We start from the raw sequence: 72,089 nt of genomic DNA on the forward strand, positions 1-72,089 counted from the left end.
CTAAAACTGGAATGGCTGGGATGCAGGGACCAGTGTCCAAAGGCTGTGAAAGGCAGTGGGACAATGGACCTGGCCCATGAAGCCATTCAGTCCTCCTAGGCTTCCAGGCCTGTGATGGGAGGGGCTGCCTTGAAAATCTCTGAAATGCCTTGGATGTCTTTTGCCTATTGTCTTGGCTATTAGCACTTGGCTCCTTTTTGCTTTTGCAAATATCTGCAGCCTGCTTGAATTCCTACCCTGAAAATGGACTTTTCTTTTTCACCACATGGCCACTCTTCAAATTTTACAAACTTTTGCTTTCCCTTTAAATATAAGTTCCAAGTTTATGCCATTTGCTCATGCATATGAACATAGGTTGTTAGAAGCAGCCAGTCCATGTCTCGAACATGTTGCTTCTTATAAATTTATTCTGCCAGATACCCTAAATCATCATTCTCAAGTTTAAAGTTCTGCATATCCCTAGGGGAGGAACACAATACAGCCTAGTTCTTTGCTAAGGCATAACAAAAGTGACTCTTATTCCAGTTCCAGATAAGTTCCTCATTTCCATATGAGATCTTCTCAGCCTGAATTTCACTGTGTACATTTCTATCAGCAGTTTGGTCAGAACCATTTAGCCAGTCTCTAAGATGTTTCAAACTTTCCTTCATCTTCCTGTCTTTTTCTGAGACCTTCATACTCTTTCAGCCTCTGCCTGGTACCCAATTCCAAAACTGCTTCCACATTTTTAGGTATCTTTATATCAATATCCTACTCCTAGTACTATTTTTTTGTATCAGTTTGTTCTCACATTGCTACCAAGGAATACCTGAGACTGAGTAACTTGTAAACAAAAGAGGCTTAATTGACTCATGCTTCCATAGGCTGTATAGCAAGCATAGCATCTTCTGCTTTTGGGGAGGCCTCAGGAAGCATCCAATCATGGGGAAAGTTGAAAGGGGAGTGAAGTGCCTCACATGATGGGAGCAGGAGCAAGAGAGACCAAGAGGTAGGTGCTGCACACTTTTAAACAACCAGGTCTCGAGAGAACTCACTCACTATCATGAGAACAGCTCCAGGGCCATGGTGCCAAACCATTCACAAGAAATCCACATGTATGAAGGAACCACCTCCCACCAGGCCCAACCTCCAACATTGGGGACCACAATTTGACATGAAATTTGATGGGGACACAGGCCCAAACCATATCAAGGAGGGAAGGAGTTGTGTAAGGGTTGATCAACTACCTATGGGTAATACGCTCATTACCTGGGTGATGGGATTTGTACCCCAAACCCAATATGCCCGTGTAACAAACCTGCACATGTACTCTCATATCTAAAATAATCATTGAAATTATTTTTAAAAAGAAATTATGTTAAATGTTATCAAATGCTTTATTTATTTAGAGATGTTTTCTTTTAATATCTTACTGTGGTAACATATTAAATGTTAATGGGTGATAACACAGTAACGTATTAAAAACATACATTACAGTAACAGTAACATATTAAAAGAATCACATTAGTGAATTTTCTAATGTGGAGTAATTCTTAATGTATAAGATACATCCAATTTGGTTTTGCTATATTATCTTTTCTCCAGAGTTGGACTTAATTTAAATTTTTTATATTTAGAATTTTTATACCTATATTTATTAAAAAGTATGGGTCTACAATTTTTTGTCTTTCTGTAACGTTTTTGGGTTTGGTAATAAGCTTATGCTGAACGCAGAATAAATTGGTCCATGATCCTTTTATTTTTAAAGTTTTGTAGATCTCAACTTTAAAGTAGACAAGGTCTGGAGTTTTCTTGTGAGAAAATTTTAAATCACTATTTAGTTTCTTTAAAAACCACTGGACTAATTATGCTTTATTATTGCTTCATGAATTAATTATAAGTCACATTTTACTAGAGATATGTTCATTTATCTCAGTTTTCTAAGTTGCTAGCAGATAGTTGATAATATTTGTATATCTGTTTTGTAACAGGTTTATGGAGATATAGTTCATAAATCATACAACTTACCTACTTAAAGTGTACAATTTAATAGTTTTTAGTACATTCACAGAGTTATGCAACTATCATCATAATGTAATTTTAGAATATTTTCATAGCCCCCAAACCCTATTCTCAATAGCTGTCAATTCCTATTCTCTGTCACCCCCAAGCACTAGACAACCACCTGTCTACTTATTTTGACAGATTTGTCATTTGGGGACATTTTATACACATGGAATCATATCATTTGTAGTATTTCATTATTGGTTTTTTTAATTTAACATACTTCATTTTTTTCAAATTCATTTATATCACACCGTGTGTTAATACTTCATTTCTTTTAATAGTTGAATGATATTCTATTGTTTAGATATACAACAATCTGTTAATCCAATCACTCATTGATTAATATTTGCGTTGTTTACATGTTTTGGCTATTATGAGTAATGCTACTATTTATATTTCTGTATAATATTTTGTGTAGATATATATTTTAATTTTTCTTGGGTATGTATCTAAGAATAGAATTGCTGGGACATGTGTTAATTCTAAGTTGAATTTTGTAAGAAACCCCCAGACTGTTTTCCAAAATGGCTGTGCCATTTTACATTCCCACCAGCTATGTGTGCAGATTTTGATTTCTCCACATCCTCACCAACACTTGCTGTTTTCTGCTTTTATAATTATATCCATTCTGTGCCTTAAATGATATTTAACTGTACTTTTCATTTGCTGTTCCCTAATGATATTAAACATTGTTTATATCCTAATTGACTCTTGTGTAACTTTTTAAAGAGAAATGTCAATTTAGATCCTTTGCCCATTTTGGGGTCTTTGGAGTTTTTTTTTTTTTTTTTTTTTAATTGAGTGGTAGGAGTTCTATATATATTCTAGCTACAAGTCCTTATTAGATATATAACTTACCAATATTTTCTCATATTTGCTGAGTTATATTTTTACTTTCCTATGGCGTCCTTTGAAGCATGAGCTTTAAATTCAATTAAACATAATTTCCATCCCATTTTTTCAACAAGGATGCCCGCTTTCACCACTATTTTTCAGCATAATACTGGAAGCCTTGGCCAGAATGATTAAGCAATAGAATGAAAGGTTACCCAAATTGTAAAGGAATAGATCAAATTAGCCTTGTTTGCAGGCAATATGATCTTATTCTTAGAAAATCCAAAAGACTCCACCAAAAAACTGTTAAAACTGATGTCAGTTCATAAAGTTGAAGAATACAAAATCAACATAGAAAAATCAGTAGCATTTACATATGCCAACAGTGAACAATCTGAAAAAGAAATCAAGAAAGCTATTTCATTTAAAATAGCTATGAAAATACAAAATACCTAGAAGTAAATTCAGTGAAAGTGAAAGATCTACATTAAAAAAAATGGAACTCTGGTGAAAGAAATAGAAGTTTACACACAAACAAAATGAAAGATATTCCATGATTATAGATTGGAACACTTACTATTGTTAAAATGATGATACTACTAAGAGTAGTTGACAAATTCAATGCAATCTCTATCAAAATGCCAATGATATTCTTCACAGAAATAGAAAAAAAAAATCTAAAATGTATATGGAACCACAAAAGACCACAAAGGGCCAAAGCAATCCTGAGAAAAAGAACAAAACTGGAGGCATCACGTTACCTGAATTCAAAACTTACTACAAAGTGCTGGCAACCAAAGCAGCATGATACTGTCATAAAAACAGACACATAGAGCAATGGAACAAAACCGAGAACCTGATATAATGTACACATTTACAACGAACTCATTTTCAACAAAGGTGCCAAGACCGTACAAAGAGAAAAGAACCATCTTTTCAATAAATAGTGCTGAGAAAACTGGGTAACTATATGTAGAAGAATGAAACTAGACCCCTGTATCTCACCATCACACACACACAAAAAATATTAAAATGGATTAAACACTTAAATCTAAGACCTGAAATTTCAAAACTACTCAAAGAAAATATTGGAGAAATGTTCTAGGACATTGGTGTAGGCAAAGATAGTTTGTGTAAGACTTCAAAAGCACAGTCAATCAAAGCAAAAATAGATAACTGGGATTACATCAAACTAAAAATCTTCTGCACAGCAAAGAAAACAAATTGAGAAAACTCGCAGAATGGAAAAAAGATATTTGCAAACTATTTATCTGAAAATGGATTAATAACCTGTATTAGTTTGTTTCCATGCTACTGATTAAAGACATACCCGAGATGGGGAATTTACAAAAGAATGATGCTGTTTATTGGACTTACAGTTCCACATGGCTGGGGAGGCCTCACAATCAGGGAGGAGGGCAAGGAGAAGCAATTCACATTTTATGTGGATGGCAGTAGGCAAAGAGAGAGCTTGTGCAGAGAAATTCCCATTTTTAAAACCATCAGATCTCATGAAACTCATTCACTATCACAAGAACAGCACGGGAAAGACCCGCCCCCATGATTCAATCATCTCTCACTGGGTCCCTCCAACAACATGTGGGAATTATGGGAGCTATAAAATGAGATTTGGGTGAGGACACAGAGCCAAACCGTATCATTCCATCCCCGGCTCATCCCAAATCTCGTATCTTCACATTTCAAAACCGATTATGAGACTCGTAATCTTCACCTGTCTAGGGAGGGACCTGTAATCCCCAAGTGTGGAGAGAGGAAAGTGATTGGATTATAGGGGTGGGTTCCCCCATGCTGTTCTCATGATAGTGAGTGAATTCTCACAAGATCTGATGGTTGTATAAATGGTAGTTTTTCTGCGCTGACACATGAGCTCTGACTTGACTGCTACCATGTAAGATGTGACTGTTTCCCCTTCTGCCATGATTGTAAGTATCCTGAGGTCTCCCCAGCCATGTGGAACTGTGAGTCAATTAAACCTCTTTTCCTTATAAATTACCGAGTCTTGGGCATGTCTTCACGGTAGTGTAAAAACAGACTAATGCAATATGATAAAGTCTTTTTACTTCTGGGTTATGGTAAATACATCTTAGTTTTTTTGTTTTTTGTTTTTTTTTGGTTGTTGTTTATTCTTTTTTTTTTTTTTTGCTCTAGCTTTATTTTGTTTTATTATCAACAAACTTTTTTCTAGATGTTTTATCATTTTTACTTCATATATCTTTGCAGTATTACATGGATTTGTCTTTATTCTTATTTAAGTATTTTATTCTAAATTTTAATGAGTCTTTTGTAACAAAAATACAATTAACAGTTTTTTTGAATTATGCTTTCATATTTGAATGATAGTTTGGTTAATATGACAGCTTTGATTCTAGGTCATATTTCTTCCTTACTTTGAAAAAACTACTCATTGTCATTTTGCATTGTTTTGTTATTTAAAAAATATGATATAACTCTATTTTTTCTTTACATATGATTTACTTTGTATATAAATCTTTTTCTAGTTCTGTAATTTTAGATTTTGGTTCTTTGTCTCTGCTTATTCTTAAATTTTAGGTATGACACTGTAAATTCCTTATGATCTAAGTTTACACTTTATATGTATTCTAGAAAATTTCCTATTAAAATATTTCCTTTTCTTTATTTACATTAATCTTTCTGACACACCATCTTCTAGATGTTAGATCTTCTTTTTTTATCCTCCACATCTTTTAGCTTTTATTTTTATATTTTTAACTATTTTTCCTTTTATTTTTTTCTGGAAGTTCTCTGTAATCTGATTTTCCATTTTACAAATATACTCCCTTGCTATATTCATTCTTCTCTTTATTCTGTCTATTGAATTATTTTTTACAACTATTATTTTTCATTATTAATGTTTCTGCTTGATTATTTGAATATTTTAGTCCCATATTGCTAATATTTTCTTGTATGTTTATTGTGTTAATCTGCTTTTAAATTTTTTTGCCTATTTGTCTACTTCTAATGAAATACATCATTCAGTTGATATTCATTTGAAAAAGACTGGATCCTCAAATGTCTTGTTATTTTGACATTTGAGTCTATTTTCCCCTAGAAGTATCGAATACTCTGTCAGGTAATACATAATGTGTAAAGTTAGGCCCAACTGTGAGTCAGCCCCAATAAAGTCACTGGAAGACGGGGAGAAGAAAAGTAGCAGAAAGTGATGGAATAAAGACTGGCTCCAGGAAACACTCAATCATATCACTTCCCATAACCAACTGCTTAGGCAAGACTTTATTCTTTTTGGGAAAGATAAATGAAATTGTAGATTATAATCTCCAATTATATTTCTTTAGCCCAGGGGTATTTGATGGAGGGTATAAACAACCTACTACTTGGAGTTAGTTACTCCCTCTGTCCCATTTTTCCCAGCTATGTTCAAGGCTGACCTAATATAACTCTTGAGGACATGTGAACCAGAGCTACCACAAATGTGGCAGTAGATATATTTTGTTCCAAGGCCATGACAGAAGAACAATATCAGAATTTCAGGACTACCATTCCTATTTCAACATGTCATAGCTATGCCAGGATGCTTCCTACCTGGGGATGGCAAAACAATCACTTCATACACACCACTTCAAAACAGTACTCCGCTATCTGAGAATATTATTTCACTATTTCTCTCTAGTTATTTTCCCTCTAAAATTTATATTGGATTGTTCTTGGAGGAGGGAGCCAGATGTCATATCTATTTTTTATTTAGAAGTAGAATCTTCACATATCTTTTTAAGACTTCTTTGTTTGGAGTTATGAAAAGAATAACAATTAAAAATTAGTGAGAACAAAAATGGAATTTTTGCTTTTTTATATTTGTGAAAACACCTTCACATTGTATTGTATGCACAAAATTTGCTAAGAGAGTAGATCTTAAATGTTCTTACCACACACACACAAATGAAAACTGGCCTGGCGTGGTGGCTCATGTCTGTAATCCCAGCACTTTGGGAAGCCGAGAAGGGTGGATCACAAGGTCAGGAGTTCAAGACCAGCTTGGCCAATATGGTGAAACCCCGTCTCTACTTAAAACACAAAAATGAGCAGGCACGGGGATGGTCTCCTGTAGTCCCGGCTACTTGGGAGGCTGAGGCAGGAGAATCGCTTGAACCCAGGAGGCAGAGGTTGCAGTGAGCTGAGTTGGTGCCACTGCACTCCAGCTTAGGTGACAGAGCAAGACTCCATCTTAAAAAAAAAAAAAAAAAAAAAAAAAAGGAAACTATATGAGGTGATGGATATGTTAATTAGCTTGATTGTGGTAATCATTTCATGATGTACACATGTAACAAAACATCACATTGTACAGCACAAATATTTACAATTTTTATTTTTCAATCCTATCTTAATAAAGCTTGAAATTAGTAAACCAAACAACTGATTAAAAAAAAAAAGAAAAAAACACCTTCACACTTATTAACTAGTTTGGTCATCATAACAATCCAGTTAAATAGACAAAATATATTAATATTTGAATCTCAGTTTCATAAGGAAACTATGCTTTCTTAGAGTCAAAGAAGCTTGGTGATTTGCCAAGATCCCATATTTAGTTTTTCATGTCTAATGACGCCTTACTCCTTCCTTAGAAAATTTTTTCTCAGTGACTGAACCTCAGCTCTTAATTACCCTCCCAATTTTTAACCAAATTCCTGGTATCCTCCCTATGACCTCAAATTGTGTGTGATTTATTTTTCCTACTAGATGTTGGGAACTTATGATTTGAAGTAATAACAAAAGTAGGTACTTCATGGTAAGAATCTGGGAACTGTGTACCCATACAAGATACCATCAATAGTCATAGCTGTTATTTCCTTTTATAAATAAATATTAATATGTAATATGTATAAATATTTTTATAAATAAATATTGATATTGACATATATTATTTGTATTACATATATAAATATTAATATGCAATCTTTTATTTTTGGTCATTTTCTTGAATTCTAGTTTTTTGAATTTTTTTGCATTTTTGGTTTTTTTTATTTCAAGACTCCTATTATATGTATGTTAGATTTTCTTAGCCTACCTTCTTTTGGTTTCAAATCCTTTTTATTTCTCTCTTTACATCTTTTGACCTTAATTTTTTTCTTTTTCCTCCTTCTTCATCTTATACTTCTTTTAAGTTCTTATTTGTTATGTTTAATTGTTCTTGTGTTTTCAAAATTATTAATTCTTTGACATTTGTTTTTCCTTTGCAATTTTTTTTATTTGTCACTTCTCTTTAAATCTTTTTATCAGATCACCTCATCTCTGAATTTATCTAATTTTAATTTTTATTGTCATATCATACATAGCATCTGCCATTTTCCTAATTTGTTTACTTCTTTTAGTTTATTTTAAAACATCAGCATTTATCTGCTTTGTGAACATATCTTCCTAGAATTTTTTTGTGGTCTTTAGGGATAATCTTTTCTTTATTTTCTTTAATTTATAAGCAACATCTATGAATTTGAAAGCCATCATTTTCTATTGCTCAAGTTTTAGACACCTAGTTTATCTTTAATTTTTGGATACTAGCTCTGCACATGCATAATTTACCCAGCGTCATAGTTCTAGAGAAACCTCTTTTATTGTTTCCACAAAATAATAAGATTATATGCCTCTTTTGAAAGTTTGCCTCCCCAGCTCTTTTCCACAGTTTTAATCTGACAATTTATTTCATGGTTGATGTCTACCATCCTTGTCTTGTCCAATTAGGGAGATATTTCTGACAGTTTCTTCTCAATGTGGATCTTTGTTTTGGTAGGGAGTGTCAGGTTGCCAGTATCAAGAGTTCATAGCCCACATGCAGCAAAGACATTTCAGTAACAACGAGCATACCTACCTCTGATATCTTGGCCTCCAATGCCTCACTAAAAAAAAAGCCAGGGATCCTTGGAGAATGGGTGATTCTGACACTTGACAAGATAAGTACAAAATGAGGCTGCAACTTTTTTGTTGTTGCTGTTAATTGAAATGGAATATCACTCTGTTGCCCAGGCTGGAGTTTAGTGGCATGATCTCTGCTCACTGCAACCTCTGCCACCCAGGTTCAAGTAATTCTCCTGCCTCAGTATCCCGAGTAGCTGGGATTACAGGTGACTGCGCCTCTCAGAGTGTTGGGATTACAGGTGTGAGTCACAACACCTGGTCCAGCCTAGAATATTTTTTATGTTTAAAAGTAAAGAAAAGTATTTAAGGAAAGAACAATTGCAGATACATCACAAGGACACTGAAGCCAGCTTGATGTGGTTTCCCCTAGTCAAATATTTTAAAACACTTGCAGCATCTAAAATAATAAATTATAGGAACAAACGATGTGCCATTGAAAAATCAGGATTTATGAGTTCATATAGATAATAAACTGACAAATAAATAGCACAGATAAGAGGGATCTATGTTCAGTGGGATAGTCATTGTTAATTGGTGAATATATAGAAAGAGGTTGGGCATGGTGGCTCGCATGCTGCAATCTCAGCATTTTGGGAGGCCAAGGCGGGTTGATCGCTTGAGCTCAGGAGTTTGAAACCAGTCTAAGCAACATGGTGAAATCCCATCTCTACCACAAATACAAAAAAAAAAAAAAAAAAAAAAAAAGAAAAAACTACAAAAAACTAGCTGGGCATGGTGACATGTGCCTGTGCTCTCAACTACTCGGGAGACTGAGGTGGGAGGATGGCTTGAGCCTGGGAGGTGGAGGTTAGAGTGAGCCAAGATTGTGCCATAGCACTCCATCCTGGGTGACAGATCAAGACCTCATCTCAAAGAAAAAACAACAAAAAACCACAAATATATGTATATGTATATATATGTGTATATATGTGTATATATGTATATATATATATATGTGTATATATGTATGTATCTATGTATACATATGTTAGGACCTTATGATTTGAAGTAATAACAAAAGTAGTTACTTTATGGTAAGAGTCTGGGAACTGTGTACCCATACAAGATACCATCAATAGTCATAGCTGTTATTTCCTTTTATAAATAAATATTAATATGTAATATGTATAAATATTTTATAAATAAATATTGATATTGATATATATTATTTATATGTATATGTATACGTATATGTATATGTATCTGCATATATTATGTATATGTATATGCATATATTATGTATACATATGTGTATGTATATACTTATGTGTATATATACGTGTGTGTATATATAGAGAGAGAGAGAGCTGGGGTTGGCACATCAGTATTTAGCAACTCTTACAGTAAAAGGTAAATCAGTCAAGGACAAACAATTGTTGCTAAATCAGAGGTAACATTTTGATAAGGATCAGAATATTTTAAAATGGCTCCCCACAGACTGCTTTAGTTGAATATATATATAGTAATTTTAAAGTGGAGAAATCAAATAGCTGGTTGAACAGATAATGTAAACTAATATTACCAATGGGGAACAAATGGATATTGTTTTCCTCACATGTGATGCCATGAGAAAGCACATCTCTTACACACTACTGTCCTAAAATATCTAACCTGAGTATAATCATAGCAAAATATCAGAAAAATCCAAAATGAGGCCCTTTCTATCAAAAAGGGCAAATACCGTATTTTTCAAAATGTTAATGGCATACAATATACAAGATAACAGAATTTACAGATTGAAGGAATATGAAGAGTTCTGACAGATCAAAGCAACACCTGACCTTTGTCTGGATCCTGCACTGAAGGGAAAAAAATGTTATAAGTAATATTAACAAGGTCAATTGAAAAAAATTTGAATAGGGATAATTGGTTAAATAAAATAAATTTGAGTGTCAAATTTACTGAATTTGATAACTACACTATAGTTATATATAATATCTCCATTCTTAAGAAAAATACACCAAGCGACGTAGAGGTTATTCACTTACCTTCAAATGGTTCAGAAAAAAAATAAAATATATATTTTGTGAATGTGTACATATGGAGACATGCCGACACACACAAACATGGATAAAGAAAAAAAGCAAATGGGATAAACATAATATACAATGTAAAGAATATGCAGTGTGGCTAAATGGTATATGGGTGTTCTTTGTATTAATTCTTCTAACTTTTCTGTGCATTTGAAATTACTTCTCAATAAAAAGTTTAAAATTTAAAAAGAAAAATATTTTGTAATTTAGACATCTTCAGCTAGCTCAGACCTTAGCCCAGTATGTTTGAATGGGAAGCCACAGTTCCCTTGATCCCCCCACCCCTACCCCCATCCCTACCTGGCTTCATCTAACATTCTCATTGTTCTTTAGTGCTCTCCAGTGATAATTTGGGGATTTTTCATATCTTTACATCTGTCATTCTTCTACTGCTTTTCTTCCTCTTCTACAAAAATGCTTACATCATTTGGTTCTATTGGTTATTTATTCTCACTTATTTGTAACACATGCTTAATATTCTAAGGGATGAATCATCACAATTTAATTCAGTACTTTTATATTTTTGGACAGAAGGCTACTTCTATTTTTTTCCTTCTAATAAATAGGAAATTTTTGTTGAAAATAGTTTTGTCCAGATTTTTTATTGTTGCTTTAAAGTTTTAGAAGTATAATTCCTGAATTAATGGATATGGAGTTCTTTTTAGAAGAAACTTAATACGTATTGCCAGATTATGTAGTAATCCAGAAAGAATATATTTTTGTTAAAATATAGTATTTGCACACACCTCTAGAGAATAACTTAAGGAAAAAAAGGACTGCATTACAAAAGGATGTTAACTGTTAGTACTAATATTTTTGGTGGTCTTGTTAATATTGCTATTTTGAGACAGATCTAGGGGGTAATGTGGAATAAAAAGAACAAGTAAGTGATATTCTAATCCCGTCATCCTTACTGATCTTGAAAATCTGAAGCGTTGGTGTGAAACAGAGTACATGAAGTTCACTAATAATCTCATAGTCCTGAATTTGAATAGGAAGTATTAATATGAACTCCTAATGTATTTTATCTTATAAACAAAACATTTTCTTAGTTTTTCCACTAAAAAGACACAATGATCAACCCAGTAACAATGAGCACTCCTAGGTCCCAGATTGCCGTCTCTAAGTACAATTCCCTACTAGAAGGAACCAGCTCATCTTGAGAAATGGCTGATTACACGACTGGAGTAGGAAATATACAAGATGGTGTTAGAACACTTTGTTATACCAGATATCAAGGAGATTATAAAAGACTGCCAGGGTCATGTCCAAATGACTCAATAGCCAATGTGAAAAGATTTATTTTTCAAAAGGTAGAGACATGACTTGAGGACTCATCCAATGGTATTACAGGTTATATTGAAAAGGAATGAGGTTGTGCTATGTGTACTGTCCTTGGAAGAGTTCTAGAATACACTGTTAAATCTTTAAAAAGGGCTGGGAATGGTGGTTCATGGTTGTAATCCCAGTGCTGTGGGAGTCTGAGGAGGGAAGATCTCTTGAGGCCAGTAGGTCAAGACCAGCCTGGGCAACATAGTGAGACCTTGTCTCTACAAAAAATGTTTAAAAAATTAGCCAAGTATGGTGACAAACACCTATATCTCTAACTACTTGAGAGGCTGAGGCAGGAGGATTCCTTGAGCCCGGGAGTTTGATGCTGCAGTGAGCTATAATCATGCCTCTGTATTGCAGTCTGGGCACCAAAGTGAGATCCCCATCTCAAAAACAACAACAACAACATTAAAACAAAACAGAAAAGAAAACTAATTAATAATAGAGTCATTAAGCAATATATAACATAAAACAATATGTGATATTATGCTTTTTATAGTGGTAAATATTCTGTGATAAATCAATTTGGTTTCAAGATTTTGCAAATTTTCTTGGCTGGTACATAGTCTTTTAATTTGAGATGTTATAGTAACTATTGTCAGTAGTTATAGCACTAGATTTTGAGCCTCAGTGGACAGGGATTATGCACATTTGGTGAGCTATTTGGCATTTATAAGGGTTTTATGCAAATAAATACATAAATGGTTTTAGTAGATGCATTGACAAAAATAGAGAGATGTGTTAATCATATTTAGTAAGAGGGAGGTTATTAAAACTTTTAATTCATGCAGTTTTCTCCTTTTTGTATCAGAATCACATATTTCTTTTATAATCAGACAAAACAAGGTAAAGACAAAATAAAATGGAAAAATATAAGGGAAAGCTTAAGAATATGCCTCGCACACATCACCATCTGGAACCAAAATATTTTCACCATGCCAATGTTCACTGACCCAATAATTCCCTCTTGACCAATATGTGAGTGGAATGGATAACTTTCTATGAAGTTACTTCTGGTTCATTGGCAAAGAGCAGCCTATTGCACAACTGAGTGTCTGCTTACTTCCCTCCCATATTTTTATTTACGGAACAAGTACAAAAGCATTTGTTGCCGATTAGAAAGAAAAAGGAAATTCCAGAGAGTTTCTCAGAATGACTTTTATTTTGATGGATATTTTTTAATGAACCAAATTTATGTGAAAGGTTGTTCTGTTAAAAGTTCACAAAAATATCATGCATGATTGATCTCAAGACTGTGCCTTGATCCAAAGACAACACACAACAGCAGTCAAACATACATTTTATGGGCTTTTGTCTGTTTTGCAATAACACCGGAAAACATTCTTTAATTAAAATTTAAAACCGTAACTGATTAATTTTCTGAGTAAACAATCCTTGTAAACATGGAATGTCAGCATTTTAAGGCTGCGTGAGTATAAATTTTACTTCCGTTGCATAGACATCTGGGAAGGACTTTGGCACAAGCAAAAAAGATGACAAGGTGACCTGGAGGAGAAGGGCTATTTGGAGACCTTGCAAATTCTGTAATGTCACTCCTGTCCATGAGGTCGAGGCCCAGTCAGGGATAGGAAAGCTGCCCTGTCCTGTGTGACCATGTTGGCTTGGGCAGCTGTCACTCCATCTATAACTCTTTGCTAGCTGTAAATTGCCAGGGGCGGGTGGTGTCCAAAAAGCCCACCCGGTATCTGAACCTGCTGCTGCCTCATTGGGACAATGAGGAAGAAATTCTTAGGAATTTTGTTGTTGACATAGCTGTGCAGAATTTAGACTGAGCACTTTCATTTGGTTTCTGTTGTTAAACATCATTACCAATTGTTACAGGAGGCAGAAAGCAATCTCATTTCTCTTAAGCAATTATATATATATATATATATATTTTTTTTTTAACAGGGGGAGGTTTAAAACTGTTACTTAAAGTACTCTTGAATGGCTTTTTGAAGAAGCATGGAAATATATTGCCAGGAAAATGGGGGAGTATGTTCAAAGTAAGAAAAAAATCTAAGACTCTCTGCTTAGGCATTTGTGTAAAACCTGAATTTTTTTTTTCAAAAAGCTCATAATCAAGTTATTTTTATTAGACATTTATAGTCTTGCCAATAATAAATTTCGTGACCTCTGTTCTTCTAAAGTCTAGAAAGAGAACCAGAACTGAAGTGCTTTGAGCTCCTCCAGGTGATGTTCACAGCTTGGGTTTGTGTTTCCAGCCTGGTTCAGCTCTTTTGAACTCACTTCAACCTTTAGCTTACTTATCCAGACCAATCCTGCATGACAGATACCCTCCCTGGGGTGGGGAATGAAACCATTCAAATAAATACTTTCCTATTTCTGGACCCTGTTTTATTCCTAGTAAACTTATTTTTTTCTCATCAGTGTGTATGGAAGCTTTTTAAAAGAAGTTTCCAAGCTAATTAATTATATTATTATTACTAGAGGAAGAAGAATAAGAAACTTTCCCCAATAAGAGAAACTTCAGTTTTTTGCCCTCTGCCTCCCAAGGCCATCATTTAAAATTTTGGCCATCATTTAAAATTTTGCAAATGTCTGTGAAGGGATCTATTAGTTAATTTTTCCATCCTGTTGATTAGCAGTTTTTATTAAGTGCCTGATTCCTATAGTAAGTGGCATAGAAGACAAACATTCTGCATTTCTTTCATAGAGGAAGTGGAGAGGAAAAGAAGTTGCATCTGTAAGCTCTGCACTGAGAGGCAGACCTCAGGGTACTATAGGTTTGCTTCCAGATCACTGCAATAAAGCAAATATCACAATAAAAGGAGTCACACAAGTTTTTTGGTTTCCCAGTACATATGAAAGTTATGTTTATTTTATACTGAAGTCGATTAAGTGTGCAACAGCATTATATCTAGAAAAGTACACACCTTGATTAAAAGATAATTTATTGTTAAAAATGCTGACACTAAGGCACAGAATGAGCACACGCTTTTGGAAAAATGGCACTGATGGACTTGCTCAGTGCAAGGCTGCCACAAACCTTCAGTTTGTAAAAAACATGCTATATCTGCAAAGCACAATAAGGTGAGATGCAATAAAATGAGGTGTGCATGTAAACAGCGAGGAATTCACATTTAATGAGCACCAACTGCAAGTCTACCCAGATATGTTATCTGATATTATACATGTAATTTCAGTTTTTCCATGCCTTTGGGAGATGGGGGAAGTGACATTTTTATGAAGCTAGAAAACTTGGCAAAGGAGGCAAAGACAAAATGCTACTGAGTCAGGATTTCAGGATTTAACCTGTAGTGCAGTTAACTTCAAGCCCGAGTACTTCCTGTCATAGCATCTTGTCTCATAGTCGACAGAATCAGTCAGGCAGAGGGATAATGTGGGTCTTAATCCATACTTCAGAGGAGAGTCAGATGTGAACCTTAAGGAAAGAGAGAGAGAAAGCAGCAACCTGGGAAGCTAAACTGGGAGGCATGGTTAGGGGTAATTTTGTTGGGATAAAGGGAACGGGAGCAAACTGGAGCTGGGACACAAGATGGCTAGGCTTTTCCTTTAGGCAGTGAAACACCTGGGCATGTTACAATTCCTAAGGAACATATCCAGGTATTTTCTGGTTTCTCCTTTCAAAGACTCCCTAAGACTTGGGTCTTTGTGGCTAAAGGCCACTCCTTTTTAACTTATGGTAGGCTGTTTAGGTGAATCATACCTACAATGGTCTTACTCAGACAACCATGCAACCACAGTCTAGACCCAAAGGTCTTTTTTTTTTTTTTTTTTTTTGGAGACAGAGTTTCACTCTTGTTGCCCAGGCTGGAGTGCAGTGGCATGATCTCAGCTCACCGCAACCTCTGCCTCCTGGGTTCAAGCAATTCTCCTGCCCCAGCCTCCCAAGTAGCTGGGATTACAGGCATCTGCCACCACGCCTGGCTAATTTTTGTATTTTTAGTAGACATGGGGTTTCTCCAGGTTGGTCAGACTGGTCTCAAACTCCCGACCTCAGGTGATCTGCCTGCCTCGGCCTCCCAGAGTGCTGGGATTACAGGTGTGAGCCACCGCGGCCGGCCCAAAGGTCTGTCTTAATGGAACAGGTGGATTGGTTTCTAGGAAAGTAGCTGGGAACATGAGATGAGATCTTCTGACATCCAAGTTATCCAAGCCTTCCCTTGGCATAAAATAAAACAAACATATAAATACCTAAGATGCCTACTTGCTCTTAACTAATAAACCAGAAAGCATATCTGTGGCATCAAATACGCACACTCTCCCACATGATCAATGTTTCTAGATCATCAACCTTAGCAACCACTACGAAGCAACATTCACCCTTTGCCTTATTCCTATTTAGAATAGTACTGTGTACCTAATTAGAATAGACCTACTCTAGAACTCAACAAGTTACTGGCAATGTTGGATGCCTGGCTTAGACAAAGTACTTGGGAATCTTGCTGGAAGGCATGGTGAACAGTTATCGCCAATAAAGCATCCAAACCTATTTTCCACATAGGCATTTATTCTCCAAACCATTTTGAAAACTATCAGACCAAGAGGTACTGAAGATCATCATCATCATGCTCATTTTTCAGATAAGAAAATGGACTGCATAAAGATAACATCTTAATCTCAAACAGTCAGACCCACAATTCTCATGAATACATTTGGAATTGCCAGAATATGCATATGGAATCTTGACTGGGAAATGGGGTCATCATCTATCAAACTGGAGAACCTCACACAGTAAGCACTTTTTTCATGAAAGTGATATAATACAGAGTTAGGTGAGGATTTTTATCCTGGCTTCATTTTCCATGCACGTTACCTTAGATAAATTACATAACTTCTCTAACTCACAGCTTCCTCGTCTGTAAAATTAGAAAACAAGAGTACCTGATTCATAAAGTTGTTGTGAGGATTACAACAACTTGTTAAGGAGGAGAAGATAAACAGGAGAAAATGAAATAATGCACACAAAGTGTGTTAACACAGCGATTAACACATTCATGGTTCAATACGTATTGACCTGGGCTAGTGTCAGCATTGGGCTTCCCCATTTCCAACTTCCTCAGTTTGTCTTTTTAAACTTCTGCCTCCAACAGTGTGCACACGGCCTCACACACAACTGATAATCCTCTCCCTCTATAAATGCTAGTGGGATCCATTAATATGTTCTCTATTCAAGTCTTAAGCTATAGGTTAGACATCCAGAAATAATAGCTGGTATTTAACTCTCGTCTCACTTTGTCCCAACAAATCCTTCCCTACCCTCTTTTGCTCTGAGTCACAGGCACACATATGGCATCATATTTCTTTATGTTGAGCTGGAAGGGGTGTTCATGTCGATAAGAAACCTTCCTCCCACCCCACTTTGTCTGCCCTGCACTTAGGAACCAAGGTTGAGTTCAAACAGGGGTCAGGGAGATAAAAGCCTGAGGCTTAACCACCAATTCACTAGTCTGGTGGCTAAAACTTTCGTCATTTATTTATTGCCATTAAAAAGGATGAGTCGGGTCCTGTGTCTTGATGGCTGTAGGCAGAAGCGCCTGCCGTTTATTATCTGCCCCTCAGTTGGGAAACAGAGCAGGCAAATGCCCCTTCCCCGGGACATGCTACCCTGCCTGTGTACTGCGATCTAAATGGAAATAGAAGTTTCCTTGCGCTTTATGGGCTCTTTTGTTTGTCATCAAGAGGCCAAGTACGGACATTTTGAAATAATTGTCAAAGACACAGCACATGCAGGCTGAGGGGGGAGAAGCGGAGGGAGGAAAAAGGACAAACACCCGAGGGCTGTAGCCTCCAGACTGAAAGAGATTTACTGCAGCCGCTACAGAGACTATTTGTTAAGGAGGAGAAGATAAACAGGAGGCATCTTTAGAGCCAATGGTCACGCGGAAGGTGCTAGAAGCATTCCTAGGCAAGAGTAGAGCCCAGCAGAAGCGCCAGCTGGTTGCGGTTGAGTCAGGTCTGTCGTGCACAAAATCTTTATCCCCTGTTCAGTTCTCTGCATGGGCTCTTTTTAAATGTTAGTGCTAGGGAATCCAGCCAGGCACACAAAAAGGACAATTGCACAACAGATTTGAGCTAACAAGCTCGTACTCATGCATCCAAAGAAAACCTGGAAGGCACCAGCCAGCGGAGCCTGGACGAGAAAAAGGGTCTTCAGAATCCCTGCATTGGCTGACGAGCTTGCAGGAGTCTGAGCGGTGCCATTTCCCTCCTGCTGTAGATCCCCCAAGCTGTCTGCCCCCCTCCTCCACTTTGGCAAAGCGAACAAGATCATAAACATCAGATGTGGGCTTGTCGCTGTAATGATCTCGTGGCTATGAATAAAAATGTCCGGGTAACACATTTGTGAATCGAATCTCCATTCTGTGCGGTGGACCTGCGTGGGCCAGGGCTGCTGCTCGCGCTGACTGGGTGTGTGCGCTGCTCATATTAAACTTCTAGCCATTGAGAGTCCACAGGGTTAAGCCTAGAAGGCTAGAATGATATTTTCACCGCCTTTGATGACACACTAAAATAAAGAACGTCTCATTTTGCAGCAGAACATTGAGTCTGTGAAGCCAATGTACATGTGGTTACTATTTGCAGAATTTGGCATTTTCTGTGAATAGTATAAAGCAGGCATTGGATCGCCTGTCATGTTTTGACAGGGTTGTCCTTTTTTTCCAGAATGCCACTCTCCCTACTCCCCACCCTCCACTCCCTCTTATTTGAGCAGCAACCCTACCACTTTTTTTTTTAAGTGGACTAAGAAAATTGATGAATAATGAATTAAAAGCTGGACTGGGTCAGGAGTTTAAGGCACAAGGAAACAGTCACCCTGAAGAGAGTGGGGCCCCCTAAGGGGAGCCCAAGTCCCTGTTATGACTCTTGGTCAGATTGTCACCAGACAGCCAGGGCCTCCCCCAGCCCCAGGAATGGGAACAAGGTCAGCCGCCAGATTAATTAACAATGTGAAGCAGGAGTTTAAAGCTGTTTTGTTTACAAAGAGCTAATCAGCCTGACAGCGAAGGACCCCAGCCCCTCCCTCTGCTCAATATATTAATATTTGATTGCTGTTTGGGCCTTTGTTTTCCTATTCTCTCAACTTTAGACCTTTCTTTCATCCACAACCCAGACAGGAATGAAGTTGACAATGAGAAATAAGTTTATCTCCTCACGGTGACACACATCCATCAGTTTCAGGCATGGGGGTAAACCTGGGTGTGAGGCTTCAAGTTCTCTGTTTGCTGTGTTTTACCTGTAAGCCATTATTAAACACACACACACACACACACACACACACACACAGAGAGAGAGAGAGAGAGAGAGAGAGAGAGAGAAAGAGAGAGAGAGAGAGAGAGAGAGAGAGAAAGCCCTCTTTGAAACTCCTGAGAATTTGGGACTTTAGATTTTCACCTTGAGTCCTCCATTTGTTAATTAAACTTTTATTTCAAAAGCTGGATTGGACTCTCCAATGACAACTTTATTTTTCTTTTACTTTTGTTCAACATATGTCACTTTTCCCTCTGTTTTCAAGGGAACAAAAGTCAGAGTGGCCCTACATTGAATACCTTTTTTAACCAATCCTTCAGGTTTATATCAAAATGGTCTCATTGTGAATCTGTTTTTCTGTATTAGCAGAAGCAACTGATCTGGCAGTGGAAAAAATAGCTCTTGCATGTATTTCAGAGAAACAATGGTTTTCTGATTAAGCAGCATTATCTTGCATGCTTTAATGAATGACACAATTACAGTAAAGACTGAAACCAATTGTCACGATGTCAACGTTGGCTTGGAATGAGTGTAGTATAAATCTACTCATGGAATTTTGCAGAGCAGTAATAGGAATATCAAACAGGTCATGCACTGTATTCTCATTTCATTGTTATTTATGTTTGCCTGGACTTGATTCAAAGTCTCAGAAACCTCTTACTCTCAAGATATTTTTACCTATTAAATCATCATATCCTACCAGAAGCCTGTAGATGAGCCATTTCTTAAAGAAAATGAAGTTCTAAAATTAAATTTGTGTTATTGTCTATCTTTGATTTGTGTAGAGGTCACCACACCTCATGGCCATAAACACACTCGTTAATCAGATGAAAATGAATGCATTTAGCCATTCATTTATTTTTCATAAAACCTACTGAGAATCTACTGTGTGATAAACACTGTGATGACAATTTCCAGAGATATGAAGAAGATAAAAAAAGTGTGTTTTCTAATTGCTCTTGAAATGACAGATAAAACGATGCACATATAATCAATGATGAAATATATTTTATGTATGTAATACTATGTATCAGATAGATATATATTTGTTTCTCTCTGTTCAGGGAAGACTCTATGGCATGAAGCTATTATCATTATTCATCATCTATTGAAACAATATTACCATGCATGTCTTCAACATTGTACAGTTTAGTTTTTATATAATTAGTAAAGATAATTTGCTTTATACAAGGAGAGTTTCAAAAGACATTTACATCTATTAACTCATTTATCTGTGCTCATAATACTTTTCACCTCACATTTCACATAATAAGGCATAACAGAAATTCTTTATCTAGGGACTTAGCAAATGCAAGAGTTTGAAGCGAGCAGTTCATTCATTCAACAACAAATGCATTTTGTTGTTAGCAAATATTAATAAATACATATATTTGGCCCCATCTTGGGTCGTGTAAGGAGTAACGAACAAAACAGTTCTTTTCCTTGCCTTATGTGGTGCATGCAGACTAGTGAAAGAAGACAGACATTGCACAACGAAACACATAATTAAATATTGGACAAATTGTTATTAGGAAACAGAATAGAGTTCTATGAAAGAGAAGATCAATGAAAGCATACGATTTAGAATCAAGAACAAAGGACCCCCCACTGAGGAACTGGTACATGATCTGAGAATTGAAGATCAAATTAGTCAAAGAGTATTAGAAAGAGTGTCCCTAACACAGAAAAAATATATGCAAAGTGACAAAGTATAAAATTACAAATGTATTTAAGAAACTGAAGAATGCAAGAGTGCTGAGAATGTAACATACAAGAGGAAAATAGTGCACAATGAGCCTGGAGAACTAGGCAAGAAGTGTATCAGAGAGGGCCAATAGGCTAGACTATACTGCAATAACAAATAACTCCTCAAATATCAGTGGCATAGCAAAAAAAAAAAAAATTATGCTAGTTTACACATGTCATAGTCTGATATAGTGGTGGTGATAGTAGATAGAAAACTTCAGCTCTGCCGGACATGGTGGCTCATGCCTGTAATCCTAGCACTTTGGGAGGCTAAGGTGGGTGGATCACTTGAGGCTGGGTATTGGAGACCACCCTGGCCAACATGGCAAAACCCCCTCTCTATTAAAAACACAAAAAATTAGCCAGGTGTAGTGCCACACGCCTGTAATCCCAGTTACTTGGGAGGCTGAGGCACGAGAATTGCTTAAATCCTGGAAACGGAGTCTACAGTAAGCTGAGAGAGTGCCATTGCATACCAGCCTGGGCAGCAGAGCAAGACCCTGTCTAGGGGGGGAAAAAAAAAAGAACTTCACCCCAGTCATATAGTCACAGGGGTTGGGGTGGGGAGAGCTATACAGAGAAGGTATGCATGCTTTAAATTGCCTTAATTTACAAGAGGCACTTATCACTTAAACACAATTTAATTGATGGGAACTAGTTCACAAGGGCCCACCAGGATGCAAATGGACTTGGAATTGTGGTTTAGTTGCATGCCCAGTACAAATAAATGATTTGGCAAGGTGCTATCCGGTGTCTATTCAGATCATAGAGGAAGAAACTTTGTATTTTATCCTAAAGGTTACTACGGGGTGGTAACATTGCTGTGGTCTGAATGTTTGTGTCCCACCAAAATGTGGGAGGTTATTAGGTCATGAGGGTGGGGTCCTTATGAATGAAATTAGAGCCTTTATAAAAGAAGCCTGAAATGTGATTACGTCACTGTACTCTAGGCTGGGTGACAACAGGAGTGAGAACCTGTCTCAAAAAACCCCAAACAAACAAACAAAACCAGACAAAACAAGCAAAAGAGGCCTGAGGGAGCTCAGTTGGCCCACAGAGGGGAAGACACAGGGAGAGTGCATCCTTTCTGAGCCAGGAAGCAGGATCTTACTGGACACCAAATCTGCTGGTACCTTGATTTTGGACATCCCATCCACCAGAACTGTGAGAAATAAATTTCTGTTGTTCGTAAGCTACCCAGTCTGATGTATTTTGTTATGGTAACCTGAATGGACTTAGACAAACATAATCAATTTTTGTGTGATCACTCTACTATCAGTGTGAAGAACAGAGTAGAGAGGCTCCCTCTGGCCTCTGAGTAAACTTATGAGATAGATATATTTTTCTCTTCTGTTAGGCAAATGAATGATCCTTATGTTTCCATCTTCCTTTTCCAAAAAACTAAAACTTATAGCTAACTTTTCTTGAGAATCACATGAGGAAAAACAAAGTATCGCTGAAGTTGAGTCCACAATTTAAAAAAAAACTAACAGAGGGCTGGGCTCACACCTGTAATCCCAGCACTTTGGGAGGCCGAGGCGGGAGGATCACGAGGTCAGGAGATCGAGACTATCCTGGCTAACAAGGTGAAACCCCATCTCTACTACAAATACAAAAATGTAGTCAGGTGTGGTGACACGCGCCTGTAGTCCCAGCTACTCTGGAAGCTGAGGCATGAGAATCGCTTGAACCTGGGAGGCAGAGGTTGCAGTGAGCCAAGATCACGCCACTACACTCCAGCCTGGGTGACAGAGCGAGATTCTGTCTCAAAATAAATAAATACATAAATAAATAAAATAAATAAACTAACAGAATAGATAAATAAAAACTCTTCCAAGATAAAGAACCAAAAAAATACAATAAACAACCTTTAGAGCTCCAAGAAGTAAAATTAGAATACTTAAAGTTATAAAAGAGCCTTAAAAACACCACACTAAAAAAAGCAACACGAAGCGATAAAATACAGAAACAGTATGAAGTAGAATTATAATTGTAGCATATAGTTCTTAAAATAAAATGACAGTAGTTAATAGAGTTAATAGATGAAATGGCAAATTAGACATATATAATAAATGCATTAGTGACTTGATTGAAAGTTCCATATCGAGGATCCAGTGTAAATGCCAAGATGGAGACTATAAGGGTGAGATCAAGTAATATGGGGAAGAGAATGGAAGGGCCGAAAGAGGGAATGGGGAAAGGGTATTTTGAAAAGGCAATGCAGCACTTTGGGAGGCCAAAGCAGGTGGATCACCTGAGGTCAGGAGTTCAAGACCAGCCTGGCCAACATGACCCGTATCTACTAAAAATACAAAAAAAAAAAAAAAAAAAGAAAAGAAAGAAAGACAATTAACCAGAGGTGGTGGCAGGCACCTGTAATCCCAGCTACTCAGGAGGCTGAGGCTGGAGAATCGCTTGAACCTAGGAGGTGAAGGTTGCAGTGAGCCTAGATCATGCCACTGCACTCCAGCTTGGGCAACAGAGTGAGACTCTGTCTCAAAGAAAAAAAAAAAGGCAATTCCTTGCCATTTTACAAAGGAGTTGCTCCTCGTATGTGAGAGGCATGAGACTGAAACATAAAACAATTAGAAGCAGTGCTGGACTGGACATGGAGGCAAACATCAGGAAATCGAAGAAAAGGAAAATTTTTAAAATGACTGTTAAGAATAGACATATTACCTCCAAATGCATATGCACTCGTTATATTAACCTTACATTTTTCAAAAAAATTTTTCAAAAAAAGAAACATTTTCAAAACAGAATTTTTTTTTTAATAGAGGAGAGAGGACATAACATTTTCTTATTCCTCTTTCTATCAATATACCTCCAAATAGTTATAGAACCTGTATCTCTCATGGTATGTACAGCTGAAAAAGGAAAAATCATAAAAATGTCCAAAAGACATGCTATTTAACTGTGTGGAGGGATGAAGAAACATTTAAAGAAATCATAAAATGTGTTATTTTTATTATTATCTGCATTCTCATCTAAATGATTACCTTTCTACATTTCCCATGTTATAATTTCAGTTTTTACACAGTGAGGTTTCTAACAGTCCACACACTTACAGTTTGTATAAAGGTGTATGTGTATGTGTATGTATATATGTGTATTTGAATATTTAGAAGTGAAGGCTCTGTGTTTAATGAAACCATGATAGAAAAGCATTCTCTGTGATATTAATTAAATTTTAATTCAGAGTGTCATCTCCTCCAGCTCTTGTTCCATCTGCTTGTCTATTCCTACTTCTAATTGACTACTTTCTCATAGACTAAAACCACATCCAAGATTGTACCATACAATGAAACCCAACAATGAAACCTTGGGTTTAAGCCTCTAGCTGATGTGGTCTTAATAACAAATGCCACCAACCTCGCATGTCTCTCTGGCTCCAATTATCTCTTTCTCCTTCCCCTCACTGAGGGGTGTTTCCAAAAATGACCAGTCACCGAGGTTCCTACTCTAAATTTTCCTTTTCTCTAAATTTTTACCAAGTACAGGCTTTATCTTTTTGCTTTTTCACTATCGTCCCTCTGAAACTACCTTAGCAAGCTCATCAATCACATCACATTTCTAAACCCAATGCTTTCATCTTGCTCTCTTCCTCAGATGTTAGAGGATTTGACATTGTTGAACTCTCTATTCTTCTTGAAGTTCTAATATTGGGCTTAGAGTCCTCACACTGTCCTGGCTTTTCTCCAATCACCCTGGGCCTTCCTTTTCCGTTATTAATGCTGACCCCTCTTCATCTGATCCTCCCGGAACCGTGCCCCACCTCACCCCTGTGTTAGATGATGGTTTCTTCTGGAGAGCTTACGTTCAGCATAATCTGGAATGAATTAGCCAATTTGATGGCTGAGAAGCTTTCGTCCAAGCCTTTGTGAATATCTTCTGGCTCAGCAAGACCCAAGGACATCAAGTCCCTTGTAAAATTCCGTGGTCTAGAATAAGGGATTTAGTGGGGAAGACGAGAAGGTCAAGGGAAACTAGAGGCACATTATAAACATCTGTTATTACAAATCTCTTCTCTAAGGCTGAGATTGTGAATCACAAGCCATTTAATTTCCACTGCCGAGTGGGAGGGTGAACAGTGTGAATCAGTGGTTAAGATGAGTAACTTAGGAAAACAGATACCTATGGTGATAGGGTCAGCTTCCAACTTCAATAACATTACCTCATTAGCTAAAGTATTTGATGTCTGTAATGTTGACGTTTTTGTTACCTTTCTCTATTACTTAAAAATAGTTGAATTTTGTATTCCAAACTCTTCTCCTTCTATTCTAGAAATTTTTTTTTGCAAGTTTACCCAGTGAGATTCTGTATAAACTAGAAGAATATTAAGTCCTTCAAAACAATGAAACCTTGAGTTTAGGCCTCTAGCTGGTGTGGTCTTCATATACATAGTCCTTTTACAGCTGGCTGACAGTCCATCAAAGGGACTATGGGTCTACCAGCAAGTGTTCACGCTCTAAATTGAGGAACATAAAACAAGGGGTGGGAGTACGCTTTGGGACAAAAATATCGTAAGAAAACATTTGATTATTTTTGAAGTGGAAAGATAGATATTTTTGGAGACAGATACTTCTCTGGGTACTAATAGAAAATCCATTCCTTCGTTCCTTTTCACCGATGGAATTTCTATTTTGTTGGGGCAGCAATGTTATAAGATAAAAATCACATTTCTAGGAAGATTAGATGACCAGCAATGATCAGGTGAGACACATTTTTGGTCATTTCTGTGTATTTCTGAAAAATACTTTGCTTTCCTGATGTAAATGCAACGTCTTCTTGTTTCTAACTCCTTTCTGCAGTCTGGATTACAGTCACGATGGCTGGAATTGCAACTGCCTTCATGTGCCTGATCACATGGGAAACCAGAAAGCATTTTCTTTCCACCAGCTTCAGACTGTTTATGTCTGAATTTATTGTTATATGGAAGAGAAATAAATCTCTGTTTAGTCTAACTGGTGGTCACTTGGATTTTTTTGTATGCAGCTGAACCCAAACCCTAACTGATGCAGTTTCAAGTCAGATGAGCCAATGCAGCAGAATGAAAAGAAAAGAGACTTGATTCAGGCATCTGGTTTGCATCCCAGATTAGCTACTAACATCTGAGAGACCTGGGGCAAGATGTTAAAGCTTCTGAACCTCAGTTTCTTCATCTGTGCATTGGGGCTTACGATATAGAACTCACTCCCTAAGTCGGCAATAAGGACTAATTGAATTAATGAATAGCTTCTGTAGACAGGAGTTAAAATTATAATGGAAAACTTAATAGAAGAATGTTTTGAAAGTGCTCTCCAAAGTAACATACATCCAGAAGAATCCATTTAAAGGTGGAGTCAGACTATTTCTGACCCAGTCCATTTGTTTTATGCACTGCCAGCAATATCATTGTAGCGGAAAACATATTTTATGGTGTGCTGGGTGGCTGGAGTAGCACTCAGATGCACGTGCACTAATTCCAGGTCAGCAAGAAAGTTCCAAAACACCCCTGACAAGACCCAAGCTGACCCCTTTTAACTCTTGAGTGAAATGTTATTTTACTCACCCAAGAAATCACTGAAAATAAAGCTATTTCTCAAAGAGGAATTTAAATAAATGCCAGAGAAAGAATAGTTCTCTCCAGGGCCTCATTCTGAACTTCCAATTTGTTCTTATTGCTGTTTTTTAAATAATAATGCATAGTATCAGGTGTGTTTTCCATTTCTAACCTCAGTATAACTACATACACTAACACACATGCTAGTTTGTCTTTTCCTGCTGTGTTCTTTCCACTTTCAGGAGTGTGGGAATATTTATGGGAAATTTCCAATAACTCGAGTGTATCTTTGAGATAAGGTAAGCCTAATGGGCCATGTAATGGGACAGAGGTGGCTGGTGGGGCGCCCTTCTTCTGGGTCAAAGGAACAGAGATATATCTGAGCAACTTCAGAAGGTAGCAGAAGAGAGAGGTGGTTACCATGTGCTGGCTAGAAAACTGAAGCAGGGAAGTAGAATGAAAGCGACATCCCTCTAGGAACCCGCTCTCCTGCATTCCACTCTCTTGTCTGTCGCTGACAGGCTTCTATCTATTTTCTCTACCAAAGAATTCCCTTTGCAACAGAGTACAGAAAAACTAAATCCAGAGCTTCGTGACTCTGACTTTCCTAAGTAGGATCATAATGATGATTGTCTATAGCATGATTTAAAAATTCACCAAATGTTTCTATACCTATTTTCTTATTCCTCAAAGTACAACTTCTCTCACCCTTCATTTGAATTCATCTCTATTCTACTCTAAATTAATATATTATCTATGAGGATTCAAAATCTTCATGGAAAGCAATCTCCCAAAATCCAAGTTACAAATCCCGAACAAAATATCTATCTACACCCCTGAACTAAAATCAAAGTCAAATTTATTCTTCATATTCACTGTGCACTGCTCTTTTATTCATCACCGTAACCATCACCTATAACTTTGGTTTTGCTCAAGCCATGGTCAAAGTACCATGTTGCTGAAGGATTGGAGGCTTTGTGACTCAAACAATTGAACAGAGACTTGACGATCCCCTTTGATTCAATTGCCATATGTCAGTTTCCTGTCTGTCCTGGAAAGCTGCACCTTTCTCAGAATCACCCATGTCCTGCTTTCTTTTCCTGTGTTGGGTGTATGGCTTCCGTCAGTTCCTCTGGGGAATGAGCTGCCCTTCTGTTGTGAAGCCTGTTTGCTTATCAACCTTTCAGGGAGGTTTTTGTTAAGGAGTCAGGAGGAAGTGCTCATCCAGATAGCACATGTGTCCATTCTTTTGGTGGTTGTAGTCACTAGGATTTCAAAAGATGTTCAATACATTAGCAATGATCAGCTTCTTTCAGCTTTTTCAGGGTTGCCAAAGAAAAGAAATGGCAGGAACTATTTCACATAACAGAAAAAACACAAATAGCCAACCAACAAAAGACCTCACACAAATCAATTAGAGAATTATTAGGAAGCAATAGCAAACTTTTCAAGAGAGAAGTAGACTTAGTTACGTCTTCATCTATATGCAAAGATTTGGAGGGAAATAAACCACAAATTTGTATTTCAGTTGCAATGTGATATTAGTATATTTTATTAGTCTTATACTTCCGTTTACATGTTGAAAACTATCCTAAATAGCCAAAACATGAATGTGAATAGATTTCTTTATCATATTTGTAAGGCTACAGGGGTAATTCATGAGCAAAACAGATACAGTAAATTCATGTATCTTCCACAAGGAAAGGCATCTTAGATTTCGTTGTAATTTTCTTAAAGTATTTCCAAAAATACAACCAAATCTGTAAGAATGGAGGTTAGAGTGAAACAAGGCACTGAAGCACCAACCTTTAAGTGGTTATTTCTACTCTCCTGTGTCTAAAGGCATCCTGGAAGAACATTTCTCACCAGCCAGAAGCCAGATGAAAGGATATGTTAAGTATCCTTATGGCTTCCCACAACTCTAAGATAAGTTCTTTCACTTATTCCCCCTTTTTAACAAAGTTATAAAATAACATCAGTGTGAGAATGTTTCATAATGTACTACCTGGGGTGAAAAACAACCCAAAATACTCTTCCATAGAAAAGCCTATAGAATATATCTTAAAACCCCAAATTATGCTCTTTAAATGGATAGCCCATCTACAGATCTTTTGTGAAGCAATTTTGTCCATAAAGAAAAATAATCATTTTCTCTATGATCTCTTGAGTAGGGTGACTCTTCTTGGTGCTCCCATTGTCAACACAATTGGTGCTTCCATTGTTTACTTTTATCATCACTGTGGTTGCTGATTGCTTTCCCAGTAGATTAACAAAAAGCTAATTCCAAGGGATTGTAGTGGCCAAAAAACTAATATGCATAAATGATTTTTCAGGGAAGGAAAGGTGACTAATGCATCAATTATTGAGAAATATATATAATGTTGTGTGTTACAAGTGCTATACTCTGCACCCATTAGTTCTACAATTACGTGTACATTTTACACAAATCACTATTTAATAAAAATAGGCATGATACAAATGTCAAAGCTATTGCTTTGTCTTTGAAAATCCACATTTAGGAAAATAATCAGCTTGCTTATGGGAGGGATGAAAAAGAATAATGGGAGATTAACTAATGGAGATACAATACTTACAAGAGAACCTCTGGACCCAGTAACTGCTTCTTCAAAATTTTCAACTAAGGAAACAAAAGAAGTTTCTTTATAAATATTCTCTTGCAGTATTACTTTCAATAATAAAAGTTTGAGAACAACTTAAATGTTCAACAGAGGGGATCGATTAGGGGAAAACGGGGGCAAGTTGATAGAATATTAGTAACCATTAAAATTGAAAATTATAAAAAAGGAGCAGTGAAACAGCCACACTAAAATATGGCATCTCTTTCCTCATTGGAACCATTTAAAATTCATATGTGATTTTTTACAAGGCCTGGAGAGAAAGTGAAAAACTTGAAAAGAGTAAATTTGTTACAGTAGTGGAGTTATATATATATATTTAATTTGGCACTCTTGCTGTATCCTAGTGTACTAGTTGAACTAAAAAATGTGTAAACTTAAAATTTCTTAGAAAGTCTAAGAGAGCAATAAATAAATTGACACATATCAGGAGTTATAGGAGGCCAACACCTGAGACGCACATGATGAATATACACAGTCAATGCTGAAATGTGAAGAATGAAATCTTCTGTGCCAACTGGACTGGACAGAGAGAGCCTTTGGGTAAGAGTCCTTCACTTATCTCTGTGCTTAATGGCTTTTTCCTTGAATCCCAAGGCTATGATTTTAGTTTTTTGCCTTGAACTTGTTTGTTCTCTTTGTCATGACAATGTTCTCCTGTTCCCACTTCCAAACTGCAATACCTTGCTAGAGGAAGTCCCTGAATTGGGTGGAAGTGAATACTGCTGTCTCACACTATCTAAATACAATGGAGCTACCAATATGAATATGGATATTATCTGTTGATTTTACAGTCCATCGAAACTATTGTTAAGTAACTTCTTCACTCTGTAAAATAAGAGACATATGCCTTTGAGAGTGTGCTATAGTGGCAGGAGGATGGTTTTGCAGTCAGACAGACCTGAGGTCAGTTTCTGGTTCTCCATCTATTATCATGTGAACTCCAACAAGATACTTACCTTCTGAAAGCCTCAGTGTCCTCCCACAAAAATGTACAACTTCAATAGTGCTGCTCTGAGACTTAACTATAGTGCTAGGCACATGAAAGGGGTTTAGCAAATGGTATTATTATTAAAACACTGCCAGCCAGGGCTGGGTGTTGGATGGGAAAACATTCACAGCCAGGAGTTGAATGGGTGGGAGGAAGCATGGAAGGAGTGTAAGGTAACCCAAACTTTTCAGGCATGAGTGGTTGGAGAGGGCTGTTCTTGCCACTAAGACAGACAAACACATGAATACAAAGTTGTAATTTTGGAAGAGCTGGTAGTAGGTTTTTATTTTCTTAGGGACCCATTCCATTTTTACCCTTCTCCTCTATTAGAAGAAAAGGTGTCTAGCTTCCTTGAAATCCTTTCTTTCTGATCGAAGCTCCTGCTCTCACTTCCTCCTTCAACTCTCCCTTGTGTCCATGACCTCTGGCCCTCCCTTTCAGCTGACAAGCCTTATGCCTGCCTCTTTCATGTACATGTTCCCTGTACTGAGGACAGCACATGTGACTCTTCAATGCTAGCTACCCTGTTTTCCTTTCCACTCTAAGGCTTGTAGGATGACTCGTTTTTCTAAACTCTGCCACATCTTCGTTATCGTCTCACAACTTAACTCCCTGCATCTGATGTCTACTCTCATGACTAATCTAAAATTGTATTTTCTCAAAACTCCAACCATGGCTTTCTTTTCTTTGGATTCACATCTTAATCTATATTTTCCTTGGTGTACATCCTTGATGTAGGACATGTTTTGATACTGCCATCTTCCTAAATGTTTCTCCTCATAGTCACTTCTATATTTGTCAGCATTTTCCCCTCTGTTCTCTTTACTTCAGTTAAACAATCTCCAATAGCTATGTAGTTAAGAAACTGTGTTGTAGCCAAGAACATTCTATTTGTATTTTCTTTGACCTTGCAACCTGGGCTTCTCTAAGCTTTAATTTTCCCATCTATAAAATGGGGTTAATAATCATATAACTGTTGTGAGGTTTAAACAAGGTAATGGTCAGCACAGGGCTTTATACACAGAAACCATCGAACAATGCTATTTGTGTTGCTGTTATTCTTTTTTTTCTTTTTTATGTTTTGGGACAGAGTCTCACTCTTTTGCCCAGGCTGGAGTGCAGTGGCGCGATCTTGGCTTACTGCAACCTCCACCTCCCAGGTCCAAGCGATTCTCCTGCCTCACCCTCCTGAGTAGGTGGGATTACAGGGGCACACCACTATACCTGGATAATTTTTGCATTATTGGTAGAGATGGGATTTCACACATTGGCCAGGCTGGTCTCAAACTCCTGACCTCACGCGATCTGCCAGCCTCAGCCTCCTAAACTGCTGGGATTATAGGTGTGAGCCACTGCGCCTGGCCTGTTGTTCTCTTTTAAAAAAATTAGATTATAAAAGAGTGCTTGGGATTGGAATTTCCTTGCTTGGGACTGGAAACACTTGGCACTCTCATGAAACAATTTTACCTGTTCTTGGGAACAGCTGAGACTAATTAGTCAATTATGATAATTTCTTTTAGGCAATATTTACAGTATTTCCTGAAAGATACTACAGTTGAATGAATACTATCTAAACATCTATAATTAAATTTCCTTTGCTTAAGGGTTATGGTCACTTACTCTTTATGTCATCCATCTCCTTGGACAGATGAGAAAGCAGCTTATCCCTCCTTATGCTAAACAAGGCAGTGATATGCTATTGCTTTTTTTCCCCACAAAACCACAAATAGCAACCTGGCAAACATAATTAAAAAGTCAGATAAGCCCTCTTTAGGTTAGAATTGATACCTTGTTTGTTCCAAACTCTAAACTTGACTCTAAGCCATAGTCAAGAAATCTCTTTCCTGTGCTCTCAACCACTAAACGAGCAACATCAGCACTGGCTTTTGAGATTAATCAAAAGGTGGAAGATTCAGAGGTTCAGACAGAGTGTACTGGAGGCATTAGGGAAAATATCTGGATTTTGGTCAGCATTGTTTCTGATGAGGAGTGGATTGGGAGAAAGACTGTGAAACCCATTATGAGTTTTCTGTCTTTGCTATATCTCATTGAAATAAAAATATCAAAAAGTTGCCTGAGCTTTATAAGGGAGATGTCCCTCAAGAGGTAGACTCAAGCACAAATCCTCAAATACCTCATTTGTTTCCAAATGTCTTCAAATATTGCCTTATTTAGACATCTTCCAAACCTTTTTCTCTAGAAACATTAGAGGTTTATCTAGACACAGTTTGCTACAGTGATGATGTCACACGTGTTTCACCTTAAATGGCTCACTGTCTAAATGAACTCAACACTCTTGCCCTCTTCCCTTGTTGCAGATGAACCAGCTTCATAAAGAAGGTCCCCATTTGTGCAGTCCTCCAGCTCTGAAACCTCACAGTCATCATTAACTCCTTGTTTCCTTTCCTCTAAAGCCCAAACTGTATCAGTCCCCAAATTCTCTTGACATTATCATTGAGATCTTGTTATTTATCTCCAGTTTCTTCTGTCTTTAACTTAATTCAGATCCTTTTGTGTCACTGTATGTCTGGAGAACAATGAAAGCCTCATAACTCTCTCATCTCACCAATCCATCTTGCAGGAATAATTGAACTAAGAGATTGCTTTTCATCATCTTTGACCTTTCAAAGACCCTGTATCTTCAGAGTGAAGACCAGATTGACATTACAGTCTTCAACCAGCTGGTGCAGACTATCATTACAAACTCACGCCTCTCACTGCTCTGGCGCATAAATTCTGTTTTCTATTCAAACTTGTACCAAAACCTGCTTTGTAGACTCTATAAAATACACTAAGAATAACAGCTCTTCTCCTCTCTGTCTTTGAACTATTGCCCCTTCTCCAGAGCCTAATTCAAATTTCATCTTTTCTGTGTGACTGCCCTAATCATTTAGTCAGATTTTTTGCCTACAATTTTTTAATACTTTCTCTAATAGTCTGTTCTCATGCTGCTGAGACTAAGCAATTTGCAAAAGAAAGGTTTAATGAACTTATAGTTCCACATGGCTGGGGGAGGCCTCACAATCACAATGGAAAGCAAAGAGGAGCAAGTCACATCTTACATGGATGGCAGCAGGCAAAGGGAGAGCTTGTGCATGGGAATTCCTCTTTAAAAAAACCATCAGATCTTGTGAGACTTATTCACTATCATGAGAACAACATGGGAAAGACTTGCCCCCATGATTCAATTACCTCCTACTGGGTTCTTCCCACAACATGTGAGAATTCAAGATGAGATTTGGGTGGGGACACAGCCAAACCATATCACTTTCTATAATATTAATAAATTTTTCAATCATGTCAGTTTCATTTCTCCATAGAATCTTTAACTTCATTGATGGTAAGGCCTACATTTCATACCTTTTGCAGTCCCTCCAATGGTCTGGCATAAGGACTTGTGCACGACATTAAAGATATTATTGATTGATGGCAGTAGAGTAGATGCTTGCATTCCAAAAGATGACTGAAAACATTAGAGTAGATGGATAATTCCTCACATCAGAAAGAGCCAAGTTTGGAATGTAAAGAATTAACTGTCACTTAATCAGGTTTGGTGCATATGACAGGATAGGTTGTGCACAACTTCAACAACAGTGCATAGCAGCACAACTACTTACCCCAGAGGTCAGAGCTGTAGGTATTGATACAATCTTGTAAGAGTCCATGAATTGGATGCATCCTGTGAAATTCATTCTATGCAGCTTACAAAATCTGGATGTGTCAGAGTTCTCACCTGGAGAACTCTGGAGAATGCACATAAATGACAACTGTTGCACAACAGTTGTTACCACACTGTCAAGGGGCATTCTTTTCTGTGCACAAACATCACACTATATAATTTTCTATCCTCGAAATTGTATTTTTCACGGAAAACGGTTCAGCCACTATGGGAACGAGTTTGGCAGGTTTTCAAGAAGCTAAACATAGAATTACCATATGACCCAGCAATTCCGCTTGTAGGTATATATCCAACAGAACTGAAAACAGATACTCAAATACACATATACACATGCTCCTGGCAGCACAATTTACAAGAACTAAAAGATGGAAACAACATAGTGTCTATCAATGAATAAATAAATAAACTAATTGTGACAGATACATATAATAAGATATTTTTAGCCATGCTATGATATGGATTAAACTTTGAAACAATATGCTAAGTGGAAGAAGCCAGACCCAAAAGTCCACATATTGTATGGTTCTATTTATATGAATTACTCAAAATAGGCAAATCCATAGAGACAGAAAGCAAATTGGTGTTTTGTAGGGGATAAGTAGGGGGAGGATACGAAATAATTATTTAGTAGGTACAGGGTACCCTTTTTGGGGTGATTAAAGTTATTTTGGGACTAGATTAAAGGAGTGTTCTCATATAGTTGTGAGTATATTAAATGACACCTAATTGTTAACTTTAAAATGGTTAATTTTATGTTATGTGAATTTTGCCTCAATTAAAAACATGGTTCTCCTTATTACTATGCAACATATTCATTATACTCATTGCTTTTTTAGTGTGTTTCCAGCATTACACTGTAAAGAAAAACAGTAAATAAATAAAACAGTTTCCCTGCCATCAAAGGTTTTTGAAACCATTTGGGAAGTAAGTCCTAATCAAAGCAATTGGATAATGATACAAAACAAACTATAAAAAGATAGTACCATTAGCATCTGAGAAGGGTTTGCTTTCCTTAATTCCTCCCCGGGTTTTCCAGATAGCTTTTGAACCTGGGCCAGTCACTTGATGTCTCTTAGTTAATAGAAAGAAAAGATTGAATGTGACAGTCTCTAGGATTACTACTGGGTTCAAAAGGATTGGGAGATTTTAAAGGTGATATTGTATGGCAGAGATAATATATGTTATAAGGAGCAAATTTCTGGAAAATACATGAGTGGCAACAGTCTCTGGCAAATACTTCAGAGGAGAGTCAAAAGTGTGGATGTTGTCTTTAGCCTAGAGGACAGCGTTGGAGAGGTTGCCGTTGCCATGCTACATGAGAAGAGAACCTAAAAATATTTTTAATATTGAACTAATATGAGAGAGTATATTTTCTGTAAAAAAAAAAAAAAAGTATATTCTTAAGTTATAGCTAAGTCACTCACAGATTATCTTCTATTCAAGTTATCTAAGGGCACATTCTTCTCCGTAACTGAGACCCAATCATATAAAAATATGGTGTCTATAATAAAATCATTAGAACCCCAACAGAAAACACATTATATTTCATCATAATGACAGTTAAATTTCACCACATATGAAATGAAGTTCTCAATTATGAATCTGTCCGGTTTTATCCTCTGGCAGTTTGGATTTAATGAACCGAAGTTGGGATGAGTAAGACTGAGGTGTGAAAGCATAGAAGGATTCATCTTTCATACTGTGTATTACCAACCTCAAATCTATCAGTTATTTCATTCTCTATATAAATCACACAAAACAAACTTCTCCCTAAGCAATAATTACACTAACGCCTTAAATAGACATTTTCTCAACATCCCTAGAGTAAATGCATTATTTCAAAGGATGATAAAATGTCTGATGAAAGGCTACCAGGATTGCTGCACGACTTTGCATTCCCCATCACCATGTTACAGAGAAGAGGACCCGGATTTTCTTCTTTCACATTCTTTTACGATACACGAATACTCTTTGAAAGGTGCTCTCCTTATCGCATTTCATCTGGTATGTAAATTGCCAAACTGCAAGTCTGCTTGTCTGAGATTGTTTTATAAACCATCATTGTTTATACATGTCACTGATTAGTTTCTTTTTTGTAGCTTGGATTGTTACTTATTTGAAAAACGTGTTGCTCTTCAACTGAAGTGCCCTTGCTTCTCCTTTCTCCAACTGGAGTGGGGTGGGACAGTGGAAGTAGACTGAGCAATTCTTAACCTGGGGGGAGCCACTTCCGGTCAGAACATCAATGACTGCCATTTGAATCAACAAAAAGAAGGAAATATCAATTTGAGTTTTGGAGAAGATGAATTTTCTTAGTCGCAAAACTTGGCAGGCTATGATTACCTGTGGCCAGATTGACACACGACCCTCTTCGCACCCTCCCTCCAGAAGCCCCTTCACACACATATCCACCGATAACATGCCCAGGTAGAGAGGGAACCCTGAACACATTGCCCCAGCCATTGCCTCTGGCTCCTTGGGTGCTGTGGCTGCAAGTACACCTTTCAGAAAAGCAAACAGAGATTTATGTTCCTTTTCACACCTTCTTCAGCAATCTTCTGTGGCAGAATATTTGGGAATGGGAACAAGTACAGTAGCAAAAAAGAAAAAAAAAAAAAGAAAAAGAAAAACTTTATGAATAATGGAACATTTCAAATCCATCTGGTTTCTGAGACATTTTTTAGTTTCTCACTACAGCCAATTATATAGCATGCTTGAGTGAGAACTGGTTCTATCCTGAGGCTCATTCTGCTCTCAAATTTCTACATTGATAGTTGCTACCAACCTCTGAGGTTGGTAGCCATATGGTAGTCCAATATGGTACTTTATACTCTACTTGTTATACAGTAGGTGATATTCTGGTGAACATAAATCCACATTGTAGTAGGCATCATAAAGGGAGACCCAGGGTGGGGAAGCTGGAGGGCCTTCCCAGATTTTGGCAACATGCAATAGTTTCCCTTTTTAGTTTAAGGATGCTGGGGAATTATTTCCATAGTTTTTCCTTTTGCTGTCTATGTATATCCAGTGTGTCCCTGAGTAAATGACGAGAGCCCATGAGAAAAATAGGGAAAAAATATTTTGGTTTTGGGAAAAGGCATTTCATTCATTCCATTCTTCAAGCATCTTGCATTTCTATAAACTTTTATTATGAAATATTTGAACTTATAAATGCATATCTATATACTATTTTTTCAATTTGTATATTTCAACTTATAATACTTACATGCATTTCAATTTACATATTTCATTATGTAAAAGTAGAGCTAATACTGTATTGAACCTTCGTATATGTCCATACATAGCTTCAAAAAACCACTCTCAAAAAATAAATTTAATATCATTGCTTCTAAAATTTTATATCAGTAATGCTTTATCATCATTAAATATCCAGTCAATTTACAGAGTAATGAGGACTTTATATTTGCCTATCAAATAAGCAGTTTTCTTGTTATCTAAAGGCCTCTCTAGATGACTCACTAGAGACTACTATGATTGTCCATTTCTACAGATAAGGGACTGAGGCTCCAGAAATGTAAATACATTGCCCAAACTTGCAAGGTAAACAAGGAACAAAGTGCAGCTCAACCTCAAATCTCTGCCACTCAAGTCTGTTGTATTAAACTGCTTTGCCAGGAGCTCTCTGGGTCTAGTCTTAACCTTAGAGAGGGAGGGCCATTGTGGACAGTCCCATGCAAACACCCAATTTCCAACAACATTTGGCTGACTCTATGTCTGTAGAACTGGACCCTCAGGAGGGTTATGAATATGCACTGAATACACATGATGCATTTATATGCATGGTGTATGTGGTTGAAGTTTAACCTTGCCACAGGAGACAATGAGGTTTTGCAGTCCTTCTTCAGTGACTGTAGCCTTCTCTGGCTTATTCTCAAGTCCACTCTCTTTTCCTCTTATTATTGCCACTAAATTACAAATCTTTCAAGGCAGAAATGTATTTTAAATGTTAACATACTTCTCCCCTTTGGCCAGCACTATATGTTGTATGTAGAAGTGAGAGGTGAAGCCTGCTGGACTTCCTGGGTCGAGTGGGGACTTGGAGAACTTTTCTGCCTTACAAGAGGATTGTAAAATGCACCAATCAGCACTCTGTAGCTAGGATTGTAAAACACACCAATCAGTGCTCTATAGCTAGCTAGAGGTTTGTAAAATGCACAAATCAGTGCTCTGTACAAACACATCAATCAGCACTCTATGGCTAGAGAGAGGTTTATAAAATGGACCAATCAGCATTCTGTAAAATGGACCAATCAACAGGTCATGGTCAGGGACAAATAAGGGAATAAGAGCTGGCCACCCCAGCCAGCAGTGGCAATCCGCTGGGTTCCCCTTCCATGCTGCGGAAGCTTTGTTCTTTCACTCTTCCGGATAAATCTTGCTGCTGCTCACTCTGGGTCTGCACCACCTTTAAGAGCTGTAACACTCACTGCGAAGGTCTGCGGCTTCATTCTTGAAGTCAGCGAGACCACAAACCCACAGGAAGCAACCAACTCCAGACACAGAGGGACTAGATAAATACTGGTTGAATGAAGGAATATGAACAAAGCCACTTGTAAGTATTGTAAATTTACTGTTAACCATTTTAGGTAACGTGTATCTAAATTTCATTCCAAACAGCCTATAATAGATTATGTAATATGTGCAATAGCTCCTCAAGCTAAACTGAACAAGACAGTAAAAATGTAGAATATTTAATACCATATTCCAAGTCACAGTCCAATGAAGGATGGCGTATCTTAACAAGTAAGTGATTTTTTTTTTTTTTTTTTTTTTTTTTTTTTTTTTTTTCTCTCTGTCGCCCAGGCTAGAGTGCAGTGGCGGGATCTTGGCTCACTGAAACCTTCGCCTCCTAGGCAGGAGTTCAAGCAATTCTCCCGCCTCAGCCTCCAGAGTAGCTGGGACTACAGGTGTGCACCACCACATTTGGCTAATTTTTTGTATTTTTAGTAGAGACAGGGTTTCACCGTGTTCGCCAGGATGGTCTCCATCTCCTGACCTCATGATCCGCCCACTTCGGCCTCCCACCATACTGGGTATTACAGGCATGAGCCACTGTGTCCAACCTGAATTTTGAATTTTCTGCATGTATCTACTCTGACCTTGGCATAGAGCATGTCAATCTGCTTTAGCTAACTACGTGCTTCAACACGTAGAAACATGGCTGCTTCAACAGGAAGATCTGAGTGGTTTTATGTGGCCGGAGGCTTTCATTTCTCCACTGAATAGTAAATTTTAAGCAGCAGAAAATGATTAACCCACAACTTAATGTATCATGGAACAGTATTTTAATTCAAGTGTATCAAAGAAGTATTCATGTTCTCTAGTTTTTACATTTATATTAGGTTTAATGTCTTTCATATTTATGGGGTGCCAGGTACTTGTGCAGTTGTGATTTCCCTTTTCATTAAAAGGTGTTTATACTGTTTTCCTTATTTCAAAACTAAGAAAACCGAGATATGTAAAGATTGATTGGATCAAAGTGACGTCAGCTGGGTGTGTTGAGCTGGCTGTCATACCAGCATCTCTGACATTTTAACTTGCACTCTTCCCTCTTTAGGAATCCCTACTTTTTGGGTTTCTCCAATAAAGTAGAGTCACCAGTATAAGAATGAGAGGCATCTGTGTTCTCTAATTTCTAAAAGTGATTTCTAACTTAAAAATAATAATTAGGTTGAAGCAACCAGATACCTTCTCAACCATGATCTTACATGTAAAGTGCCTGGTATAGAGCTCAGCATATTGTCATTCTCACGAGTGGCAGGTAATTAAAATGATGTGTCAGTGCCTATTCACTTCATTTCCTCATCTTTAGTGGTGGGCAAAAGGAGCTACAAGGGAAAGAGAGAACGGCTTTTCACCTACTTATTCAACCTTTTAAGCAAGTCTGCCTAGGGATCATCTGCTTGCAGGAGAATTGCTGTTCCTCTGTATGCATGAATTTTAGCACAATCCCTCAATGAGCTAGGCTCACCAAGTTTAATTCATTTAACACTCCAATACTAGCAAAATTTGTTAAGATTTTCTTGCTTGGTATTTGTGGAAATTGGTGAGTGGAAAAAAAAAACGAAGAACAAATAGCTCTGGGCAAAACCAGGCATCTGAGAACAGATGGTGTGTGAGCTTCTACCGCTGAGCGTAGCTGATAAACCATAACAGTGACCTGTTCCGACACACAACTACTGGGAGTTTCGTGAGAAACTGGAGAATTCCCAGCAAAGCCAAAACGTTCCCGAGTGACCTTGACTTTATTTTGTCATAACACCACTAGACGTATCTTTACTGGTGGCATTATGGGATAACAGCAATATAAAAGTCCTTTTTAATAGAAATACTATAGGAAATATGTGGCCTCATCATGCTGTAGAGAAGATACAGACATTGATACCCTCAAAACAAATCTACAGTGACCTGGGGTATTCAGGCATTAGTCTGATTCCAGAAGGATTTTCACAAGTTTGGGAAAATCACAAGTCCTTAGTGACTGTGTATTCAACCTCCATCTTTTACCCACCATTGCTCTCTTCCCTGAAAAAGTACAAAATAAGTCAAAAATAGCAAAAAGAAACCATTTAACTTGGCCAAATAGCTCTTTTAAATCAGGGATGCAATTGTTTTAACAGTATTCTAATCTGGAAACCTTAAGGTCATTTGTTATCCAGAATTTCCAATCAATGTTCCACATTCATTTTTGTCCTTTAATCCTAGGGATTATTTCTTTAACTGTCTCTCAAATCTGTGCCTTTCTGTCTTCCTCATTGTCAATCACACTTTTAATTCATACCCATATCATTTCAAACCTGGAACACTGTGACAGCCTCCCATCTGGTCTCTTTGTCTTGCATATAGTGATCATATCCTGTAGCTGTGAGAACACTTTGAGAAACTTCTCTTCTCGGACCCCGTGTATGTCCTGAGGGCCTCTGCCGACACCACAAACCCTCTCAGATAATGAGTTATTAACTTAGTTTAGCCAATATATGATATAACCTAACTATTTCTGCCATATTAATTTCCACATATTTTCACACAGCCAAAAATCTTATGTCTCAGTATCCCTCTACTTCACTGCCTAAATTCAAAGCCTACCATAGATCAGACTTGTATAGGCACAGCCATTTATTCATTCAACAAATATTTATTGAGTCTGCTCTGTAAAAGGCACTGTGTTCAGTGCAAGGAATGTAGCAACGGATACAACATTGACCCTTTCCCTATGGAGCTTATGTCCTAGTGGGAGGAGACAGACAATAAATGGATAAGTAAAATATATATAGTGTATGATATTATGATAAATGTGGGAGAGGAAAATAGGGCAGGGAAAGCGGATCGAGAACACCAGTTATCACTGTGCTGTTGCAACTTGTAAAAGGGGAAGTAAAAGACTAGAAAGAGATGAGAGAGTAAACCATGGCTGGCATTTGGGTAAAGAAAAGTTTATGCAGAGAGAATATCCATTGCACAGCCTTGAGGTCAAAGCGGGTCACATCTTTTAAAAAGTATATTATTATTATAGCAAGAATACCTGGGAAGCTGGAGTGCAGGGAAAGAAAAGGATGACAGTAGTAGGGGATATTGTTGGAGAGATGACAGAAGGCCACATTTGTAGAACCTTTAGGCCATTTCAAGGACTTAGGCTTTCCCGGAGGGGGTGGAAACCCACCATTAGCAGGTTATAAGCAAATATGCAGCATGGATCATTTAGATGCTGTTACTCGTAGACCGAATGGGAGCAAGGCTCAAAGAAGACAGTCTAGTTAGAAGACAATGGTGATAGTCCAGATGATGATAATGATGCCTTGTCCCAAGGGGACAGCAGTAGCTGGTGACAAGCAATTACATTCTAGGTATGTTTTAAATATTGAACATAAAGGAATTGACACTGAACTATATGTGAAGTGTGAGAGAAGAGTTGAGAATAATGGCAAAAACATGTAGAATGATGGCATTACAGCTTGCTGAGACTGGAGAAGAGGTAAGAAGAGCAGGTATGGGGCAGAAATTATCAACAATTTGGCTTTGTGTATGGAAAGTTTGGTAAACTCACTGAATAGCTCAATAAACATGATGAGTAGGCAGCTGGAGATACAAATACAGAGTCCAGACAGTAGTCTAAAGATTTGCATTTGTAAGTCATTAGCAAATTACTTTATAATGGTTTCTACTTTGTGGATGAGCTGGAAATAAAGGTCATCAGCTGAGAGTGAGAATGGGGAACAGTGGATTGGAAGTTTGAAGAGTTAGAAAGAATCATGAAATAGTGGTCTAGGAGAGCAGTGGAATCAACAGATTAGGGATGTGATATGATTTCCTGTTGCTGACTTGAGCTGATGATGATGCTTGTCTCTTTTACACATGTGAGTGCAGGCAGAGCTGACTGAGCGTACAATTTAACAACTTCCCTGACTTCTGTCCCATAAAGCTCCAAAGGTTTCTTGGGAATGCACGCTCTCGCACGTCTCAAACCCTTTGTGTTCCTCTTTCCTACATACCTTTCATTTCTTGTGTTCTGTTATTTAAATCATAACGAACTTTTAAAGCCATTCTCATGTCCTTCATCCTTTATCAATTTTCTTTCTGATTTCACCTAGTATTTATTTATACCGCCTATCATATATCCCAGAATTTTATTTAATAATGAATAGTAGAGTAATAGAGTGAAAAACTTTGGAGTAAAAATAATTGGAATTAAATTTTGGCTATGTCACATATTATCTGAGAGATCTAGGAAAGTCACTTAATTTCTTTAAACTCCAATTTATTCTTTTAAAGAATGAGAACAAATGTAATAATCTTATCTCACAAAGTTCTAAGAATTTAATGAGAAGTGATCTCAAAATAGTTTGTAAATTATATGGGGTTAAATAAATTGAAGATTGTATTATTCAATTTTATATTTTCCATAAATTATATTAATAAATTTAGTTTTCTTTCCCAAAGTAGATTTTAAGATCTTTAGCTATAAGGATTTCAGATCTATTTTATCTCTTACTGCAACCAGCCTAGTAACTTGTCTTACACACGGCAGAAATTTAATAAAAATAAAGTTGTTAAATAAAACCTTAGTAAAAATAATTCAGTCATTTTAAGAATAAATTAGTAAAAATGAACGCACTTTAATGAAGGATTTTTACCCAGGAAATTCCAGAATTTATAATACAAACAGAATATAACCCACATATTGGTTAAGATTCTTTTAATTTGAGGTTGTCAGATTTAGCAAATAAACAACCAGGATGACCAGTTAAATTTAAATTTCAAGTAAACAAAAAATAATTTTTAGTACACATATATGTTTCATGCAATATTAGGGACATACCTATACTAAGACATTTTTCCTTCTGTTTGTCTGGTTTTGAATTTAACTGGGTACCAGGGTTTGAATATTTGTCTCCTCCAAAACTCATGTTGAAATTTAACAGCCATTGTGATGATATTGAGAAGTGGGACTTTTGAGAGGTGTTCACGTTACAAGAGTCCTTCCCTGGTGAGTAGACTAGTGCCATGATGAGGAGACTGGGTTTGTTATCATGAGAGTGTGATCATCCCCTCTCTTGCTTTCTCTCTCTCTCGTGGTCTCTTGCCCTTCTGCTTTCCCCCAAATAGGACACAGCAATAAGGCCCGGTTAGATATTGACACCTTGATATTTGATTTTCCAGTGTCCAGAACCATGAGCCAGTATATTTCTATTTGTTGTAATTGCCCAGCCTCTGGTATTTGGTTGCAGCAGGACGAAACAGACTAAGACATTGGGCATACTCTATTTTATTTGGCAACCCTATAAATTTAGTTACAAATTAAAGGAATCCAACTCAAAGTAGCTTAGATCAAAAAAGAATAATTTAATGGACCATTTGTCCGAACTGTTGGCAGGGCAGGAAGTAAAGCAGCCTCTTGGTCAGTGGGGCAGAATGCGCAAATATCATCAGAAGTTTGGCTATTATTAACCTTTGCTTTTCTCTGTAGGAGCTTCATTACCTCTGATGGTCTCATTCTGCCAGACACTTTGGGCTCACATCTTTCTAGAGCTGTCATCACACAAAATAAAGACTTTTTAAATAAGTTTAAATCACATAATCCCAGGCAAGGTCTAGGTTGATCGACCAGGACCAGGTCACCTGTCCATCCCCCAGAGCCATAACTGTAGAGAATGAAATGTGATCTTCAGATTGGGAAACCTTTCCACACCTAGACCATATCCTCTGACCACGTAAGTAGATGGAGGCACCATTTCAGATCACGTATTTGTATAAGGAAGGAGAAACTGTTTCTCCAAAACAGGGAGAAAGAGATTCCCCCCAGCAAAAAGAGAAGAGATTCAGAACAGAAAAAGTAATAAATATTCACTATTACTTGAAATGTGAACAAATGGATTTCCTTTTAACATTATTAAACTGACTTCTTTCCCTCATTTTGACTGACAGCTTCATGGAAATCTGCGTAATCTCTCCCGCTGTGATATGTATGTAGGTACATGGCTCAAAATTCTTGTGAGTCCTCACTCAAAACCTTGAATTAATTTTTGGATAGTTTTACACAACTTTAGATTCAAATCTATCAATCAAACTGTCCCAAGCTTTTATTCTTTTGCCTTGATAGAGGGCATTCCACATGAAATAAGAGGCCCGTGTTTCCTAATTTAGTAAGACAGGTTGTAGATCCTTTCTCAAATCTTTATAACTGGTACTTGAGAACTCTGCAAATAAATTCTAGAAAATATATGCAAGTCTAAGTGACCAGTTCAGAATTTTATCTCCTGAAGAAGCTGGCCAGGCATTTTAGAATGAAATACATGCATTGCCCAGACTCTAAATTGGAAATGAGCATGTTTTAAACAAGTCCAGTGGAAAAGAATTAACAGTAGAACTAAAAACACCATATGCTTGTAACAGGAAAAGTCTCTCAGAGCAATATGCTATAATGATATAATTGAGTAAGGACCCAATTACATCAGGACAAAAGCTAAGATGCAGTGAGTAAGTTAGGCCTGATAACTCATGTTGCCTAGTTAAATTTACATATAAAAAACAAGGAGAATCTTATTGCCTTTTATTTATATTATAGAACAAAAATATCTCCGGTCGGACTTCTGCTTTTAGTAATAATGTACTAGGCAATTTGGACTGGTGAGGATAACCAGAAAAGTCATTTATATCTTCTCTTTGAAGATACAAAATTGCTATCAGGACACTGCAAAGTGGCTAGGCCAGGATACAGAGGAGGAAAGAGATCTAATGAACAGGAGCCTGAGATTTGGAATCATTTTTCTCCTGGGGGAAGTTGCCAATCAAAATGGGGTGGTTGAGAGGAGAAGAGATCATCGATGATTATGACCACCCAAGAAGACTAGAGAATCAGAGAACAGAGTCTGGAACTTGGCAAAGGGGACCCAGATGAACATCCTTGTTTAAGCAGATCCACAGAAGAATTCACAGCTTAGGAGGAAGAGTAAAGTGGATGTTGACAGTCTCTCATAGAAATTGCAGCTCAGCTTTGAATCTTCCTAACCAATAAATTGGATGAAGAAAATTCCATTTTGATATTGCATCCAGTACCTGGTAGAAACAACTGTTAATCATCTCTAAAGGAGGGGAAATTATCCTAGCTCTTACACTATTTCTACAAATAATTTTAAAAATATAACTTAAAGCACACAATAAAATTTCACCAGTTTATAAAAAAAAAAGTAACATGAATAAAAGCCAGCAAAAACCTAAAGCACTACATACACAAAGCTGTTCAAAAGCTTGAGGGATTGGAACTATCAAACACAGAATTTAAAATATTCAGGCCTACTATATACCAGGACATGGAACATAACTCACAGGTCAAAGAAAAAGTCAAAATGAGAATTAAAAAGATATCTGAAGCTGGGTGATAATAAAAAAGTATGATACCTAAAAACAATGAAAGACATCTAAAGCCATGCTTAAAGGAATATTTCTAGCCTTAAATGCACACCTTGGTAAATAAGAAAGGCTGAAAGGTAATAAATTAAAAATTCGTCTCAGGTAAGAAAGAGAACAAACCAGACCCAAAAGAAGTAGAAAAAATGAAATAATGAATATAAGAGCAAAAATTAATTAAAAGTGACTGCATCATAAAGAGAATCAAGACAGCTAAAAGTTGTTCACTGGAAAATAAAAATAAAAATTGCTGTAGTTGTAATGAATTTGTTCAAGAAATATCTGAGAAGGAGCAAGTAACTTATATCTGAGCCATAACCACTAATCCTATGATAAAAGGTTCAAGTATAAAAGAGGATAAAAGAAGATATTTTTGACAAAACTTGTGTTAATAAATTTCAAAATTTAGATAAAAAGGCAAACTTCTAAAAAATTTATTTAGCAAAATAAATACAAAAATGAATGGGAGCATTGACTAACACCACTACTTAAAAAAAAAAATTGAATCGATAATGTAAAATTCTTGCCTCAAGGAAAACTCTTCTATAAATTAATGATAAGGAAAAGGCAACCAATTAGAAAAATTGACACCAGCCTTGTAAAGGGATTTCATAAAAGACTATGTCCATATGATCAAAAACATACAAAAAAGCACTCAACATTATCGTGTATAATAGAAATAAAATTAGAATCATGTATAATAGAAACAAAGTGATACTACTAAATATCTACCAGAATGTCTAAATTAAAAGAAATACAAAAACAGAAAAACTGGCTGTGTGAAGCAATGCAAACACATCCAGTTGTGTAAATTGGTCACATCCACTTTGAGAAACTGTTTAAGAATTTTTTCTAACATTGAGGATATGCATCTTGTATGATTTCTTAATTTGATTCCTAGGTATATACCCAGCAAAATGTGTTCAAATATCCACCATGAGACAGTGATATGGTTTGGCTGTGTCCCCACCCAAATCTCATCTTGAATTGTAATCCTCATAATCCCCATGGGTTGAGGGAGGATCCAGGAGAGAGGTGACTGGATCATGGCGGCAGTTTTTCCAATGCTGTTCTTGTGATAGTGAGTCAGTTGTCACGACATCTAATGGTTTTCTACCGCAGTTTTTACTGCTCTTTCTCACACATATAAGACATGCCTGCTTTCCCTCCCACCATAATTGTTAAGTTTCCTGAGGCCTCCCCAGCATTGCAGAACTGGGAGTCAATTAAACTTCCTTTGTTTATAAATTACCCAGTCTTGGGCAGTATCTTGGGTAGTAGCAGTGTGAGAACAGACTAATACACATACAAGAAAGTTCATAGAGACATCATTTTTAATAAACTTAAACTAAAACAACCCAACTGTCCAACAATAACAGAATGGGTAAATAATTACAATCCCATAATAATGGAATATACAAGAAGACTTATGAACTACAGTTTCCCATAGTAACTTAATGAATCTCTCAAACACAATGGATATAAATGAAGCCAGACACAATAGAATATAAAGTTTACATAAAGTTCAAAAGAAGACAAGACTCAACTGCCATGTTTAAGGATGCATATGTAGGTGGTCAGTGTATAAAGAGAGCAAATAAATAATGTTCTCAAAAGTCAGAAGTGTAGTGATCTTTGGAAGAAGGAATGGTGCTGTGATTGGGAACAGATTTGCTGGAGACAGGGTTTCTGGGAGCATTCTAACTTTTGACACAGTGTGGATTACACATGCATGTGTTGATAATAACTCATTGAACTCCTTTGTGTGTGTCATTGATACTTTTTTGTGTGTGTTTTATATTTACAATAATTAAAGCTTTAAGATAAGGTTAATAAATAAGATCTTCATGTATGTCATTATTCATATAAATATGTAAAATAAGAATAAAACAAGGTTTGTCAATCACTTGGAACTTTTAAATTACTCCTCAGGTTGCCACAGGATCACAGAGCAGATAGCTAACAATCCTCTCCTCCACCCACACATTTCTAAAGAAAAAGAGAGTTTTTCTCTTGGCTCTCTCAGAAACTTGATAACATTTAGTCTCTCCTATTCATTTCTTTCTGAAATCTTACTTTGTTATCTCATGGTCTATGAACATGGGATGCCAATTAAAAATTATTTAATTTTTCTCATAGGAGATTTCAAAATATAAGGGGTTGGTGTGCAGTTGAACTCCCAAGTGTCAGAGAGTATGCAAAAAGATGGCCAACATACTTTTCAAAACACAGCAAACTTTATATGTCACATTTAGACTATGACTTCATTTATGTGCCATTAGCCCAGCTTAAGACATATATTTCTCATGTATTTCTAAACACAGAAATTTGTAGAGACTGAGTTCAGAGGATAATCACCCAACACATATCTCTGGTCCCTTGTCATACAGTTTCTGCATAAGCCAGAGAGACAACTGTGGGGAGGGTCAGATATTTGATGCCTTTTACAGTACTCTCAGTATCACTGTGTAGTAACATGACTGGTTGTACAAGCCAAAAATCTTAAACTTTTGAGAAAGATATAAGAACATATATTTTATGACCAATATATGTATCAAATAGCCATGCCAACTAACCATCGTGGAAAGATCATAGGATTCAGAAAATATAGGTTCAAATTCTAATCCTGTCTCTTACTGGTATGTGATCCAGGACCATTTTCAGTGTGGACATCAATTTCCCATCTACATTGACAGTGAACATTATATGAGATAACGCAAGTGTAAGTGGCTAGCTGTTACTTGTGGTACGGGCTATACAGTAGGTGCTCCATAAATGTTGGTCAAGTATTCACAGAAAATTCCCAAAACAATAAATAGAATGCATTGGGGAATATTTTAAAGGAAAGACACAAGTTTGGAAAACATATCTTGAGAGATGGTTAATGCTTAACTTGATGGATTTTATTTTCCTTTGTCAAAGATCCAAAGAGAACTAGAAATAAAGTGTACACTCCTGTGGGATAGAGACCATTCTTCTGAGGTCCCTTTGAGGCTTCTTCCTTCCCTGCCCAGTAGTCAATGCTAGTGTTTCACAGGATTCTGAGGCTAGTCGTCTCCTCTTTCGGTTACATCTGCTCTCTCCTCACTCATCAATCCTCCCTGCTAAGTCACCATCTGTACACTGGCCACGTCCAAATCTCCATCTTCATCACCATTGTACCACCTGAGCTCCAAACCCCAGAATCATGGAAGAGATCCTTCCTGCATCAAGTCTGCAGCTCTTTTTCTTTTAAATGAATATTTTAATGCAGTTTGGAACACTTAAATGATGAGTTCTGACAGCACACTTCAGCCTGTGTTATATATATCTGAGAAGTCAGTCAAGCAGAGGTCTCCTGGAATGCTTCTTAAGTTTCCACTGGTGCTCTGAGGGATTCAGTTCACCTGGAGTTATGAATGATTCTGAGCCTCAGGCAGTAAATGAGCAGCTGTCTACACAGACATCTCCTTTAGTCTTCAGTTATTACCATGAGAGTCTCACGTACTTGCAGTGGAACTGTTACTGGTATAATAGTCCTGTCATATACAAATTTTGATTCATTTAATTTTTAAGGAATTCAGTTTTCTTTCGGCAAGAAGGACATAATTGAGTTTCCATGAAGGTGTAATTAAATACAGTGTATGTTGACCTTGCGGAGATTTAACTCACTTCACACAGGTTTGTATTCCAATGCCTTCAAATAATTTCCATCAAAATAATAGGTGTTTCCCTGGAAAATAGTAACAGAAAATGTGTTCACCATGTCTTCCCCAGTCCTTCAATGACTTAGCAGTCCATTACAGAGTTTCAGGCAATAGGTTGGAAACTGAGACTCTCCCAATAACTTAAAAACTCAACTGACTACAAAAGCTCAATCCAGCATTGCGGTTTGAGGAAGCAGACAAAAAAGACTAGCTTGTAGATTCAAAGGAACTAACATGATCTATGATAGAGATGCTTATCTCCCTTATCTAAATTTTTTGAAAAAAACTACTCAGCACATTTCCTTTTTTCTCCTCCCTCACTCTTCACGTCTTTGTAATTTGTCTTGGGCCCCTACGCACCCCTAAGAATGCTCCAGCTAAGTCCACCAATGACTTATTCACTCCTTAAAATTATATAGATGTTTATCAATCCTCACGGTTTACTTTACTTCCTTGAAATGTACCACACTTGGCCTTCACTTCTTTCTTGACATGTTCTTTTTCCTTGATTTCTGTGGGAATGAATTCTCCCTCTGGGTTTCCTCCTACTTCTCTGGTATTTCTTCTTAGCCCTCTCTCCAAATCATAATAGCTTTTTTTTCCAACTGGCACAAAATAGTTTCTATTCTGAAAGTAAACACACCATAGTAATATATACCTTCTTAGACATCCCAAATGAATGTTTCATAGGCAACTTAAACTCCACACTGAAACAATCGGACTCCATATTTTCTCCCTGGAACAGGTTCTTTGTACTGAGTTCCCTATCAATCAAAGGTATCACTGCCTTGCAGTTTCTTGGAACATAAATTTGTGTATTCTTCTGTGTTTCTTTGTATTTGGCTCCCATACTCAAGTAGTCAACAGTCTCCTTTGATTCTGTCTCCTGATAATTGCTGACTCTCCAGACTTTTATCCATTCCACTAACCTTTCACTGCATTCAGATCTCCACAATGACTCACCTGTAAGTCAAAACTTCTATTGGCCTAGTAAGAAAATATAAATTCTTAATCCTTTACAGACTGACCTCTGCTTAATTATCCAGTCTATTTTTTAATTCTATTCTTACCATTGAATTCTATATTTAAACCAATTCATTCTACCAGTAGTTTTCCCCAAAAATGTGTTCTGACAAGAGAAAGCATTCATTATCAATTTCCTAATGATATAAAGCCTTTTTTTTTTTTTTTTTTTTTTTTTTTTTTTTTTGCCTTTTCCCTATTTCTGCTTGGGTCATGACCTTACCCCAACAAGGAAGATGCCCTTCTTGCATAGCCCTATATCTTGAGCTTATGGATGATTTATTGCAACTGGCTGTTACTTCTCTCCCTTGAGCTCATGGAGGGTGTCTTGCCTGATTATATTTCAAGCTGTGAGTAACACGGTTTCTAAAAGTGTAATAAGTTGTGTTGACTATTGAATGAATCAAAGAGCATCCAAAGTCCCACTGGGAACACAGAGGAGGGAGCAGTACATGCAGGTTCTGGAATGACTAAGTGTTTCATAATGGAAATGATATTAGGACTGGGTCTTACAAGAATGTGAAGAGTGATACACAATTATGTGTCTATTATTGAAGAGATACCTTGGTTATGTTTATCCTTGCAACATAAGGTAAAATGCATCTGGTTATTCCGGCCATCCTTCTGATTCAAACTATCCCCTTTCCTGGTATGATATTTAAATTAGATGTTAGTCAACATTGGCCAATACATGAAACTCACTGATTCTAGCTATGGAAGAAAGTGACCTAATTCTGAATAGTGTCCACTATCCAGGCCAATACTTTGTGAGTTGAACAAAGTTAAATGGAAATAAGAGATTAAATTAGTATGATTTCAGCTTGTACATTTAATCAGCATAAGTTAGAGAACAAAGACAGGCCAGGGAGGCAGTGAGGCTCATGGCGGGAGTTTATTGTATCACTGTTGTTCAATTACATGGCTGCTTCCTCCTCCAGTCCCTATGTTATAAAACTGGTGGGCCTGGGGCTGCCTTTGGATTACAGCCCCTTGAAGTGATAAACATGCTGTTTCTCTGGGATTTGCCCCAGGAGATAAACATCTCCGATGGATTTTTCTGACAAAGGCAAGAAAGCTAATAATTGCAATGTCAGGCAAAGAAAAAAAGTGAAAACTAATTCAGTGGGATCCCTTATGAAAGAAGGAAGAAGAGCAAAAGATGTTTCACAACTGGAAGCATGAATTGTCAAAGCCTTTTGAGGATCTTTTGAATAAGCACATCCGCCAGGTTATAAATAATGACAACAGACAGTAATTTGCATGGATTAGGGTTGTTAACATTTATCAATTTCTGCATTGTAAGATACTCCCAAATTCTGGATGAGGAGTGTCTCTTTGTAGTGAAGGATTGATAGTGGGAGTAAAAGAATCTGATGAATTTAAAACTCAGATGAGAGAAAGCAAAGCTGTCCAGATCTAAACGGAGATACCATTAGTAGTTCCCATAAATCAAATCATGTTTATAGTGAGGATACAGTTGAATTGCCATCTGGACTTTTTAACCTCGACATTTATTTCCGAATCATTCCCTAATATTGGAAGTAAACTTAACCCTTGCTTTCATCTCCAGGGTTTGCCTTGATGCCAGTTTTTTTCTCTTTAAGAGAAATGATCTGATTTTTGATAAGGACAGAATGCCATGTGTGGCATGAAGTTGGAAGAACCAGAGAAATTCTTGTGTAACGTTAAGCTATAAAAGAAAGAAAACATACTTAGCTTTAAACCACATCAGCTGAGAAGAATTTAAAGTGAAGTCAGGGGTTGGGAAAAAGCAGGAAATCTATATTTCGTCTGCTTAAGATTGGGGCACCTAAATGAAGTTAAAATATATAATTATTTGATTTCTTTCCCCCCAAAAAAATCCTATGTACATATAGAAAGGTTTGACTACAAATAGAGAGAAATCCACATAGATTTTCAACAACTAAGACTAAAGCTCTCATTAAATGACTAAATAATCAAGTCACATATATCTTGAACTTTTTGGAACTCTTATTTTTCTTTTAAAATTTTCTATTGACAATGTTTACAGTGACAAAAAGAAAAAGCCAAACTTCACATATGAAGTACTCTTTTTTTTTTTTTTTTTTTTTTTTTTTTTTTTTTTTGAGACAGAGGCTACAGTGCAGTGTTGCCATCTCAGCTCACTGCAAACTCCGCCTCTGGGTTCAAGCGATTCTCCTGCCTCAGTCTCCAAAGTTGCGGGGATTACAGGCACCCGCCACCATGCCCATCTAATTTTTGTATTTTTAATAGGGACTGGGCTTCACCATGTTTGCCAAGCTGGTCTCAAACTCCTCACCTCAAATGATGCACCATGTCCGCCCTCTTTTATTTTTAATCTTTAGACTTCAACACTTTACAAGGTGGGACTCATCAACTGCTTTAGTAATTAGTATAATGTTAAACATAAATCAAGTGGCTCAACAGGAAAGAGAACCTTAGGGTAGGTATTGGCAGTGATGGTGATGGGTGAGGGGTGGTGCTGAACAGTGGATACATTGCTTTCTCTGGACCTGACGGGACAGACGAGGCGTGTGGATTCTTCTTGGAACAAATTTGGAAACAAATTATGAGAACACATCTTTGACTATTCAGATATTGCTATCCTATATAATAGAAAACCATTGCTTTAAGGGAATAGACATTTATGATTGAAGGGAAGTTTGTAAGCTGCAAGGCTATATAGTGGAAAGGATGAAGAATATAGACTTGGGAAATAGAAACACATAGGCTCAAATTTCAGATGTCACTTATTGGTGAAACAAAGTTCAACAAGTTTCTTAAATTCCCCTGAGTCAAAATTGGTATTACCCTTAAACTGAAGATAACAGCATCTAGCTGGAAGTTTTAACATGAAACCTAAATTATAAACAGTGCAGGTCATGACTGGATATATGGGTAGGTGATAGCTGATGTTCTATATAAATAAAACATTTAAAAAATGGGTTTTGTGTCAAATCATGAGATGATGGATGGGTGCAGCCCAAGCAACATGTGTGAAATTCACATTTGAGAGGCTTAAATAACCCCTAGAAAAACATGAAGAAACAATGAACAAGACAACCTGTGGTTTCAGACGTCAGCCTCAAACTCCAATTCAGAATGGCCGGCAATCCATAGTGATGGCTCCAACAGGCATGCAAGTGACTTTTCACCCAAGAATGTGCTGTGTTCCAGGGCAGTTAGCAATTTCTCTGATGGTTAATGATCCTCCCTATCAACCCCGGTGGAAGACAGTTATTCACTGCTACCAAGTGCAGAACTTTTTCACTTACTTTACCATTTAACTGTGAATATTATTAAAGAAAAAGATCTTTTTCTCCTCCCTTCTAACATGTTAAACTAAGAATCTTCCCACTGTGAATTACTGGCATCTTACTTTTTGACTCCTTGACAAGAAGAGTTGGAGTTACTAAAATGCTGTCATTTAAAGTGTTGGAGTGGAAACCAGAACATTACCTATATCAAGAAGGGGTTCCTTCTCAGGCATTCAGGTCTGGATAACATTTGTGCAAAATGAATGGTCCATTTGGAAATGAGTGGTTGGAAAACAGTCTGAAACTTAATACAGAATGGTGAGTCAGACTTTAGAAGCAGGTACCTTAGCTCAGGCTGTTATAGCTTCCAGCTTAGACTTGGAGGCTTATAAACAATAGACATTTATTTCTCACAATTCTCTGGCTAGAAGTCCAAGACCAGGGAGCCAGCATGATCAGGTTCTGGTGAGGACCCTCTTCTAGGTTACAGATTGCTGACTTATATCTTCACATGGTGGAGAGAGACAGCCCTCTCTGGGGTCCCTTGTATAAGAACACTAATAGCATTCATGAGCACTCTGCCATCATGACTTAACTCCCAAATCCCCCACCTCGTAATGCCATCACATTTGTAGAAGTGTATTGGGATTTCAACATATTAATTTTGGGGGGACAAATAGTTAATTCACTGAAGCCCAAAGAAACAATCTTTTCAATTGCAGGATCTCTGAAATTAGCCTATCCTTTTCCCCCATGATACAGCTCTGATCTTGTTGTTAACATCTTTCTCAGAAGTTCAGCATTTCTAGTGCCAGGAGAACTAAATGTTAACTCCTGAGAAAAAATACATTCTTTCTCCCTGGAATGTGCTCTTTCATCTTCCAATTTTAAAGTGGAATGGAACATTTTTCTTTTCTCATTTTATACATGAACCAATTCTCTTGTCAATACCAACTGTATCTCGTCAGTGTCATTTATAGTTATTATGGAAAGTTAAATGGAATGAAATTTGATAAAAAATATAAACCACTTATTAAAGCTACCTAATTGGGGAAAGGTGAGTTTAATCTACTGTTTCATTTTTAAGTTTCTGTTTCCTCTCCTTTTCCTCATAAATAGGAAAAAAAAAATTGGCACAGAAACTTGGCTCTTGAGATTGTGAAGAAAGTTTATTCTACATGGAACTTGACACAAGCTGATCAGGGAATGTCTTTTGTCTGCAGACTTTCTTTAAAGAGAAGAATTGGTTTCTTAACTGCTTTCAAAGGTTGCCTTGATAAGTTTCTTTGTGTCATTGTATCTTTCATTTTGAGTTGAAGGTTTTTCACCCAGCCCTTATTATAGATGACCTAACATTTTGCTCCGGGGCTGATGCCAGAATCCTTTTCCTTTAGTTCCTGGCAAGGTTGCTGCCATTTCCTATCTCACGCCTTCCTGAATTTACCTAAACTGAAGTTCCAGGCTTTTGTTGAAATGCTTTTCTCCCTTCCGCTCTTGTGTACCCTGTGTCACATTATCTGCAAAAGGTTGCAACCAACTTCCCTTCACTGTGGACACAGGAAGGGGAAATGAAGAGGGGAGAAGTTACTGATCTGATTCTAGAGGTCAAGGGTGTGGGAGGGTGAATGTACATTTCTCAATAGCTTTCGCTGCCATGTGTGCTTTCCTTTGTTGACCATCCCTTGCTATTGTGTTGGGGAGTCTTTTAATAACACCCAGCAGAGTTGACTCAATGGCAATACCAAGATGAAAAAGACTTGGTTAAAAAAAAAATTATATGTGCACATTTGCCAGGCACATACGCAACAAATAACCAGCTATTTATTTCTGCAGGATATTCTGCGTCTGCAGCTTTTCTCACGTCATAGAGAGTATCAACGTACTTAATTCTCCCAGCGTCTCATTAAATTAAGTGTTCTTTCACCACTCTAAAGTGAATAAAACTATAAACAGAGAATTAGGGAGGAGCAGTCTGTTGTCTAAGATCACACAGCAAGTGAAAGGGCCACTGTTCAAAATCGATGCCCACCCCTGCTTTTTCAAACTTCCAAGCTGCTGTTAATGTATGAGCACACAGGCTGCTGACGTGGAAATCAAAGTTACAATCTAGGACAACTTTTTCACATCAAAAGGGCAGTGAGATTATCTTTTTGATTTAAATTATTCTCTTCTGGTGCAGCAGGCTAATTAATGTTAGTGTATTTCCATTTTTCCAGCCCAGAGATCCTTGGATGACTCTCAAAGTGCCTCACTTGCAACCTGGGTCTCTTGCAGGCCTTAATTAATGAGATTCCTCTGCTCCCACTGTCTCTGAAGGGCTGATGGTAGCCCTGTGGCTCTTCCATCCAGTTTGTGGTGATTACAAAAGGAGCCTCGGAGTCATGTAATAGGCAGGACCACTGCTCTTAACAGGGTCCAGCACCTGGGAGGGTAAGGCCTGGCATGGGGCTGGGACAAAGCATGTTTACAACACCCTGAAGAGTGAGCTTGAGCTTTTCAAGACCATTGAGAGGATACTTTCGAAAGTGCAGGAGTGCATTAATGAACACACAAATGTCTTTGATTTATTAGCATCCCTTTGATTTATTAGCATGAGAACTAATAGAATAACACATCAAAGGTAACATTTGCGTTATGAAGGGAGGGCTCTGTAAACATGAACAATGGAGAGAAAGAAAATAGACCTTCTGTAGAGATGTCATATCCATCCTCACACCTGCTTCTGGTCGGAAGATGCAATCCTTCATTCTGAGCATTTCCTCTGGCCAAGTCCATACTTTGGGGCCAGAATTAAAGGGAAAGAAAAAGAAAGAGAGAGAGAGAGGGAAGAAAACAGAAAGGAAAGACAGGAGAGGTGAAGCAGATAAATGGAAAAATCAGTGAGGACCCAGAGAAGTAATTGTTTGCACTTACTTTAAATGTTGAAAGTTGTCTTCTTCACTGCTTAATTCAAGGACAAATAGTGAAAGTATTTTCTAGAGGGAAATAATGAGGCATCGAGAGGTTAAGTGGGCGGCTGGGAGGAGCATCCAAGGCTCTGACTTTCCGTCCCCATCCAGCTGCTCTTCCTCCTCAGTTGGGGCCAAGTCCAAGACCACAAAAGACGCACTAGGCGTCCAAATAAAGCAAATAAAACAGAACATGCAAACCTTTATGCAGACTTAATCAAAGCAAATGGATGGGACATTTTAAAGATATAACTTTAACCAGACCATTGCCTAATGGCCATATTTTCAAGTCAAAATGTATCACAATCACATACTAATTTAAATGATCACTCTTACAGAAATTAGATAGGAAAATTTTAAAACTGTATGCATCTCTGAAACATTTAGAAATGCATTGCTCTCCAAAGCTAAATTTTGAGAGAAGCTGAGAGCTTACACATAATTTTTCTTCTCCACCCTTAACCTGCTTTTTATGTTACTTCCTTAATGGTCTTTCTTAAACAAACACAAAAGTAAAGATTTTCTTCTGATTTTAGAAGCAATAGGTACCTGTTTTAGAAAATTTGGAAAGCACACAAAAGTATCAACAATAAAAATAAAAGCCACCTATAAATGCAAACATACCTTTACTTTGGAGCACCATATGGGGTAAGAGGCACTGGGAGTTAGATATGAACTGACCCAGGTTTAGCCCCAGCTCTGTCCCTCAATATTGATGAGTCTCCAGGAAAATTACTTAGCCCTTTCAGGACTCACAATGTCCTTTGCAAAATGGAGGTACTAAGAGTGCTTATATTGTAGGATGCCAAAGAGGACTAAAGGGTGTGTGTCCAGTGCCTAGAATGACAGCACTCAGCAGGTTTTATTGAGCACTAACTCTTTGCCAGATGATAAGTTCAGCTTTATGTACAGATTATCAAGTTATCAGTGGGGGAGTTGAGATTTGACACCCCACCCACAATGATAAAAAATTTTATTAAAATTCTTGCGATTATGTTTCCCAGAAATATTTTTCTAAATTTGATTTATAAAATATGTATAATTTTGCATATTATGTGGAGTGCTGTAGCATAAATCCCCAGATAATATATACACTCAAATATTTGTGACAGCTGCATGATACTTCAATATAGACTATTACATGGTTTACGTAAGTAATCCTCAATTATTGGACTTCTAAGTTTTTGTTTGTTTGCTTGTTTTTTGAAGAAAACACTTTTGTTTATCAACCTTTTAAGGAATCTTAGATTTCCCTTTACTTAGAATAATATGATTGGGTCAACATTAAGGTACACTTTTAAGGTGTAAGTTTCATCTTGATGAATTAGTTTCTATATTATTATGTCAATTATTCATGTTAATATATAAAGACAAAGAAATTCCAATTAAAACCCTAAAATGATTTATTTGAAGATCAGCTCTTTGACAGAAATTGTAAATTTCACCCAAAACACTAGTTGTTAGAATAGACAGAACTTTTTCTCAAGTGAAAAACTGAGATCTACAAAAGTTCAATTTCCTTAGTTCTAAAAATGTAAAATGAAAATTATATATGTATGTATAATTGGCTCTGAATTTTACTCTCTGAATGTAACAGCAATTTGGTCTTACTATGCTGCCCCCAGATTTAAACATTATGCTTTTATGTTTTAAAATACTACAAATGAATTAACCCCCAATTTGCCATAGGTAAACCAGTCAATACTTAGAACTCTGAATTTTTCCCCAAAGCTGCGGGGTTTGCATATGCACAGTAATGAAGTCCAAAAATCTCACTTAGCACATACATCATATAACAGAAATATTTACCAGTTGTTCTCAAAAAATAAATAGAGGTAAAAAAATAATTTCTGGGCCGGGCGCGGTGGCTCAAGCCTGTAATCCCAGCACTTTGGGAGGCTGAGACGGGCGGATCACGAGATCAGGAGATCGAGACCATCCTGGCTAACACGGTGAAACCCCGTCTCTACTAAAAAATACAAAAAACTAGCCAGGCGAGGTGGCGGGCGCCTGTAGTCCCAGCTACTCGGGAGGCTGAGGCAGGAGAATGGCGGGAAACCCGGGAGGCAGAGCTTGCAGTGAGCTGAGATCCAGCCACTGCACCCAGCCTGGGCGACAGAGCGAGACTCCGTCTCAAAAAAAAAAAAAAAAAAAAAAAAAAAAAAAAAAAAAAAAAAAAAAAAAAAAAATTTCTGGACAAATGGATTCAAAATCCCAAATTGGGACCCCAACTACGTAATGACATCCCTGCTTTGTCCCAGCTCACCTGCCCACCAGACAGCAGCTCCTGTCTCAGTTGCTGGATGTATCTGGTGGCTTAGTTAGTGCAGGGTTTAAAGCAGGCAGGGTGAGGGCTGCTTTTGCGTTGTTAAGGGAGGCTGGAGAAGGGGATGGTAGAAGCTCAGGGCTGTGACCCTGTGGTGTAATGCTTGTCAGAAACTTGAAAGTCTTCAGCCTTTTATCCATTCCAAGTGTTATACATTTGGTCAATTTGTTTTGATGTCTACTTTCCCTAGCTTTCTCAAATCATTATCCCCATCACATCCTGGTTATTGCTTATCAGCTCAAATCCTCATTATCCTGATACATTTAGGAGGCAAATAAATGCAGCCACAGCACAGTAAGATACAAGGACTTGGCTGAGAGTGAGATCAGAACTTCCTGTGAGGAAGCAACAATGGACTATAAAAGAGGTCATTTAAAGCCCTTGTTAGATGTAGTAACATTCCTTAAAATCATGTGGTTTGCTTAGGATTAGGGTGCTTGTAAGTCAGTTGGAAAAAGGATACTCGTAAAAATCAGTCTTTCCTTAGCCTCTTCACTCATAAGCTACTTTTCATATTCCTTATGAGAATATCCTATTCATTATTCTTATATAATGGTTTTAATGTTTGCCTGATATTTTCTTTATGAATGTATCCTGATTTTATAAAATACCCTTCTTTGAAGACTTAGATTTTTTTCTTTCTAATTTTGATTTGCTATAAACTACACCAGGATTAACATAGTTTTAGCTATTGCATTATACATGTTCGTGATTATTTCCTTAGGGCAAATTCCTGGAGAGGGAAATGCTGCACCAATGGATACATGAGATGCCTCCCAGAAAAATCATACCAAGGTTTATTCCTGCCAGTAAATATATATAATACATGTATACATACACAGATATAAGCACACAATTATATGAGCCAATGAATAGCATATATATGTCCACATGCTTATACATATATATTAAATAATTGTCATTTTCAGTTTTTAGAACTAAAGAAATTGAACTTTTATAGTCCTCAATTTTTTCACTTAAAAATTCTATCTATTCTAAGAATAAGTGTCTTTGGTGAAATTTGGAATGTTTTGTCAAATAGCCAATCTCCAGATAATTTATGTTGGGGTTTTAATTAGAATTGCATTGTCTTTATATATTAACTTGTGAATAATTGACTTTTGTTTAACAATTAATTTTTGGATTAGAGCATTCCATGTTTCACTGTCTATTCAAGTCCTTTTAAGTGTCAGAAAAATACTTTGAATTTTGTAAGTGCTTATTGATACAAGAATTTCTAGACATTTTATAATATTAGTCTTACAGTAAATGGGATATTTTTTAATGTTAGAATCTAACTGATATGGTTATCTATAAGCAAAAGTGTTTATTTCATTATGTTAACTGTGTAACTGGTAATTTTAGAGCTTCTGTTATCAATTCCAGTAGTTCACTTTTTTAAGTTAATTATTTTCAGTTTTCCAGCTAGACAGTTATATTATCTGCAAATGATGATAATTGTTTTTCATTATATATACTTAATTACATATATTATCTATATTAGATGTTTACAGATATAATTTTTTATTATGTTGTATTTGTTAGCATTTGAAAACAACATTACACAGTGATGGGAATAGTTGGAATTCCTTTCCCTAGCTTTAATGAGAATATCTCTAGTGAATTATCATTAGGCATAATGTTGGTGGCTTATTTTATCAGAACATAGAATTTATCATACTAAATAAATGTCATTCAATTTGTATATATTTTGAAAGTTTTATTCCAAATGTATGTTGAACTCTACCAGATGCCTTTTGGAAGATTTTTAGATGAATAGATGGTGTTTCCTCTTTGATATATTGATGAGGTAGCATATTAGTAGATGTCTTCACATTGAAAGATCCTCATACTTATAGGATAAACCCCATTTTACCGTGGATATTAGTCACCTGATATGATACTGCTGTGGCATTCTTTAATTATGGAAAGTTGATTTTCCATGTATACTCAAGTCTGAGAGAAATTCATTTTGTTTTTATGGTGTGTCACCTCATGATAATAATTGTAGTTTTCCATTTTTTTCTCATCCTTGAAATTGGTATAAGAAGTAACTATTGGCCGGGCGCGGTGGCTCAAGCCTGTAATCCCAGCACTTTGGGAGGCCGAGACGGGCGGATCACGAGGTCAGGAAATCAGGACCATCCTGGCTAACACGGTGAAACCCCGTCTCTACTAAAAACTACAAAAAACTAGCCGGGCGAGGTGGCGGGCGCCTGTAGTCCCAGCTACTCGGAAGGCTGAGGCAGGAGAATGGCGTGAACCCGGGAGGCGGAGCTTGCAGTGAGCTGAGATCCGGCCACTGCACTCCAGCCTAGGTGGCAGAGCGAGACTCCGTCTCAAAAAAAAAAAAAAAAAAAAAGAAGTAACTATTCCTTGATGTGGGAAACACTTACATGTAATTAAGTGATGTGCCTTTGATTGGACATAAGGTGGACATTAGAAGCAGCTGTATTTTGACAAATTTTCAAATTCCTGCCAGAGTTTTTGGACAAAAAGTTTGTATGTATAGTTTGGTTATTTAGTAGAAAACCACTTTTTTTAACAAAATGTTCAACTTTATTACCACTAAAATGAAATATTTCCTTATAAATGGTCTACTGAATCTTTTTATAGATGTGAAATTTAAAAAAAATTCTATGTAGGTTATTCTGTCCTTCTCAGTAACAGAGATCTTTTCAAGAAACTATTCTCAGATCTTATTGGTCTTTTCAAAGTCCATTCCAGATTAACCAATATTTACTGCTCTTTTAATTCATTAATTTCTGCTTTTATCTATATTATCTTCTTTTTTCTACTTTCCTTACATTCGATTCATTTTTTTTTTTTTGGTTCAGTTGCATATGTGATTTATTTACCTTCTTTTTAATTTTGTTTGTGTTTAATAAACACTAATACAAATGATTTTTCTTTATGATATGGCCATCCGTACCCACAGCATAATTGCTAGGTCCGCTGGTAAGCATTCTACTTAAACTTAATTTCCCGCTCACTCAACTTTTGATTTTTACTGTGAGCTGACTCGAAAGCACTGTAGTTTCTCTATAGTTTGATTTCCTTTACTTAACGTGGGAAGAGGATAAGTCTGAAGGAGATGGTTGTAAGGTTGTAATGGTCACTTTAAGCATGGGAAGTGTTGGTCTGAGTCATTCATTTATCAGTTTTTGGCTCTTAAGCACCAGAAATTAAGGACCTAGGTCCTGAAACTATAAAGTATAGAGCTTATTTTACGAATTTCTCTTTATTTGAATGGCTATTTTCTTCATCTTTGACTGGCTGTCTATATTTACAATTACATCCTTCCATTTGTCCTTCCCAGAATTAAACCATAAATACAACTTAAAGCTGCTAGTTTCTTAAAATATTTTTAATCATCCAGAGATTCCATGCACAAATGACAAATCTTTTTCTCTCTCCTAGCATATTAACAGAAAGTCTTACCCTTGTACCTACTTTAATCAGATCTGGCCTAATAAACGTGGTAGGGAGGCTATGAACAGAACTTAGAAACAGCATGAGCCTCAAAGTAGAAATACGAATCCAGAAAAATTATTTGCTGAATGAGGAAGATAGCAGGAATGATTGGGGAAAACACATGCCCCAACAGCCATGAAGCAGAACTTTCATTCCAAACCATCTTTACATTAAGTTTATTTTATATTTAAATTACATTTTTATATATAGATTCATGATTGACTGCACCATGTACTATTTCTATTGTTACATTATATATATGTGACTCTAGATGAGGAAGGCATATTAATGAAAGAATTCTTCTGTTGGAAAATGTATTTCACTATAAATTTATTTTTTTCATCTTCTGTTGAGGAAAAGGCTTATTCTCTACTTTATTATTTGAAGGACTGGTTTTATAGAAAGAAGAGCAAAAGGATACTTAGAAAAAGGGAAATACTCAGGGAAAATAGAAAGGACGGTAAGAAGAAATAAAAGTTGGGAAAATTAGTACAGCTTGTATGGAAAGAGAGTGGGAGAAGAGGCTGTACTTTACTGACTTGTTTCAAGACCCAAGTAACTTGCAATCATTTTTCGGGGCACAAAGAACCCCTATCTTAGTAGGTGTGGTACCTGCATCACAAGTCAGGCTCTCCTGGATTCTCTGGATTCTTTTTTTTTTTTTTTTTTTTTTTTTTTTTGCTTTCCTAATGACTAATAAGAGACATCAACTTCTCCTGTGACTTCCACATCCTTGTTCAGTTTAGGGCCTTGGGAGCATGAGATGCCTAGTCTTCCAAAAGTAAGGATTACCGATATGGATCTCGAGGTCCTTATGCAACTACAAACGTGATGGAAGATTCGTCTCTAGATCAACTAGAATTGTAGCCCATATAACCCATTAGATTTTCTAAGGCCCTCATAAAACCTACCCTGGTCTCTCCATGCTTTATCAGAAATCATCTATTGCCTGAGAGAAGATAATGGGAAAACAATGTCAATCTTATTAAGTCTTCTTGTTCATTTCTCTGTTGTCTGTATCCACTCCCTAGAATAATTTTTATGAGAGCAGTGATTTAGTTTTCTTATTCCCTATCACATCCCCAATGCCTGAATCAGTGTCTGACACATAGTAGGCCATCAGTAAATACATGTTGAACAAATAATAAACACAGAGGAATATTTTCTTACAATCTGGCTGATTGTCACAAAGACAAAGTATGTTCATCTTAAATGAAACTCAGAAGGTTGTAAACAGCATTTCAAACTTGGAACTGCTCTTTAACTGTTAAGTACATTTACAGTTCAGTTTAACACAGCCTACATCTTCATTTATAAGCCTGGTGAGGGTAAGGATTTGTGGCTTTTGTAATTATTTTGTTAATTCTCTTTCCCCAGAAGCTCCATGGTTTTGTCAGCTGAAATAGTACAGCCACTATAGAGTAGAGTGAATTCAGTGTTTATTTCTGCTGATGATGAAGGAACCATTCCAAATTACTGTACCGGATTTACATTGAACATGGACAAAAATCTTTAATCAAATAAATTCATACAAAAGGAACTCAGGGTATTTAATCAGAAGAGAAGGAGACAGAGGAGGCAAAGATGCCATCTTCAAGTGTCGGGGAGTCCATATTGTCATTTAGAAGAGGGCGTGGTCCTGATCAGTGTTGCATATATTATTGCTCCTTTCCATGCCTATCTCAGTAAAGAAAATAGAGGAGATTTTAGTTCAATATAATCAGTAAACAACACTCAGGTATAACACAGAAGCAACAGTTCTCTAGAAATACAAAGCTCTCCCAAATTGTATCAATTCAAATGGAAGCTAAGTTCCTATATGACTTTTTATAAATATGGTAAGAATGACTTCTTGCCTATGTGAAAAATGAGATTCAACTAGATGGCCCATAATTTGCGTTCCAACTCTAAATTTCTAGTGTATATGACTGAATGAGTACCTGTAAAATAGTTTGCATTCCCTAAGAGGTTAGGGAGCTCTTAAAAAGTGTAAAACTGGTCACAAATATTAATTAAGAAGGTGGCAATCTATTGAGGAGCTCACTGTCAGTTCTAAGAAAAAGAAATGAAAGAATGCAATGCAGGAGTTCAATACAGAAATTTCAGAATACATTGCTGCTTAGTCCTGTAATTTTCCATAGCTACAACATCTAAGGCAGATACTTGAAGTGTCCAGCCCAATCAAACATCGTTTGCTATATGAGCACAAGTCCTTCTACTATAGGGGTTGTAGGATGGTCTTTAAAAAGTCAAGAAACTGGATTTGGAGAGTAAGGTATACTGTGATCAATAAAAGACCTTACTAGCAAAAGGCCCAATAAGGTGGGTTCTATTAATCCTCAGAGATAAGTGAATGGATATTTGAGGACTGGATTAAATATTCTCAACTTGGAGCATTTCTAAAGTTTTTTAACTTTGCTCACTCATGAGCTTAAATGTAGAGGAACAGGTGCCACTGAGCTAGGCGATCAGTGCTTAAATCCGTAAGCATCTGCATCAGAGTTCATTGATCTGTTTCTTATCTAATATATAGTTCCATTCATTCCTCACATCTGCCCTGTGAGATAGGTATTTTTTTTCCCATTTTACAGATCAGAGCAGAAAACATCAACATCCTCAGAATATAGCCCTAATACAGCCCAAAACCTGGACTAACATAGCTGGAATGATGAATGGGTTTTGGGAGTGAAATAGGAGATTGGAGAATAACACCCACATGGAAAGATGGAGGACTACATGTTTGGCTCCTTCAAGCTGTCTGTTCTCAGTCATATTTGGAGAAACGGAGGTAGTTGAATAACTCCTGTGGTTGAAAGCCCCTAGGATAGCTCCCAGTGACCCTGCCTCCTGACGTTCACCCACTGTGTAATCCCTTCCCCTGGAGTATAGGTTGAATTACTTTATTCTCTAGAATAGAATACAAAAAAAAAAAAAAAAAAAAAGTGATACGTTGTCATTTCTGAGATTAGGTTACAAAAGCATCGTGACTTCCGTCTTGCTTGTACTCTCTGGCTCTCTGGGAGAACCCCAGTGCCATATTGTGGTGGAACTCTGGAAAGGCCCAGGTAGCAAGAAACTGCCATCTCCAGGAGTAAATAAGGACTTGAGGCCTCCCAACAGTAGTGTGAGTGAGCATGGAAACAGGTCCTTCCCATGGAGCCTTGAGGTGACTGCTGTGCAGGCTGACACCTTGATTGCAACCTTGTGAGAAGCCCTGAGTCAGAGACACTCAGCTAAGCCATACCTGGATTCCCAGCTCACATAAATTATGAGATAATAAGTTTGCTGTTTTAAGCTGATAAATCTTGCTATAACCTGTTACACAACAAATGATAACTCATACACTCCTGTTAAAAGTGAGTTATCTTTGGGATCTAGGAGAGATTAGGAAGATTTTAGGAGGAGGAGTGGAAGTTTGAACTAGAAAATCTCGGCTAATAGAAAGTCTTGAATCAGTGCAGAAAACAAACTGGGAATATACAAAGATGCTGAGACTGATTTTCCCTGATACAGATAAGCAGAGCAGGAACTATAGAGCCACTAATATTAAGTGACAGATGATGTGCCAGGAAATAATGAAACTTAAAACAGCTACCTGAACAGGTAGGGCAGTTGTTCCTACATTTTTCAATTACAAGAATGTTTTATTCTGTTTTACTCTGGGGGTGTAGAAAACCAACCTTGTCACACTCTCATCCAGCACCTTTCCTTGGCTCCCCACTATCTACACAAACATGCCTGATCTTTCTAGTGAGGCACAGCAGGCCCTCCCGTTGTCAAGCATCTTCCTGCCCCTTCAGGTTCACCTCTTGCCCATCACTTCTTCAGACTTTATGCAAGGAGGTCTCTAAATGCATCAAAGACTTTAACACCGCTTGACCTTACAGCGATGATCTCATGTTCCTGGAACGTTCTTTATCACCTTCTTCAAAGGTTAACTCCTCAGATGCTTTTATGATTTCCTGGAACCGTCCCACTGCCAAGGCAGAGTTTCCTTTCTGTGTGTCCCCTGAGGACCAGCTGTAAAGGCAACTGTAGAACACCCCATGTTGTATTGAGATGATCTTTTCCTAGGTCTTTCTTTCCATCCCTCCCTACGGTAGAAGCTGAGCTGAACTGCCCTATCACTTGAAATATTTTGTGTGTAAACCCAATTTTATAACTGTGTTTTGCTTCATCAAAAGTTTATATAGCTGCCCATTAGAGCTTAATATCAGACTGAGACAAGATCGGGATAGATTCAAACATACTCAATATATATCATTTATGTCAAAAGCAGATCATCTCAACATTTTTGTAATTTTACAGAGATGATGGTATGGTTGCTCCGTTGCTCTTAGTCTCTTTAAAATGTTTTAGTAGCTCAAAGACACCTCCCTCCCCACTACTGGTGTTCTTAAAACCTGTAGAGGTCCTTGTGCAGCCCTGTGATTTCTTGTTTTCCTGTAGAATCTGTTGACTTTTTGTGAGCTACAAAGCAAAAATAAAATAAGGAAACCCATATGTATGCTTGTGTTATATATGCATCTTGAGTAAGTTCTCAGAAGTGCTGGAGCAGTGTTTTTCAACATGTTGCAGCCTCTGTGGTAGGGTTTAATGTTGTTGTTAATTTCAATCAAACGCAATGCCAACTACTATAGTCCATGCACCCCTTTGTCATATCTGCAAAATGAAACAGGGACATCTCATGGTTCTTCTCAACTCGTGTTTAGTAAAACACCTCATATAATATTAGAAAAAAAGGAGATAGTGGCCAAAATGTCTCTAAAAAGTGACATAGTTCGAAGGCTGGAAAGGATGTCAGAGACCGGCTGGTGCAACATCCTCACTTTTCCAGTGGCAAAGGTGACTGAAAGTTGTGAACTAACAGACTCAGTCACACAGCTGGTTAGTAGCAATGCTGGGAGTGATGTGGGAACAGAGGCAAGTCAACAATTTTCTATTTTATAAGCAAAGGCAAATATCCTCAATTTTGCTTCAACTCTCTGAATATTTGGGACAGATCATATATTACCGTTAACAATGCAGATATCAGCCTTGGGCTCTGCTTCCTTTTGTCTATATAAAGAGCTCACACTAGATCAATCAACATGTTGCATTTGCATGGTGTTGTACTGGCTCACATTTTCTCTTGGATCCTGCCTTCTGTTCTTTCCATATCCCTTTTGTGTATGAAAACATGGAACACGTTGCAGTCTGCAGTTACACTGGCTGAGAACAGACATTGAATCAATCCCTGGGAGCAATAGATTCAACCTTGGGAAGCTCCAGCATGTTCTGGCAGCTGCTAGTGAAACTTGTACTATACATGTCTCCCAGAAATTTCCTGGGCATGTTGCTTTTTAAGAGAAACATTTATATAAACTACCCATTGTGCAAACTTAACATCAGTTAGTGGTTTCTCATGCAACTTGTAGAAACTTTGCACAATTCTCTAAAGAGAAAGCAGTGATTAACCCAGAAAGAGACCTGCTGAGAGAAATAGGGCCCTGAGTAACTAGAAAGAAAACCCAAGTCTGTTGGAGACAGGGTTACTGACGTTCTGATTCTTCCTTTGCCTTTTCCTTGCTGTGCTAGAGAGAAATCAGTCCACATGACAAGATTTTAAGTATATATGAAATCTTACTCTTTAGGAGTTCAAGGAGAAAAACAAACTGAAACAAACAAACAAAAAAAAACAGCAGGTATATAAAAAACACGTGTGAAAAGGTGAGCATTTCAAAGGAGAGAGGGATAACAAATAATGAAGAAATGCACTGAAATATCCTCAAATAGATGTAAAGCAAAGTAATAATGCTGTATTCCTTTCTGCAAATTAAATTAAATACACTACATTTTATTACATTAATTTTTGTGGGTGCATAGTAGGCTTATAGATTTATGCAGTGCATGAAATATTTGGATACAGGTATGCAGTGTGTAATAATCACATCAGGGTAAATGGGGTATACATCACTTCTACTTTGCATTAAAAACAATCCAATGATACTCTTTGTTATTTTAAAATGTACGATTAAATTATTTGTGATGATAGTCTTCCTGTTGCTTTATCAAATACTAGAACTTATTTATTCTCTCCATTTTTGTATCAATTAACCACCCCAGCTTCTGGTAACCATTCTTCTACTCTCTATGTCCATGATTTCAGTTGTTTCAATTTTTAGCTTCCACAAATAAGTGACAACATGTAAAGTTTGTCTTTCTGTGCCTGTCTTATTTAACTTATAATGACATCCAGTTCCATCCATGTTGTTGCAAATGACAGAACCTCATTATTTTTTATGGCTGAATAGTACTCCATTGTGTATATGTACCACATTTTCTTTATCCATTCATGTGTTGATGGACACTTAGCTTGTTTCCTAATCTTGGCTATTGTGAATAGTTCTGCAATAAACATGACAGTGCAGACATCTCTTTGACATACTGATTTTTCCCTTTGGGTATCTACCCAGCAGTGGGATTGTTGGATCATATGTGTGTTAGATCATTCTCACATTGCTATAAAGAAAGAGATGGGGTAATTTATACAGAAAAGAGGTTTGATTGGCTCACAGTTCCACGGGCTATACAAGCAGAATGATGCTGGCATCTGCACAGGATCTGGTGAGATCTCAGGAAACTTATAATCATGGCAGAAGGTGAAGGGGGAAAAGGCATGTCACATGGCCAGAACAGGAGCAAAAGAGGGAGAGGAAAGATGCCACATACTTTTAAATGGCCAGATCTCATGAGAACTCACACTCACTCACTATTGTGAGAACAGTACCAAGGAGTTGATACTAAACCATTCATGAGAAATACACCCCCATGATCCAGTCAGTTCCTACCAGGCCCCAACTCTGACATTGGTGATTATATTTCAATATGAGATTTGAGCTAGGACATACATCCAAACTGTATCAGTATGTAGCTTTATTTTTAGTTTTTCAAGGAACCTCCAAACTCTTTTCCATAGTGATTGTACTAATTTACATTGCCACCAACAGTATACAAGAATTCCCTTTTCTCCACATCCTTGTCAATATTTATTATTGCCTGCCTTCTGAGTGAAAAGCATTTAAACAGGGTAAGATGATGTCTCAAGGTAGTTTTGATTTGCATATATCTGTTGCCATTTGTATGTCTTCTTTTAAAAAACATCTATTCAGATCTTTTGCTCATTTTAAAATCAGATTATTAGATATTTTTCCTGTAGAGCTGTTTAAGCTTCTTATATATTCTGGTTATTAATTCCTTGTCAGATGGATAGTTTGCACATATATTCTCTCATTAAATAGGTTGTATCTTCACTTTGTTGATTGTTTCTTTTGCTGTGAAGAAGCTTTTTAACTTTATGTAATCTGATATATCCATTTTTTGCTTTGGGTGCCTCTGCTTATGGTGTGTTACTCAAGAAATCTTTGCCCAGTCTAATGCCTTGGAGATTTCCCCTCAAGGTTTCTTTTAGTAGTCTGAGGTCTTAGATTTAAGTCTTTAATACATTTTGATTTGATTTGTGTATATGGTGAGAGAGATAGGGGACTAGTTGCATTCTTTTGCATATGGATGTCCGGTTTTACCAACACCATTTATTGAGGAGACTACCTTTTTCCCAGTGTATGTTCTTGGTTACTTTGTCAAAAATGAGTTCACTATAGTTGTGTGGATTTGTTTCTGGGTTCTCTATTCTGTTCCATTGGTCTATGTGTTTGTTTTAATGACCTTTCCCTGCCATTTTGGTTACTGTATCTTTGTAGTATAATTTGAAGTCAGGTAATGTGATTCTTCCAGGTTTTTCTTTTTACTAGAATATTGGCTATCCTGGATCTTTTGTTGTTCCACATAAATTTTAGGATTTTTTTCTATTTCTGTGAAGAATATCATTGGTATTTTGATAGGCATTGCATTGAATCTGTAGATTGCTTTGGGTAGTATGGACATTTTAACAATATTGATTTTTTTCTATTCATATATATGGACTATATTTCCATTTTTTTGGTGTCCCCTTTAATTTCTTGCATCAATGCTTGATAGTGCTCCTTGTAGAGATCTTTCACTTCTTTGATTACTTCTTAAATATTTTATTTAATTTATTTCTATTGTAAATGGGATTATTTTATTGATTCTTTTTTCAGATTGTTCACTGTTGACATGGAAGGATGCTACTGATTTTTGTATGTTGATTTTGTATCCTGCAACTTTGCTGAATCTGTTTATGAGTTCTAACAGTTTTTTGGTAGAGCCTTTAGGCTTTTCCAAATATAAGATCTATCATCTGCAAACAAGGATAATTTGACTTCTTCCTTTTCAATTTGGATTCCCTTTATTTCTTTTTCTTGTTTGGTTGCTCCAGCTAGGACTTCTAGTCCTATGTTAAATAACAGTGGTGACAGTGAGCATCCAGATCTTAGGGGAAAGCCTTTCAGTTTTTCCCTGTTCAGTATGATACCTACCTATGAGTCTGTCATATATGGCATTTACTATGTTGAGGTATGCTCCTTCTGTTCCGAGTTTTTTTGAGTGTTTTTAATCATAAAGGGAGTTGAATTTTATCAAATGCTTTTTCAGCATTAATTTAAAGGATCATGTGGGTTTCGTCCTTCATTTTATTGATATATGTATTTGTGTATGTCAAACTATCCTTGCATCACTGGGATAAATCCCCTTGGTCATGATTAATAGTCCTTTTAATGTAAGATAATAGTTTACACATCACAATTATAGTATTACAGTATTCCGTGTCTTTCTGTGTTTGTGCCTACTATTACCAATGAGCTTTGTACCCTCAGATGATTTATTCTTGCTCATGAACACCTTTTTCTTTCAGAATGAAGAACTCCCTTTAGCATTTCCTATAAGACAGGTCTGGTGGTGATGAAATCCCTCAGTTTTTGTCTGTAAAGACCTTTATATCTCCATCATAAGCTTGAAGGATATTTTTGTCAGATATATTATTCTAGGGTAAAAGTTTTATTTTTTCTTCAGCACTTTAAGTATGTCATGCCACTCTCTTTTATCCTGTAAGATTTCTACTGAAAAGCCTACTGCCAAATGTATTTGAACTTCATCATATGCTATTTGTTTCTTTTCTTTTGCTGATTTTAGAATTCTTTCTTTATCCTTGACTTGGGGGATTTGATCATTAATGCCTTGAAGTAGTCACCTTTGGGTTATATCTGCTTGGTGTTCTCTAACTTTCTTGTACTTGAGTGTTGATATCTTTCCCTAGGTTTGGAAAGTTCTCTAATATTATCTCTTTGAATAACTTTTTTATCTCTGTCTCTTTTTCTACCTCCTCTTTAAGACTATTGACTCTTACATTTGCCCTTTAGAGGCCATTTTCAAGATCTTATAGGCATGCTTCATTGCTTTTCATTCTTTTTCCTTTTGTCTCCTCTGAGTGTGTATTTTTTTTTTCTTTTTTAATTTTTGAGACAGAGTCTTGCTCTATCACCCAGGCTAGAGTGCAGTGGTGCAATCTTG

At 37.0% G+C, this 72,089-nt stretch overlaps 1 long non-coding RNA gene across 1 annotated transcript; it reads right to left on the reverse strand.

Moving 5' to 3' along the window:
* Positions 1-26,771: 26,771 nt before the first annotated feature.
* On the reverse strand, positions 26,772-56,885 carry LOC126959374 (uncharacterized). The gene is made up of 3 exons (XR_007727509.1): positions 56,790-56,885; positions 33,921-34,036; positions 26,772-29,314 (listed from the first exon to the last, which is right to left on the reverse strand). It is a non-coding gene; the product is annotated as an uncharacterized LOC126959374 (long non-coding RNA).
* Between the last annotated feature and the right edge of the window lie 15,204 nt (positions 56,886-72,089).

Source organism: Macaca thibetana, chromosome 7 (assembly GCF_024542745.1).
Source record: "Macaca thibetana thibetana isolate TM-01 chromosome 7, ASM2454274v1, whole genome shotgun sequence".
Classification (NCBI taxonomy): Eukaryota; Metazoa; Chordata; class Mammalia; order Primates; family Cercopithecidae; genus Macaca; species Macaca thibetana.